General features: G+C 44.0%; 3 protein-coding genes across 3 annotated transcripts; 2 read left to right on the forward strand and 1 right to left on the reverse strand.

The window, feature by feature from the left end:
* The first annotated feature begins 9,609 nt into the window (after positions 1 to 9,609).
* Positions 9,610 to 22,433, forward strand: LOC138370369 (zinc finger protein 664-like). The gene is made up of 2 exons (XM_069334727.1): positions 9,610 to 9,700; positions 21,835 to 22,433. The coding sequence occupies exons 1-2, from the start codon at positions 9,610 to 9,612 to the stop codon at positions 22,431 to 22,433; spliced, it is 690 nt and encodes a 229-aa protein (XP_069190828.1).
* A 4,574-nt stretch (positions 22,434 to 27,007) lies between these two features.
* LOC123752726 (uncharacterized) lies at positions 27,008 to 27,968 on the forward strand. The gene is made up of 2 exons (XM_045734753.2): positions 27,008 to 27,661; positions 27,756 to 27,968. Exons 1-2 carry the CDS (start codon positions 27,008 to 27,010, stop codon positions 27,966 to 27,968), a joined length of 867 nt encoding a protein of 288 aa, XP_045590709.2.
* A 1,872-nt stretch (positions 27,969 to 29,840) lies between these two features.
* On the reverse strand, positions 29,841 to 49,177 carry LOC123751690 (kielin/chordin-like protein). The gene is made up of 30 exons (XM_069332460.1): positions 48,962 to 49,177; positions 47,966 to 48,103; positions 47,760 to 47,888; positions 47,356 to 47,511; positions 47,005 to 47,206; positions 46,352 to 46,543; positions 45,254 to 45,448; positions 44,850 to 45,038; positions 43,903 to 44,097; positions 43,631 to 43,822; positions 43,159 to 43,353; positions 42,883 to 43,074; positions 42,604 to 42,798; positions 42,325 to 42,516; positions 41,806 to 41,997; positions 41,225 to 41,416; positions 39,842 to 40,036; positions 38,620 to 38,811; positions 37,309 to 37,503; positions 37,033 to 37,224; positions 35,912 to 36,103; positions 35,156 to 35,347; positions 34,345 to 34,539; positions 33,571 to 33,762; positions 32,956 to 33,147; positions 31,535 to 31,726; positions 31,072 to 31,263; positions 30,802 to 30,990; positions 30,297 to 30,491; positions 29,841 to 30,127 (listed from the first exon to the last, which is right to left on the reverse strand). Exons 1-30 carry the CDS (start codon positions 49,053 to 49,055, stop codon positions 30,085 to 30,087), a joined length of 5,388 nt encoding a protein of 1,795 aa, XP_069188561.1. The 5' UTR covers positions 49,056 to 49,177; the 3' UTR covers positions 29,841 to 30,084.
* Between the last annotated feature and the right edge of the window lie 22,912 nt (positions 49,178 to 72,089).

Genomic DNA, 72,089 nt, shown 5'->3' on the forward strand with positions numbered 1-72,089 from the left:
CTGGGACTAGTCTAGTGGCGTACCTTTGGACTTTTTCCAGCTTCGTCTTGTGCTTGACAAGGTACGGGCTCCATGCTGGGGCCGCATACTCCAGGATTGGTCTTACATATGTGGTGTACAAGATTCTGAATGATTCCTTACACAGGTTCCTGAACGCTGTTCTGATGTTAGCCAGCCTCGCATATGCCGCAGACGTTATTCTTTTTATGTGGGCTTCAGGAGACAGGTTTGGTGTGATATCAACTCCTAGATCTTTCTCTCTGTTCGTTTCATTAAGTACTTCATCTCCTATTCTGTATCCTGTGTTTGGCCTTCTATTTCCACCACCTAGTTTCATTACTTTGCATTTACTCGGGTTGAACTTCAACAGCCATTTGTTGGACCATTCACTCAGTCTGTCTAGGTCATCTTGTAGCCTCCTACTATCGTCCTCAGTTTCAATCCTCCTCATAATTTTTGCATCATCGGCAAACATTGAGAGAAACGATTCTATACCCTCTGGAAGATCATTTACATATATCAGAAACAGTATAGGTCCAAGGACTGACCCCTGCGGTACTCCACTCGTAACGTCTCGCCAATCTGAGACCTCACCCCTCACACTGACTCGTTGTCTCCTGTTACTTAGGTACTCCTGTATCCAACGGAGTACCTTCCCTTTCACTCCAGCCTCCATCTCCAGTTTTTTCACTAGCCTCTTGTGTGGCACTGTGTCAAAGGCTTTCTGACAATCCAAAAATATGCAGTCTGCCCACCCTTCTCTTTCTTGCCTTATTTTTGTTGCCTGGTCGTAGAATTCAAGTAACCCTGTGAGACAGGACCTGCCATCCCTGAATCCATGTTGATGCTGTGTTACAAAGTTCTTTCGCTCCAGATGTTCCACTAGCTTTCTTCGCACAATCTTCTCCATCAACTTGCATGGTATGCAGGTTAGGGACACTGGTCTGTAATTCAGTGCCTCCTGTCTATCCCCTTTCTTGTATATCGGGACTACGTTAGCTGCTTTCCAAATTTCTGGCAGTTCCCCTGTTGCCAGTGATTTGTTATACACCATGGAGAGCGGGAGGCACAGTTCTTCTGCTCCTTCCTTTAGCATCCAAGGGGAGATTCCATCTGGACCTATAGCCTTTGTCACATCCAATTCTAGTAAACACTTCCTTACTTCCCCGCTGGTAATCTCAAACTCTTCCAGTGGTTCCTGGTTAGCTATTCCCTCTCTTATCTCTGGGATTTCTCCTTGCTCTAAGGTGAAGACCTCCTGGAATTTCTTATTCAGTTCCTCACACACTTCCTTGACGTTTGTTGTGAATCCTTCTGCCCCTAACCTTAATTTCATAACCTGTTCCTTTACTGTTGTTTTTCTCCTGATGTGGCTATGCAGCAATTTAGGCTGAGTCTTTGCCTTGCTTGCGATGTCATTTTCGTATGTGTGTGTGTGTGTGTGTGTGTGTGTGTGTGTGTGTGTGTGTGTGTGTGTGTGTGTGTGTGTACTCACCTAGTTATGCTTGCGGGGGTTGAGCTCTAGCTCTTTGGTCCCGCCTCTCAACTGTCAATCAACTAGTGTACAGATTTCTGAGCCAATTAGACTCTATCATATCTACATTTGAAACTGCGTATGGAGTCTGTGTATATATATATATATATATATATATATATATATATATATAATTTTAATTAGGAGGAAGTCAATCGAATCTCAATACTGAAATTCGAACCAGTGGACTGTGAACTCCTGGCCAAACATCTTACCATTGTACCACAACATGTTAAGGCTTATACCACTTGAGATTCACTGATTCCCCAGGAAGTCTGGAAGCCTAGAAGCGAAGGGAATCATCAGGAGAATGCACCAAGCCGTTTCGACTATATAGCACTTGGAAGGGGTCAGGATTAATATTTGGGATGGGACGGGGGAAAAGGAATGGTGTCCAACCACTTGGACGGTCGGGGATTGATCGCCGACCAGCATGAAACGAGACCGTCGCTCACTTGGACTGGACGGTTGGGCCCCAGAGCTGAAGCTAGTCCAAGTTTTACGTATATAACCCATGTGCACTCTATTGTAGGTCATGGGGCGCCCCACACACGTCATGGGATGTTAAAACTTGGGTTGGCTCTAGCTCTGGGCCTCCGGACTTCCTAGGGGATTAGTGGAATCCCAGGTTGTATAATCTTTACTATGTCGTGGTCCAGTTGGTTAAGGCGCGTGGCTGGGAGTACTCAGGTCGAGGGTTCGAGCCCCCTGAACTGCTCCAGTTGATTTTATCATTGATATATTACGTTAGTGTGATTTCCTTGTGTATTTGTTTTGTTATGAGAACACTTTGAACAAATATTATTACAAAGTCATTTGTTTGGTATCTTTGGCAAGATCAAATAAAGTTCTTTATAGTTAAAGTTAATTAATATTAATTAATATTAATTAATATCATTTTGTAATACTAATAACAAATAAACAGTCACATAAAGTAAAATATGAAAATTAGGAAAATGCTACATAATAAATCCTCAACGAAATTAATTTTAATTATACAGCTTAATTTAAAAATACACTTTCCAGTGGCTTGTATTTAATTAAACTGATTATATTTTATGTTTTCATAGCAAACAAAAAAATAATATATAAAAAATACTATTTGGCAATTCTCCAGTATTGCTATAAAAAGAAAGTAGTGATTCAACTGTATCCCCCCCCCTAGTACGCCCCTATTTGGACTACTGTATACGAGCATAGAGACCACATCTCCACAAGGACATAGCTGCTCTGGAGAACGTGCAGCACCGGACAACAAAAATCATTCCAGAGCTAAGTCAACTCAACTAAGTCAACTAAGTAAGTTTTGGTAGGGACGCGAGTCTTATTTTCCTCGGCGTCACCCCTTTTATATGAAAGGAACCGTCGGAAATGCATCCGAGGTGCCGTGTGGTTTGTCGCCTCCTCGTTGGTGGAATCGAATCAGGTACGACTAAGGGCCACAGGGCTAACAACACTGCAAACCAGGCATAACAAGGCGAATCTTATTGAAACTTTTAAAATACCGAACAATTTGGAGGATGTTGACCCGAACAATTTCTTCAAAAGGACAGATGTAACACGAATGAGGAACAATGGTGTCATGCTCAACAAGCCACAATGTAGAACTGGGAACAGGTGATGCTTTTTTACCCACAGGGTTATTAACCCCATGGAACCGCCTACCCGCTGAAGCCGTAAATGACAAAACTGTTAAATTTTAAAGTCAAACTGGAAAAGATTATCAAGGCAAATGGGGGGGGGGGGATCTTCAATAAGCCGCCGGCCTCTTGTCCTCGCAGAAGCCGCTAGTGTTAGTGACCCTCAGGTAAAATCTTTGCAGTCTTCTACGTCTCAATAATTGAAAAAATAACATTCTTAGATTTGTCCTATTTCATTCAAACAAAGCTCAAAATGTAGGCCAGATAATAGGTATTATTGTTGCACTGAAAATAGATAATATATCTGAACCCTTCCCCAGGTGATCAGCTCCACATCAGGTTGCAACCCATCCTCCGAATTGACAGTGCGATTTATTACTAAGTGTAATAAGTACACTTTCTTACTGTCATAACCAGTGCATAATTGCACTTATGGGGCTGTTATATTTACCCAACTCCCTCCCCCGATTTAATTCTCCTCGTTTTCTGTTAAGACACTCAGAATTTTAGGATGAAGTTTTCAACTTCAAATTGCCATACACAAGTTTTAAATATCAGGAATTTCTTTTTCAGGTTTATTAAACAATGTAGATTTTATACAAAATTTTAAAATATCCTGAGTTACTTTACAATTTATGGATATATTTTAGTTTTGTTTTATTAGTTTTATAAAACTGTAATATCAATATAGCTATAGGTTAAGTACTAATTGTAATTAAGAAGCAATAAAATTATTATCTTCAAAAACTAAGACGGTTAGGTGAGGTTGTGGTTTTCTATTCAGTTTTTCAGGTAAACTCAAATATTCACAATATATTTGACAGTACGATTTAATACTAAGTGAAAATAAGTACAATTCCTAACTGCTATGAATAGTATATAATTGCACTTATTTGTCTCCTTACATTTACCACCCCATTTTTGGAGGACGGGCTGCAGGTTGAGTACATGAACGGGTCGACCAGCCAGGAGGGCACGCCAGCTCTCCTCACCACCTGACCAGGGACTGTTCTTGAGCTCAGAGTTTATAAAACTATTTTCAAGTGATAAAAGGAAAAATTATCAGAACAGTAAAGATACAAACCAGAACGAGTAAAAACCTCTCGGTGAAAGGCATTATTTAGATCACCAGGTGAAGGTGTAACCGGCTTGAAGTGATTCATCTCAACATAGGCCAATAGGCCTATAGGCCTGCTGCAGCTTACTATGTCTCAACGTTGACAGGGGGTGATTGGGTGTTTAGTCTTGGTCTCAGAGATGGCAGAATGTAACTGGGTGTTAACTCAGTCTGTCCTCCTAAGGTTTCCCAACGTCAAGAAAACGGTCAATTTAAAGTGTCATCTCCTAACCTACCAGAGGTCCCAAAACAGAAAACGGGACAGTACGTCACTTTCGCGAACCTATTCCATTTTCTAGTACGACAATTTTTTTGCCTTATGTAACGCATACGATCAAAATGCGGCGTTCTTTGTAAGCGGACAGGTTGCTTAACTGGCTGCCGATAGTTGGCTGGGATTGTTAGATGGCCAGCGCCTTGCCAGTGTCCAGTCTTCTACTGTCGCTCTATCTGTAGATTATTTTGGTGCTTGTCAGGATATCTCTGGTGATCTGGTTATGTGTAGAATTTACATGTTCTTTGGCTAAGCCTTACGGTTTGTGCATTATCAGCCATCTTGAAAGAGCTGCTGTATTGCCTATATACTGAAACCATTGGGTCTCACACTCCTCAAGTGTGAACGCATAGATGACATTTGTCTCCTTCAAGGCCTTTTGTTTGGTGTCGGGATAGCTATTCACGAGTAAGTTCGCTGTTTTCATACTCTTATAGTATATAAATAATCCAATCTTCTGGTTAGTGTCGGAAGGGGTTCCGTTTATATCAACACTCCTTCAGGACGCTTTCTCCCACCTTATGCACCGTGGAGATGTTCCTCGTTAAATACTTTAACAGTAGGGACCGACAATGTACCGTTTCGCCTGAGGTTATATGGAGGGGTTCGCCTTCCTTTTAATGATCTCTTTGATAAGCCATTTGACTATCCATTGTTGATCAGGATCTGCATTTACCGAGTTCCTCGTCAACTCGCTTCTAACTGGAGCAGTGTGTGAGTGCGTTGTTGACATAGGCATTGACAACATTCTACCACTCACGTTCATCAGAGTGCACAAACATTTCTGGCTCAGAGAGAACACTAATAAGTTGATAAGCAGGTATCAGTACCACGACCAGCCACAGTGTGAGGACAGGTCAGTACCACGACCAGCCGCAGTGTGAGGACAGGTCAGTACCACGACCAGCCGCAGTGTGAGGACAGATCAGTGCCACGACCAGCCCCAGTGTGAGGACAGGTCAGTGCCACGACCAGCCGCAGTGTGAGGACAGGTCAGTACCACGACCAGCCGCAGTGTGAGGACAGGTCAGTGCCACGACCAGCCACAGTGTGAGGACAGGTCAGTGCCACGACCAGCCCCAGTGTGAGGACAGGTCAGTGCCACGACCAGCCCCAGTGTGAGGACAGGTCAGTGCCACGACCAGCCCCAGTGTGAGGACAGGTCAGTGCCACGACCAGCCACAGTGTGAGGACAGGTCAGTGCCACGACCAGCCCCAGTGTGAGGACAGGTCAGTGCCACAACCAGCCGCAGTGTGAGGACAGGTCAGTGCCACGACCAGCCCCAGTGTGAGGACAGGTCAGTGCCACGACCAGCCACAGTGTGAGGACAGGTCAGTGCCACGACCAGTCCCAGTGTGAGGACAGGTCAGTGCCACAACCAGCCGCAGTGTGAGGACAGGTCAGTGCCACGACCAGCCCCAGTGTGAGGACAGGTCAGTGCCACGACCAGCCCCAGTGTGAGGACAGGTCAGTGCCACGACCAGCCACAGTGTGAGGACAGGTCAGTGCCACGACCAGCCCCAGTGTGAGGACAGGTCAGTGCCACAACCAGCCCCAGTGTGAGGACAGGTCAGTGCCACGACCAGCCCCAGTGTGAGGACAGGTCAGTGCCACAACCAGCCGCAGTGTGAGGACAGGTCAGTGCCACGACCAGCCCCAGTGTGAGGACAGGTCAGTGCCACGACCAGCCACAGTGTGAGGACAGGTCAGTACCACGACCAGCCGCAGTGTGAGGAGGACAGGTCAGTGCCACGACCAGGCACAGTGTGAGGACAGGTCAGTGCCACGACCAGCCACAGTGTGAGGACAGGTCAGTACCACGACCAGCCACATTGTGAGGACAGGTCAGTGCCACGACCAGCCACAGTGTGAGGACAGGTCAGTGCCACGACCAGCCCCAGTGTGAGGACAGGTCAGTGCCACGACCAGCCACAGTGTGAGGAGGACAGGTCAGTGCCACAACCAGCCGCAGTGTGAGGACAGGTCAGTGCCACGACCAGCCCCAGTGTGAGGACAGGTCAGTGCCACGACCAGCCACAGTGTGAGGAGGACAGGTCAGTGCCACGACCAGCCACAGTGTGAGGACAGGTCAGTACCACGACCAGCCCCAGTGTGAGGACAGGTCAGTGCCACGACCAGCCACAGTGTGAGGAGGACAGGTCAGTGCCACGACCAGCCACAGTGTGAGGAGGACAGGTCAGTGCCACGACCAGCCACAGTGTGAGGACAGGTCAGTGCCACGACCAGCCACAGTGTGAGGAGGACAGGTCAGTGCCACGACCAGCCACTGTGTGAGGACAGGTCAGTGCCACGACCAGCCCCAGTGTGAGGACAGGTCAGTGCCACGACCAGCCACAGTGTGAGGAGGACAGGTCAGTGCCACGACCAGCCACAGTGTGAGGAGGACAGGTCAGTGCCACGACCAGCCACAGTGTGAGGACAGGTCAGTGCCACAACCAGCCACAGTGTGAGGACAGGTCAGTGCCACGACCAGCCCCAGTGTGAGGACAGGTCAGTGCCACGACCAGCCACAGTGTGAGGAGGACAGGTCAGTGCCACGACCAGCCCCAGTGTGAGGACAGGTCAGTGCCACGACCAGCCACAGTGTGAGGAGGACAGGTCAGTGCCACGACCAGCCACAGTGTGAGGACAGGTCAGTGCCACGACCAGCCCCAGTGTGAGGACAGGTCAGTGCCACGACCAGCCACAGTGTGAGGAGGACAGGTCAGTGCCACGACCAGCCACAGTGTGAGGAGGACAGGTCAGTGCCACGACCAGCCACAGTGTGAGGACAGGTCAGTGCCACGACCAGCCACAGTGTGAGGAGGACAGGTCAGTGCCACGACCAGCCACAGTGTGAGGAGGACAGGTCAGTGCCACGACCAGCCCCAGTGTGAGGACAGGTCAGTGCCACGACCAGCCACAGTGTGAGGAGGACAGGTCAGTGCCACGACCAGCCCCAGTGTGAGGAGGACAGGTCAGTGCCACGACCAGCCACAGTGTGAGGAGGACAGGTCAGTGCCACGACCAGCCCCAGTGTGAGGACAGGTCAGTGCCACGACCAGCCACAGTGTGAGGAGGACAGGTCAGTGCCACGACCAGCCCCAGTGTGAGGACAGGTCAGTGCCACGACCAGCCACAGTGTGAGGAGGACAGGTCAGTGCCACGACCAGCCACAGTGTGAGGACAGGTCAGTGCCACGACCAGTCCCAGTGTGAGGACAGGTCAGTGCCACGACCAGCCACAGTGTGAGGAGGACAGGTCAGTGCCACGACCAGCCACAGTGTGAGGAGGACAGGTCAGTGCCACGACCAGCCACAGTGTGAGGACAGGTCAGTGCCACGACCAGCCACAGTGTGAGGAGGACAGGTCAGTGCCACGACCAGCCACAGTGTGAGGAGGACAGGTCAGTGCCACGACCAGCCCCAGTGTGAGGACAGGTCAGTGCCACGACCAGCCACAGTGTGAGGAGGACAGGTCAGTGCCACAACCAGCCACAGTGTGAGGAGGACAGGTCAGTGCCACGACCAGCCACAGTGTGAGGACAGGTCAGTGCCACGACCAGCCACAGTGTGAGGAGGACAGGCCAGTGCCACGACCAGCCCCAGTGTGAGGACAGGTCAGTGCCACGACCAGCCACAGTGTGAGGAGGACAGGTCAGTGCCACGACCAGCCACAGTGTGAGGACAGGTCAGTACCACGACCAACCCCAGTGTGAGGACAGGTCAGTGCCACGACCAGCCACAGTGTGAGGAGGACAGGTCAGTGCCACGACCAGCCACAGTGTGAGGACAGGTCAGTGCCACGACCAGCCGCAGTGTGAGGAGGACAGGTCAGTGCCACGACCAGTCCCAGTGTGAGGACAGGTCAGTGCCACGACCAGTCCCAGTGTGAGGACAGGTCAGTGCCACGACCAGCCACAGTGTGAGGACAGGTCAGTGCCACGACCAGCCACAGTGTGAGGACAGGTCAGTGCCACGACCAGCCCCAGTGTGAGGACAGGTCAGTGCCACGACCAGCCGCAGTGTGAGGACAGGTCAGTGCCACGACCAGCCCCAGTGTGAGGACAGGTCAGTGCCACGACCAGCCCCAGTGTGAGGACAGGTCAGTGCCACGACCAGCCCCAGTGTGAGGACAGGTCAGTGCCACGACCAGCCCCAGTGTATGTAGGACGTGACAGCGGAGTCTGTGTGTTTCCTAGAGTTGATTCTCCTGCGACGTCAGGAGTCAGTAATCAAGTAGTTAGTAAAACAATCAACCAATCACTAGAGTTGTCAACCGCGACCACTGCATTAAAAGGTACTGACTAGTATGAACACTACTTTGAAAATAATTTCTGAATTGTTTGCGTTGGGATCTATTTTTGATTGTACTTTACCAGGTAATAAATCACTGTAGACGTTAATTATCGTAATATTAGATAATGTGTGCAATTATATATATAAATACAATATAATGCACAAATAATTAAAAACAAATATATATTCTGTTAAAAATAATTGATTGCAAAAGGACATAATGAAGTTAATTAAATAACAATATGTAACTAAATGATGTACAACATTATAGTTTAATACAATGCAATGAAATACAGTACTTATATCACAATACAATATAATAACATTTGAGGCAAAACAAAAGATCAAAACACAACAATAGAAATTATATAATACATAATAGAACTCAATATCATTTATATTGTATTATTTTATGAATGTTTTACTTTTGTTCAAGTATTGCATTATAATGCAGGCGATGAATCACAATAACGGGGCTGAAGTATGTTGACCAGACCACACACTAGAAAGTGAAGGGGCGACGAGGTTTCGGTCCGTCCTGGACCATTCTCAAGTCGATTCTGAGAATGGTCCAGGACGGACCGAAACATCGTCGTCCCCTTCTCTTTCTAGCGTGTGGTCTAGTCAACAATGCATTATAATATTTTATAAAGCAGTATGCAGCGTTTCACTCCATTGCATTCCACTGTATTATGGCATATTGCAGCTTTATTTAGCATCACACAGCCTGAACCACAACGATACAATGCAAGACCGCACAGCATCGTCCACACCCGTGACGTCCCTGGAGCTGGAGCTTGACCCTCGACCCCAGGACATAGTCTTGGCCAGGCTAAGTAACAAGGGGGCTATAAACACCACCGGACAGTACGAAGCAACGCCTCCACAACGGCCCTCACACATTGAGAGGCAGCGAGACATCCAATTTGGGTTATGCCTCGCCCCGGCCGTCTGTTCTCCTGTGTGTGGGTTCCTACTGGCGGACACTGAAGACGGAAATACTTCAGTCCAGCCTAGAATAGGCGTTCATTTCTGTCCCGTTGCCTGCACATGTCAACAACCTGTCCTCTTACAAAGAACGTCGCTTTTCGCTCGTATGCGTTACCTAAGGCCAAAAACTTTCGTACTAGAAAATGAAAGCGGCTCGCGAAAGTGACGTACTGTCCCGTTTTCTGTTTTGGCTCCTCTGGTAGGTTAGAAGAGGACACTTTAAATTTACCGTTTGCTTGATGTTTTGAAACTTAGGAGGACGGGCTAGTGTCAACAGGGTGGAGAGAAAGGTGGGGGTGGAGTGGGAAGGTAAAGAGGGCATGAGAGGGAAGGGGGAGACGAATAAGGGGATGGGGAAACGGAGAAGGGAAAGATGTAAAAGAAATATCGAAGGATGAGAGAAAGAGACAGGGGAGGAAAAAGAAGAAAAAATAGTGGGATTTAAGAGAGGAAAAAAGGGAAGGGATTAAGGGAAGGGAGTAAGGGAAGAGAGATAAGGAAGGGAAAGATGGAAGAGTAAGGGAACATGATGCTGGAGAACACCCACACACACACACACACACACACACACACACACACACACACACACACACACACACACACACACACACACACACACACACACACACACACACCTGCACAAACAAGCTAGTCGAAAGAAACTCAGAAAGAAGAAGATGGAAAAGCCACCTCCATCTAAAAATCTCAAAGCCAGATTTGACGAAGAATTCAAGCCCAAGAAAACAAAAAAAATTAACCTAAACAGGAGCACCAAAGCTTAAAGACGGGTCATAATGAGCTTGACCCTCACCTCTACGTAGGCACAATGAGGTAAGCACTATCTTACTCTATCTCTCCCTCTCTAAGGTATTGCTTTTCCTTGCCCACTTTGTCGTCTTTCCAGCAGTCATCAGCTAATTGTCACTCCTCTATTTCTGGCCGGATTGTGGTACAATCTGGAGAGAACGCCGGACGTTGATTGTACACATAATGCATAGTGTACACTGCTCCTGTAGTTCTGTACACAGTGTACACTGCTCCTGGAGTTGTGTACACAGTGTACACTGCTCCTGGAGTTGTGTACACAGTGTACACTGCTCCTGGAGTTGTGTACACAGTGTACACTGCTCCTGGAGTTCTGTACACAGTGTACACTGCTCCTGGAGTTGTGTACACAGTGTACACTGCTCCTGGAGTTGTGTACACAGTGTACACTGCTCCTGGAGTTGTGTACACAGTGTACACTGCTCCTGGAGTTGTGTACACAGTGTACACTGCTCCTGTAGTTCTGTACAGATAAATTCGTCTCTGAATTTCACTGTTCAGACTCGAAATTATATGTAGATATTCACGAACAATTAAAATGCTGAACTAATTAACGGGTCTCACAAGAAAATAGTTGAAAAGGATCTAGTCAAACACTGTTAATTAAGCTGTACTTTACAAGCCAGGAAAAAGCTTTTTCATACTTTTTCGCCTGCCTCTTTTATGTGCTAAAATTTGTTAATATTTAGCGAGAGGTCGTTGCCGCCTGGAGCCTGGCAACGACCATCTCGTTAACATTATTTAGTCGTTCTCTATACCCGCATGATGGACCCGACCAGCAGCTGTTGGGTTCCGTTATGTATATACTAGGAGAGGGTGCTCTCACACACACACACGGGGGGTACACACACATATGGGGTACCCTCACGCACACAGGGGGGTACACACACATATGGGGTACCCTCACGCACACAGGGGGGTACACACACATATGGGGTACCCTCACGCACACAGGGGGGTACACACACATATGGGGTACCCTCACGCACACAGGGGGGGGGGGGTGTATGTGCACACACACACCCTCCCTCCCCCTCCTCCCCCCCCCACACACACAGGGGGTGCCCTCACACACACACACACAAACACAGGGGGGTACCCGGGTACCCTCTTACACACAGAGGGGTACACACACATATGGGGTACCCTCACGCACACAGGGGGGTATAAACACACACACACACACACACACACACACACACACACACACACACACACACACACACACACACACACACACACCTTAACCATCTCGCCTCATCACTAACCATATCCACAACACACTGACCTCATCACTTTAAACATCATACCCATCTCCACCCACACACACTCTCCCCATCACCGTCACCACACCCACACACACTCTCCCCATCACCGTCACCACACACACACACACTCTCCCCATCACCGTCACCACACCCATACACACTCTCCCCATCACCGTCACCACACCCACACACACTCTCCCCATCACCGTCACCACACACACACACACTCTCCCCATCACCGTCACCACACCCATACACACTCTCCCCATCACCGTCACCACACCCATACACACTCTCCCCATCACCGTCACCACACCCATACACACTCTCCCCATCACCGTCACCACACACACACACACTCTCCCCATCACCGTCAACACACCCATACACACTCTCCCCATCACCGTCAACACACACACACACACTCTCCCCATCACCGTCAACACACACACACACACTCTCCCCATCACCGTCAACACACACACTCTCCCCATCACCGTCAACACACCCATACACACTCTCCCCATCACCGTCAACACACACACACACACTCTCCCCATCACCGTCAACACACACACACACACTCTCCCCATCACCGTCAACACACCCACACACACTCTCCCCATCACCGTCAACACACCCACACACACTCTCCCCATCACCGTCAACACACCCACACACACTCTCCCCATCACCGTCAACACACACACACACACTCTCCCCATCACCGTCACCACACACACACACACTCTCCCCATCACCGTCACCACACACACTCTCCCCATCACCGTCAACACACCCACACACACTCTCCCCATCACCGTCAACACACCCACACACACTCTCCCCATCACCGTCAACACACACACACACACTCTCCCCATCACCGTCAACACACACACACACACTCTCCCCATCACCGTCACCACACACACTCTCCCCATCACCGTCAACACACCCACACACATTCTTCCCATATTCATCATCACTGGAACTATTTTCACTACTCACCATCTACACGGAAGTTAGACATGTACATGAATGAGACTGGGTGGTTATAAATAGGAGCTGCCTCGTATGGACCAATAGGCCTTCTGCATTCTTATGTTTGTTCTCATGTTCTTGTGTTGTTACGTCACTGTAATCAAATGGTTGCACCCAGGACGCAGATAGGTTATCTAAAGATGCTTTTTAAATGTCTGTATCTGAGTTCACTAATATTTCTTGTCCACTGGTCTCATGAAGGCGTTACAGCAGCCGATTTTTCTTCATGGGGTGGCATAAGGAGCTGACCCCCGACTACCCTGCGATACTCTCCGTAAAGTCTCCCATCACATTACATAGTTGTGCGAGGCTAGCCTCTAGCGTCTGGCCTCCATCCTTGGGCATACAGATGTTCTTTTCATATAGATATAAATGGAGAACCCAGCGGTGCCCGGGTCTCTATTTGTTTCTTTCCTCCTGCCATTCCTCCCACCCTCTATCTTCCCTCCCATTTTCTCTCCCAATGACCAAAACATGTTCGAGTAACAATGAATCAACATTATCGATGTTGATTCAACATTGATAAAAGCTGGAAAGTCTATTGTTGACTTTCTATGGATATTGAAACACTAATTTCAGGATTCATAGGCGTCGTTGTTTGTCGCAACAGGAGCCAATCCTACGTAAGGAGAGGCATGGGGAGGGGGAGAAGGATCTCGACCCCCTGGCTCCCTATAACCCTCGCTATACACTCCCTGCTAGACCTGCTAGAGGCATTAAAGTTAAGTGCGCTCCCTCACTCTTTTCCATTACTAATCATCACTTAAATATTTCCTTGCGAAAGTCTTCCAGAACAATTTTTGCCACTAAAAATTCATTTAAATATTACCGATTCCGCTAAAAAAAATCACAGGAATCAGACAATATATTTCTAGATAACTTAGATTCCAGTAAACGAAAAGATAAATTTCTTCCATTTGTCACTAAAATCGCCAGTCCAGACTCCGACGTCTTCCCGGAACATCGATATCTTTCCTCCAGAACAAAATGAAAGATGGAGAAGCTTTTACCCAAATGAAGGCGCCAGGAAGTTGATAGTTATCCAGATTTCTCTTGTACTCGGAGTGGAGAGATCATGAGGAACTGGCTCTACATATGAGGGTAGTATGAGGACCTGTGAGGGGCAGAATGAGGACCTGTGAAGCATGTTTGAGCCTGCGAGGGAACTGAGTATCTGTGTGGGAGTTGTGAGGGCCTGTGAGGACACTGAAGGCCTGTGTGAGAACTGAGGAACTGTCAGGGAATCTGTTATGACATATGAGGGACTGACCAGGCTGCCACCTTCAAGGAGACCCAGAAAACTATCAAGTACAGAGACTTAAGACATTACCTGTATGAGGCTCCATGTATGAGGACAAGGAGCCGAAATATAAGGACAAGGATCCGAGATATAAGGACAACGAGCCGAGATATAAGGACAAGGAGCCGAAATATAAGGACAAGGAGCCGAGATATAAGAACAAGGAGCCGAGATATATGGACAAGGAGCCGAGATATAAGGACAAGGAGCCGAGATATAAGGACAAGGAGCCGAGATATAAGGACAAGGAGCCGAGATATAAGGACAAGGAGCCGAGATATAAGAACAAGGAGCCGAGATATAAGGACAAGGAGCCGAGATATAAGGACAAGGAGCCGAGATATAAGGACAAGGAGCCGAGATATAAGGACAAGGAGCCGAGATATAAGAACAAGGAGCCGAGATATAAGGACAAGGAGCCGAGATATAAGAACAAGGAGCCGAGATACGACCGGGGCCCGAGGAGTAGATGATCTCCCAGAGTCCACACCAAATGTTATCCAAATAAGATCACATCTGGATCACACCATTACTAGGACACGGGTTCTGCTCGGACACCTGCTCCAGTACGCCAGTTTATGCTCCTTAGAATTCATAAAAAATTCAATAGAATAGTAGAAACTAAACTCTTAAAAGTAGAATAAACACAGATATAAAAATTCCGGTTGATAACATGTTCAAGAAACATCTATATACAGACGATGAGTCACGATAACGTGACTGAAGATATGATAACCAAACCAGAGAGAACATATAATATATATATATATATATATATTATATAAATATATATATATATATATATATATATATATATATATATATATATATATATATATATATATATATACAATCACTTCCATTCAATACCCATTGTTTCGTGTTCTGTCTTGTGTTGATGAATTTAATACCCTATTAATACCACCTCACCCCATCCACCTCACTCAAATGTAGATATAAACAAATCGGAGATGTGTAAGTTCTATTCAGTTGTGTATGTGTAAACTAAAGTCTTTGAAAATGTAATAAGTTTTACGAAACGCGCTCAAGTGTCGCGTCAGACTAGAAATAAAAATGAATTTTGGAGAATTGATTATATATATATATATATATATATATATATATATATATATATATATATATATATATATATATATATATATATATATATATATATATATATATTAGTATATTTTGGTAGCAGTCTTTCCTGTAGACATATATTATTAAATATGACCAAAAAAGTAAGATTAATAATTCTAACACGAATTTTCTCAATCTTTCGTACATTTCTTTTCACTGCTGGTGGTAATTCAAAAATCAATTCTCCAAAATTCATTTTTATTTCTAGTCTGACGCGACACTTGAGCGCGTTTCGTAAAACTTATTACATTTTCAAAGACTTTAGTTTACACATACACAACTGAATAGAACTTACACATCTCCGATTTGTTTATATCTACATTTGAGTGAGGTGGATAGGGTGAGGTGGTATTAATAGGGTATTAAATTCATCAACACAAGACAGAACACGAAACAATGGGTATTGAATGGAAGTGATTGTAGAAAGCCTATTGGTCCATATTTCTTCATGCTTCTATATTGGAGCGGAGTCTTGAGGTGGGTAGAATATAGTTGTGCATTAATTGGCTGTTGATTGCTGGTGTTGACTTCTTAATGTGTAGTGCCTCGCAAACGTCAAGCCATCTGCTATCGCTGTATCTATCGATGATTTCTGTGTTGTTTACTAGGATTTCTCTGGCGATGGTTTGGTTGTGGGAAGAGATTATATGTTCCTTAATGGAGCCCTGTTGCTTATGCATCGTTAAACGCCTAGAAAGAGATGTTGTTGTCTTGCCTATATACTGGTTTTTTGGAGCTTACAGTCCCCAAGAGGGCATTTGAAGGCATAGACGACGTTGGTCTCTTTTAAAGCGTTTTGCTTTGTGTCTGGAGAGTTTCTCATGAGTAGGCTGGCCGTTTTTCTGGTTTTATAGTAAATCGTCAGTTGTATCCTCTGATTTTTGTCTGTAGGGATAACGTTTCTATTAACAATATCTTTCAGGACCCTTTCCTCCGTTTTATGAGCTGTGGAAAAGAAGTTCCTGTAAAATAGTCTAATAGGGGGTATAGGTGTTGTGTTAGTTGTCTCTTCAGAGGTTGCATGGCGTTTCACTTTCCTTCTTATGATGTCTTCGACGAAACCATTGGAGAAGCCGTTGTTGACTAGGACCTGCCTTACCCTACAGAGTTCTTCGTCGACTTGCTTCCATTCTGAGCTGTGGCTGAGAGCACGGTCGACATATGCGTTAACAACACTCCTCTTGTACCTGTCTGGGCAGTCGCTGTTGGCATTTAGGCACATTCCTATGTTCGTTTCCTTAGTGTAGACTGCAGTGTGGAAACCTCCGCTCTTTTCCATGACTGTTACATCTAGAAAGGGCAGCTTCCCATCCTTTTCCATCTCATAAGTGAAACGCAGCACGGAACTCTGCTCAAATGCCTCCTTCAGCTCCTGCAGATGTCTGACATCAGGTACCTGTGTAAAAATGTCGTCAACATACCTGCAGTATATGGCCGGTTTCAAGTTCATGTCGACTAAGACTTTTTGCTCGATGGTACCCATGTAGAAGTTTGCAAACAGGACACCTAGGGGAGAACCCATGGCGACCCCATCTACTTGCTTATACATGTGTCCATCCGGGCTCAAGAAGGGTGCCTCTTTAGTACAAGCTTGGAGTAGTTTCCTTAGAATATTTTCTGGTATGTCAAGAGGAGTACAGGCTGGATCACGATACACTCTGTCGGCTATCATCCCGATTGTCTCGTCCACAGGTACGTTGGTGGACAGTGATTCTACGTCCAACGAGGCTCTTATCCCTGTGGCCCGTGTGCCCCGCAGTAAGTCAACAAATTCCTTTGGAGACTTCAGGCTGAAGGCGCAAGAAACATAAGGAGTCAGCAGGCCGTTGAGTCGCTTCGCCAGTCTGTACGTGGGTGTGGGTATCTGGCTAATGATTGGCCGAAGTGGGTTTCCAGGCTTGTGTGTCTTGACATTTCCATACGCATATCCAGGTTTATATTCCCCACGGCCAGCCTACTCATGAGAAACTCTCCAGACACAAAGCAAAACGCTTTAAAAGAGACCAACGTCGTCTATGCCTTCAAATGCCCTCTTGGGGACTGTAAGCTCCAAAAAACCCAGTATATAGACAAGACAACAACATCTCTTTCTAGGCGTTTAACGATGCATAAGCAACAGGGCTCCATTAAGGAACATATAATCTCTTCCCACAACCAAACCATCGCCAGAGAAATCCTAGTAAACAACACAGAAATCATCGATAGATACAGCGATAGCAGACGGCTTGACGTTTGCGAGGCACTACACATTAAGAAGTCAACACCAGCAATCAACAGCCAATTAATGCACAACTATATTCTACCCACCTCAAGACTCCGCTCCAATATAGAAGCATCAAGAAATATGGACCAATAGGCTTTCTACAATCACTCCCATTCAATACCCATTGTTTCGTGTTCTGTCTTGTGTTGATGAATTTAATACCTTATTAAATACCACCTCACCCCATCCACCTCACTCAAATGTAGATATAAACAAATCGGAGATGTGTAAGTTCTATTCAGTTGTGTATGTGTAAACTAAAGTCTTTGAAAATGTAATAAGTTTTACGAAACGCGCTCAAGTGTCGCGTCAGACTAGAAATAAAAATGAATTTTGGAGAATTGATTTTTGAATTACCACCAGCAGTGAAAAGAAATGTACGAAAGATTGAGAAAATTCGAGTTAGAATTATTAATCTTACTTTTTCGGTCATATTTAATAATATATATATATACACACACACACACACACACACACACACACACACACACACACACACACACACACACACACACACACACACACACACACACACACATACACTGCAAACAAAACAGGACACATGTTGCCACACAGCCACGGGGGCTTTCTAAATTGGTATCGAGAGTTAATATCGTGTGTGTGTGTGTGTGTGTGTGTGTGTGTGTGTGTGTGTGTGTGTGTGTGTGTGTGTGTGTGTGTGTGTGTGTGTGTGTGTGTGTGTGTGTGTGTGTGCTTGCCAATCAGGAAAATGGATGCGGTTGTTCAATCTAGTGGTCGCAGGCAGGGCTCCACGGCACCACCAGCGTCGAACTAACACACGCGGGGGTGGAGTGGAACTGACGCACGGTGGGTTGAGTGGAACTGACGCACGGTGGGTGGAGTGGAACTAGCGCACGGTGGGTTGAGTGGAACTGACGCACGGTGGGTTGAGTGGAACTAGCGCACGGTGGGTTGAGTGGAACTAGCGCACGGTGGGTTGAGTGGAACTAGCGCACGGTGGGTTGAGTGGAACTAGCGCACGGTGGGTTGAGTGGAACTAGCGCACGGTGGGTTGAGTGGAACTAGCGCACGGTGGGTTGAGTGGAACTAGCGCACGGTGGGTTGAGTGGAACTAGCGCACGGTGGGTTGAGTGGAACTAGCGCATGGTGGGTTGAGTGGAACTAGCGCACGCCGGGTTGAGTGGAACTAGCGCACGCCGGGTTGAGTGGAACTAACGCACGCCGGGTTGAGTGGAACTAACGCACGCCGGGTTGAGTGGAACTAACGCACGCGGGGGTGGAGTGGAACTAACGCACGCGGGGGTGGAGTGGAACTAACGCACGCGGGGGTGGAGTGGAACTGACGCACGGTGGGTTGAGTGGAGCCTCGGCCTCACACTCAACGCATCTGTATATGAAATGAGGAAACATATCAGCTAAAATTCTGAGCTGTTGTTCTCTTCAAAAATCGTTCGGAAAGCTTAATCTTACATAGGTGTGCAGGCGACGCGTCACAGTAACGTGGCTACAGAAATTTGACTAGACCACACACTAGAAGGTGAAGGGACGACGACGTTTCGGTCCGTCCTGGACAATTCTCAAGTCCATTGTTACTTGAGAATGGTCAAATTTACATAGGTGTAAAAAAGGCGGCTGTTCATATATGAATTGTCACGTAAATATGTGTTATTTGAACGTATCTCCACAGTAACTGTCGTAAACTGAGAAAGAGGGCGTACTTAGGATCATATGGGGAATAACTAGAGATAAACTACTCTCTCTTGGAGTCGTATTCGCTATCATCAGTAAACTACTTCCATAGGTAGACGTTCACTGTACAATATACGATAAGGCTTAGTGTGGGCACAAACATTACTCCGAGGAGTAATATATCCGTATCACTAATATATCCAAAATATTATATATGTTTAGAACATTGTTTTTAAACAAACCGTAGCTGTTTGTTGTAATTGTCTGTCTTTATGATGTGTCATTGGCCTCTCGTCACACTGTATCGACTGTGTCTCGTTGTTGTTTAAGATTCAGCTACTTGGAACAAGTTTTAAGTAGCACGGGCTATGGTGAGCCCGTAGTGGACTTACCTGACACAGAGCGGGGCTTAGGGTCTGGTGGCTGGACTGTGTCTGATTGATTGATTGATGAAGATTAAGCCACCCAAGAGGTGGCACGGGCATGAATAGCCCGTAAGTGGTGGCCCTTTTGAGCCATTACCAGTATCAAGAGCTGATACTGGAGATCTGTGGAGGTGCAACTGCACCCTGCGTGACGGGAGATGTTTCCCGTGTTAAAGAAGAGGGACTGTGTCTCGTTTCTACTGCTGCTTGTATGGTTCCTGCGCTCACTACCTGGTAGGAAGTGTACCTCTTCTGATTGATTGATTGATTGATAAAGATTCAGCCACGCAAAAGGTGGCATAGGCATGAATAGCCCGTAAGTGGAGGCTCCTTGGAGCCATTCCCAGTACCAATAGCCGAGATCTGTAGATGGATGAGACATCTCTTCTCTTGTTGTTGATGCAGATTAAGCCACCACAAGGGGTGGCACGGGCATGAGTAGCCCGCAGGTGGTATAGATGTCTGGAGTGAGTGTGATCTTCGGACGTGAAACATCTTGAAGTATGTTGACCAGACCACACCCTAGAAAGTGAAGGGACGACGACGTTTCGGTCCGTCCTGGACCATTCTCAAGTACTACAACTTGAGAATGGTCCAGGACGGACCGAAACATCGTCGTCCCTTCACCTTCTAGTGTGTGGTCTGGTCAACATACTTTAGCCACGTTATTGTGACTCATCGCCTGCATCTTGAAGTGTGTCTGGATCTGTGTATCTCTTCAACTATGATCACGGTATATATCCCTCACACAATTTTCTTCCCATAATCACTGTTCGTTCATAACTTTTCCAGTAATATAACAACGCTGTTTCTTGGTTTCTTTCCATGTCTTGTGGAATACTAAAGGCCCTGACGGCTGAGTGGACAGCGCTCGGGATTCGTAGTCCTAGGGTTCCGGGTTCGATCCCCGTCGGAGGCAGAAACAAATGAGCAGAGTTTCTTTCACCCTGATGCGCCTGTTCATCTAGCAGTTAATAGGTATCTTTGAGTTAGACAGCTGCTACGGGCTGCTTCCTGGGGATGTGTAACAATAAGGAGGCCTGGTCGAGGACCGGGCCGCGGGATCGCTAAGCCCCGAAATCACCTCAAGATAACCTCAAGGTAAGGTGCAACGCAGGTAGTCAGAGGAGAGGAACACTGTGCTGCTGCTGGGAGATGCTGCTGCTGGGAGATGCTGCTGGGAGATGCTGCTGCTGGGAGATGCTGCTGGGAGATGCTGCTGGGAGATGCAGAGTGGTTTGTATGATAAGACTTGCAACGGCATGAAGAAGAATACCTGAGGACTAGAAGATTAATTGGATGACTTGGAGGGGGAAGCGGAGGCTCCCTCCTCCAGGCAAGGAAGGGAGGTAACAGTGGAGAGAGAGAAGGAGGGAAAGACAGAGAAAGGGAGAGTGGGAACTAAGGTGGGAGGGAGACGAGATGGGACAAAGGACGTAAGGAGGGAATGAGGTAAATAAAGATAAAGAGCGGAGAGAGAGAGAGAGAATAAAGGATTGCAATAAGACAGGAGAACATAAATGTAACAGTAAATAAATTAAAATTTACTTGCTGAAGCAACGCCAAACACACAAAGAAATTATAATTAATTACCAATGAATTAAAGGCAACTGTCAGAAAAGCAATACAGAGACACAGCGCCTAGTAAAGCTTCCCCCAGACAGTCATCACTCTCAACTGCTTGACAGAAACTGTCACCCCGCGTTGAAAATGTCCCCCCAACGTCACACAACGCCAGCAACCCGTCCTCCTAATAACACGTCGCATTTTGACGTATACTCTAAGGCCAAAAAACCGTCGTACTAGAAAATGGTAGCCGCTCGCGAAAGTGACGTACTGTCCCGTTTTCTGTTTTGGGTCCTCTGGTAGGTTAGGATAAGGGCACTTTAGTACGACAGTTTCTTGACGTTGGGGACGCTGGCGAGAACGGGCTGCACACACAGGCACACAACACAACGCATACGACATACAGAACAACACATAACGCACGCAACGACACTGAATTATACACAACGACTCGATGTACTCAACACCCCACAAGGCCTACAACGTCCTACAAGGCCTACAAGGCCTACAACGGCCTACAAGGCCTACAACGTCCTACAAGGCCTACAAGGCCTACAACGGCCTACAAGGCCTACAACGGTCTACAAGGCCTACAAGGCCTACAAGGCCTACAAGGCCTACAACGGTCTACAAGGCCTACAAGGCCTACAACGGCCTACAACAGCCTACAAGGCCTACAAGGCCTACAAGGCCTACAAGGCCTACAACGGTCTACAAGGCCTACAAGGCCTACAACGGCCTACAACGGCCTACAAGGCCTACAAGGCCTACAAGGCCTACAAGGCCTACAACGGTCTACAAGGCCTACAAGGCCTACAACGGCCTACAACGGCCTACAAGGCCTACAAGGCCTACAAGGCCTACAACGTCCTACAAGGCCTACAAGGCCTACAACGGCCTACAAGGCCTACAACGGTCTACAAGGCCTACAAGGCCTACAAGGCCTACAAGGCCTACAACGGTCTACAAGGCCTACAAGGCCTACAACGGCCTACAAGGCCTACAAGGCCTACAAGGCCTACAACGCCTCAGTTCAGGAAAACAAGACAAGATGCTACCTCTCTTTCCTTCTGAAATGGTTGTGGCAGACAGACAGACTACTCGGGCTCGTAAATAAGGGATTAGTTTTACGGAACTTTCAATATTTCAATCACATTACATATGGGCGATACCTGTTGAGTCTTTCAAAATCGCTTTTGCATGATTTAATTTTAAGAACGGTCAGTAATTGATATTTTTTTCGTAGTTTAATAGTTTGAGATTTTGTGTTAAATACATAGGCTGGTATATGTAGGATTTTGTATATAGAATACTCTGGTAAATGGGATTATTAATTATTATTATTATAAGCAAGATATTGTATTGATGCACCTGAAGTGTAATTCAAATGTTCTCGAGTGATGAAGACGAACTATGGCATCTGTAGTGGTAGTGTGGACGAGAATGTTAGCAATGTGTACCCGACTTCTTGTGTGTTGTGTGTGTGTGTTGTGTGTGTGTGTGTGTTGTGTGTGTTGTGTGGGTGTGTGTGTGTGTGTGTGTTGTGTGTGTGTGTGCGTGTGTGTGTGTTGTGTGTGTGTTGTGTGGTGTGTGTGCGTGTGTGTGCGTGTGTGTGCGTGTGTGTGTGTGTGGTGCGTGTGCGTGTTGCGTGTGTGTGTGGTGTGTGTATTGTGAGAGTGGGATAGAAGCTTCAACTCCTGGTAAGATGACTTTTTGGTTGTTGTTGGCCAGCCAAAATAATAATCTTCCAAGCACGTCTACTTTTATTTAAATATTTCAAGAGAGGAACAAATAACAGCTGGCGATTATTTTGGGGTAATTCCGGGGGATTATTGCGGTTGTTGTGAGCTCAACCACCTCGTCTGGCCAGGAGGTACATTAGTGAAACCACCTGAATATGTACTTTAAGGTTACATAAAGGTTACTTTAAGGTTACTTAAGGTAATGTTAAAGTGTTGGAGATATATATATATATATATATATATATATATATATATATATATATATATATATATATATATATATCCAACAAATACAACAAAAATAAGATAGCAATAATATCAATATATGGAAGCATGACCATGTAATTATAGGATCTACTTTCAGACTACTATTCAATAGGTAATATATACTATGTATATTTTGTCTAACAAATTATATATTTTATATATTGTAACTTACTGATAGATACCATTTAATAAGTTTATCTAGTTTTTTAAATCTTCCATTAGAGAGTAGATATATATGCTGTCATTCTGCTGGGAAAAAGACCTAGTTAAAATGTAAAATTTTCTATTTAGTATTTATGCGGGCAAGAAGGAATAATTTATATTGGAGCAACAATGGGCCAATACAAGCGAATTACGTTCATCAACTACCGTTTCCCGGACCAGTGACTCGAGGTCTGATAAAGACCTTTCGTGCCCTCTGTAATCCTTTTTTTGTGCTACGGCTCACAGGATGAGTATGGGGTGCACAATAAACTAGCCGCCTCCGGCAGCAACAATCGATCGAATACTCACGTGGCCCACTCACACACCGAGACAGCTTGAAGAGACTATGCAAAGTCATGGAGGGCATGTACAGAAACCACTTTTATCATTTATGACTTCTTCATGCCACAAACACTTGAAAATATCTTCTTTAAAGCAAGAAGAAATATAGATGTACTCGTCCGTAATGTATAATTCTGTGCCTCCTCCTCTGTAATACCAGAGGCAGGTGGAGGCGTCTGTAGCTATACTGGCTATGTTACCCAGCGTCCCTTCCATGTAAACAGAAGTACATAACGTTAACACGATATTTGACGAGACTGTTAAATGGAGGAAACGAGGCAAGAGGGACTTCATAGTACCAAGCATTGGTTTTAACTTTAATGCCTGTGATACTAGTCTATCTTGCCTACATTAATATTTCAACCCATCCTCCTGTTTATGGAACAGTGCCTTCATGGAACAGAAATGTAGATGCGACAGAACCAACAGGGCTCAGCACCTTGTTCGTCGGATATCTAAATATTTAAAGGCGGAACCAAACATCTAGCGTTCAACCCCCACTCCCCCCCAAGCAATTCAGCACAACTAGGCAAGCCCACAACGCAAACCTTTAATTACTTACTTACACACACACACACACACACACACACACACACACACACAGGAACCTGTACACCTGTTGATTGACAGTTGAGAGGCGGGACCAAAGAGCCAGAGCTCAACCCCCGCAAGCACAACTAGGTGAGTACACACACACACATACACACATATTATTCCCCTCCCCCTAGTCTCGGAACACACATGTAAATACAGCTTAAAGAAAAAACGAAAAATGTATTTTTTTTTTATGCTGTAAAATGTTAAATTTTTTTTAGGGTAAAGTGTGTTTAAAGATGAAATTCAGGTTTTCCTTTCTGGTTGCGAGACAAATGAGTGACGCGTTTTAATGGAACATTTGATGGATCCTCCGAGGCGAGGGAGGAAGATCCACTCGACTGTTGTGTTGGAGGGAATGTTGGAGACAGTGTTGGATGCAGTGTTGGTGGGAGCACTGAAGCAACTTGCATGACTGTTCTTGTAGGGCAGTTCTCCCTCAGTGACGGATCCGTGGATATTCTTTAGAAAACTGGCCTCAATAAAGTAGTCAACAGGGAAGGTCAGACACGGGTAACATCCTCAGTGTTACTCTGAAATAAATCTTGGAATTCAAAGTCTTTTCAGTATTATCCTCAGGTAAGGGCGAAGGTTTTGATATTATTTATTGCCTCTTGAATAATTGTGTTAATTTGTAATGTAAGAGTTCGTGGAATATCAATATAGACAGGTCTTGGCAATATTTAAAGTTAACCAGCCACTGCCCTAAGGTCAAGACGGGGGATATTACAGTGATTCGCAATACCTCGTGTCGTCCTAATTACGTTTAAGGGTCACAAAAGGAAAGTTGATGAACAATTTTTCTCAAAAGTGAAGGTCGAGTGTGTTTGTGTGTGTGTGTGTGTGTGTGTGTGTGTGTGTGTGTGTGTGTGTGTGTGTGTGTGTGTGTGTGTGTGTGTGTGTGTGTGTGTGTGTGTGTGTGTGTGTGTGTGTGTGTGTGTGTGTGTGTGTGTGTGTGTGTGTGTGTGTGTGTGTGTGTGTGTGTGTGTGTGTGTGTGTGTGTGTGTGTGTGTGTGTGTGTGTGTGTGTGTGTGTGTGTGTGTGTGTGTGTGTGTGTGTGTGTGTGTGTGTGTGTGTGTGTGTGTGTGTGTGTGTGTGTGTGTGTGTGAGAACAGCTGGTGAGGTGTTTCTCCATCCTGACTACACGCGTGCAACCGTCACCAGTAGAACAAAAACCACTGCTCTTCACTGTCTTCCCTAGTTCCTCGTTTTTCCTCTTCCATCTCCCTCTTCCGTCTATACCTCACTATTCTTTCGGCTCTTCTATAACATTAAGAATTCATACGGATTGATGCATTTCGCCGAGAACGTTAATAATGAAGCAGAGACTCGCTGGGAGTCATGAACAACTCACCACACTAACACCTTGACCGCACAGCCAGGCAACAAAGGTTAAAAGTACATTAAAGATGAGAGGTGAGAAGTGAGAGGGGAGAGAGAGAGAGAGAGAGAGAGAGAGGGGGGGGGGACAGGTGAGAAGGAATTTGGGAAAACTAAAAAGAGAGAGATAAGAGTTTTGAGGTACACTATATCTCATGCCAAACCTGAGCTTCATTCTTGCACCGGATCATCTATGAGGTCGCTGCACACCCGCCATGCCCAGCAATATGGAACCATGGCTTAAATGACGCGTGACAGGTGGTTATCTTGAGATGATTTCGGGGCTTTTTTTTTTTTAGTGTCCCCGCGGCCCGGTCCTCGATCAGGCCTCCACCCCCCAGGAAGCAGCCCGTGACAGCTGACTAACTCCCAGGTACCTATTTTACTGCTAGGTAACAGGGGCATAGGGTGAAAAACACTGCCCATTGTTTCTCGCCGGCGCCTGGGATCGAACCCAGGACCACAGGATCACAAGTACAGCGTGCTGTCCGCTCGGCCGACCGGCTCCCCAACCTACCTACATGTTGGTACCTACATGTTCAGCCCACTATTGACGTCTCCGGTCACCTTGACAGTTCTCCAGACAATGAACAAACCATCATACAAGTGTAGTCAATTATAGACCTCATTAGAACGATTCAGATCGAGTCACCTTCCTCATGGACAACAGTTAAAAATAAGTTATAGTCGACGATCTGAAACATTACCTCATGTATATAGTGATGAACCATTCGAAGATTTTAAGTAGAAAAGCTTTGTGTAGCCTTCCCAAAATTTCAGAATTTTCAATCGACCCAGGAGCCCCGACCTTCCGGAAGGGATAATTACTTGCAAACTGCTAGGATATACAGGTTAAAAACGAGCAATTATGTCTTTACTGCACTGGCAATTCCAACAGAACGGGACTGAAAGGGGGGGAGGGAGAAGCAATTAAATTTGGTTTATTCACTATCTGTGGGAGAAGGTAAGTCGAGTATGAATTGTATAACTCTGGCGGGAGAGTCCGCTGTGTAACTAATTCCACAGACAAGCTTTCAAGTCAAGGTTTGTCTGCAGGGGTGGACGACCCAACCCGTCATCTCGGTCACCTCTCTACAAGACATTTTCATTTTTGGGATGATGGAATTACAGCAGCCAGAAAGAGCCAACTTCAGCAGCCAGCAGGAGCCAACTTCAGCAGCCAGCAGGAGCCAACTTCAGCAGCCAGCAGGAGCCAACTTCAGCAGCCAGCAGGAGCCAACTTCAGCAGCCAGCAGGAGCCAACTTCAGCAGCCAGCAGGAGCCAACTTCAGCAGCCAGCAGGAGCCAACTTCAGCAGCCAGCAGGAGCCAACTTCAGCAGCCAGCAAGAAGCCAGCTTCAGCAGCCAGCAAGAAGCCAGCTTCAGCAGCCAGCAAGAAGCCAGCTTCAGCAGCCAGCAAGAAGCCAGCTTCAGCAGCCAGCAAGAAGCCAGCTTCAGCAGCCAGCAAGAAGCCAGCTTCAGCAGCCAGCAAGAAGCAGCTTCAGCAGCCAGCAAGAAGCAGCTTCAGCAGCCAGCAAGAAGCAGCTTCAGCAGCCAGCAAGAAGCAGCTTCAGCAGCCAGCAAGAGCCAACTTCAGCAACCAGCAAGAGCCAACTTCAGCAACCAGCAAGAGCCAACTTCAGCAGCCAGCAAGAGCCAACTTCAGCAGCCAGCAAGAGCCAACTTCAGCAACCAGCAAGAGCCAACTTCAGCAACCAGCACTTCAATTGCCAGAAAGATGGAACAGGGAACACTATGGAACTTCAGCAATCAGCAAAACTGAATAGCCAGAAAAAATAGGACTACAGGAGACACCAAAATGGAACTTCAACCATGAAAATTTTACCGCATTAACATCTCGCTGAAGATCAGTCTTTACTCAAGACTCAAGACTCAAGACTCAAGACTCAAGACTCAAGACTCAAGACTCAAGATCAAGACTCAAGATCAAGACTCAAGATCAAGACTCAAGATCAAGACTCAAGATCAAGACTCAAGATCAAGACTCAAGATCAAGACTCAAGATCAAGACTCAAGATCAAGACTCAAGATCAGTCTTTACATCCAGCACATGTGGTAAATAATTACCTGTTGGGCGCTCCCAGGATGAGGAAACCTGCCTGCAGCCTAGTAGTTAACCCAAGCAAGTTCCGTAGATAATTACTTACGTACATGCTTGACAAGCATCAAAAGATGGCACCAAACCGGGAACATGCTTGACAAGATGTTGCTTTAAACAATTTAAGCCGTTTGTCTTTAATAGTTTATTGAAAACCAGAGAAGACGGTTAGTTATAATTTTAGTGTATAGTGAAATTGGCTGCAGTTATGATAGGGAATTATCAACGCCGAGTACCCGAGCTAGTAAACACTAACCTTAATAGTCCATTAAGTCCAGCCAAATTAACTAAATTTCATAGCCTATAACACTCTTCTTGTCTGATGTCCAATTGCAGCGAGTGTCTTTACGAATAATGACTCGACTACCGTAAACAGTGGTGAGCAAGGGCTACTCATCGTAACAAGAGGCAAGCAAGAACATTAACAACCATGGTAAACATGCGCCATGGTTGAGACTAATCACTTAGCACCTTGGGAAGTGACAAATGAACATCGTAGTTAACCACCGTTCAGAACATGTCACAAACTCGTGTTCCTGAAAATGGTGTCTAAATTTCCAGGATACTGCCAGGTAGTCTAGGAGCAAGAGTGATCGTTTAACACACTATTGGCAAAATAAAACTCATTTGCATAATAAGATAAAATTTGCATCGCCATCTGATTATCCTCTTCAATGTAAATGAGCTTTCAGTAGTTCCATAATGAAAGACCAGAATATAATTACCTACTGCGGTAAAATACAATTAATACAGCATATTGCACTCTTGGTGAAATTATACAACGAGTGGCTGAATTTTTCCGCGTGATAAATTTAATACGCGTGCATACTAGGTGATCCCAAATGTACACAAGTATTACACATTATAGAGACAATTTGTAACTAATATTTATATACGTTATATAGCAAAACTAATATATTCTCTACATCAAGAAATTAGAAACTAAAGCCGATAACTCATGAATGAGTGTCGATAGATTAATTATATTAACCCCCCCATTGTACCAATTACTTATCCTGCTAGCTACAGTACAGTGCTGAATGCGAGGTGCTTTACAAACAGTTGGGTTTAATTAGTTAGTCAAGTTCATTTATTATGCACCCCATACCCATCTTGTGGGCGGTAGTGGAAAGGGTTACAGAGGCACATAATGGGCTCAGGGACTGAACCCCACAATTCATTTGCAACGATTGTTTAAGTTCTTTATTTACATTGTTTATTAATTTATTTTTTGTTCAATACTGGAGATCAGATGCATGGAGCTAGTCTTTAAAAATCTACATTATTGGCGATTTTATCGAGTGTCGGTGATGTCGAGGCTGCCCCAATGCACCTATGAAAGGGGGCGCAGCCCTACATCCTCATTCAAGATATCTAGGATGAGAAATTTTCTTAAGGTGCCATGGACTATCATTAGTTTAAGTGGTTATAATATTTACTCTTCAAAGCCACGTTCAGACGTCAGATTTGCATTCGGGGTGCAACCAAGTTGAAAATAAAGAGAGAGAGAGAGAGATAGACAGACAGACGGGACTAGAAGTTTATACGTGGACAGTGATGGAGACTGGGCACATGTGGGCAAGGTATAATTCTTACATCTTTTCATAATAGTCTTCACTTTCAGACCTCACAAGGTTTTATTTGCAGGACCGTCGGGATACTTGTACGGTCACAACAGCCAGGAAATTGTAGCACAAGTTGCTCCCCCCCCCCCTCCCTAACAATCCTGGAGGTACACACAAGATCCCTCCCGCCACGTCCAGGCTGTAGCCTTTTACTTGTGGGTCAATGTGCAAATTTACATTTTTTTGGTTGGGGGATACTGAAACAATATTAAAGTCCGTAATTAAAATTATGTACATGCAGTTTAAATGACCTGCAACTAGAAAATACATTAACTGCGCCGAGACAATTTACAGTAATCTTGACAAGACTGGCTTAATGTGTATCAAAACTATTACCCTTGTTTAGGGGTGTACAAGAACATCTTTTACTAGATCTTTAATGCCAGTCCTCCACACAAGCACTATCTGAAGTACAGTAACTACTTCAGACGTTCCTTGGGCCATCAATACACTCAGCCGTGATGGTCGCCAGGCGAGAATATGGAAGTAGCCGTGCTGCAGAAGGTAAAAAATTATTAACACCAAGTTTGTAAACATTAAAATTTATAATGCCACTGCAAACACATCCGAATTACAAAAGATAATTTGGGGCGGTTGCGCAGCGTTTTGTGGCCTTGTATAATCAATCTATTAGACACGCTGCATATTTCCATGTTGTACTCACGGACGTTGGCAGTAGTTTGGACAGCACTGGCCGGGGAACCTCGGAGGGTCACAAGGCCAGGGTGGGGGTGGGGCACAGTCTTGAATTGCACAGGACACACTGGCCCCTCTGCAGGTGCAGTGCTTGCAAGGGTTGTGGGGATCTTGCCAAGTCTCTCCATCACTATGGCGACCTCCAAGGTAATCCACGCAGTTGCTGAAAGCATTTACAAAGAACAATTAAGGTAAAACTTTGAATTCCGAATTATAATTCTGCTAATATTGGTCATTGATTTTTCCACGTAAAATTACAATTAGAGAGACAAGTTGCAGGGAATTCTTTAGACAGACCCATGCCAACACTGCTGCATCTATAATAAACCCGTCTAGTCCAATCGTTACCATCCCCTTCATCTTTTCATGCAATAAAAGTAAAAACAAACTTTTGGAACATGCTGGGCAGAAGCTACGCGTTTGATAGTTTTCTGAAGAACTTTACATTTAAACAAAAATTAAGGGTACTGTACCTGCAGTTCCATGTAGGGCAGCATTGCCCTTTGGGTAAATGTTCCCGACAACCAGGATGGGGAGCCGGTCCTAGCGCACACTTCTCCTTTATGATTACGATTACATTGTTGGAACATTTGAGGGAGGTGCAGGCATCGGTCTTCCACACGTGGTTAACGGGATGGTACGTACCGTTGACTACACAACCACTAGAATAAAATAACCAACTTCAGCTAATGTTAAAATTAGAATATGACAATTTATAAGAAACAGACCTTCAACAAACATGCCTGCAGTTCCACTCTGGACAGCATTTCCCAGGAGGAGTAGCCTTCTGGCAGCCGGCGTGGGTGGCAGGTCCCAGACTACACTTCTCCAGTGTAGTGTTCATGCCAGTGGTTGTACAAGCGTGTGTGGTGCAGGGATTACTCTTCCAAACGTCGTGCAGTGGATGATACGTTCCATCATGTTCTGTACACCCACTGAAAAAGATGTATAGACCTATAAAACGCCATTACGCGAACTTTACACATTCTATTTAAATAAGACGAGGCTTGCTTTACATCAAATTTGAAGCGCGAATTCAGTATGGTTTAAGGACATTCTTCACTATTCTAAATACCAGGCCTCCAGATATCCATTTCCAACCCGAACAAGCATTAGCAATATTTAAAGGACAAGTACCTCTTGAGATTCATTAAGATTAAGCCACCAAAGAGGTGGCACGGGCATGAATAACCCGAAACCACATACCTGCACTGCCACGCTGGACAACATTCCCCTGGAGGAGTAACCTGGTGGCAGGTCGGGTGGAGAGGTGGTCCCAGGTAACAGTCCGTCACTGTAGTCTGTATGCCAGTGATCGTACAGGTGTATGTGGTGCAGGCGTCCCTCTGCCACACCTCGTGTAGTGGATGGTAAGTCCCGTCATCATCTGTACAGCCGCTGAAAAAATTAAAACTTTTGTAATAAGCAGGATTTTTTCCCCCCCCCTTTCATTTCCTAGTTTAATTATTCCCGGGATCACACTTGCCAACCCGTTCTCGCAAATTCGTAAAGTCAATATTGACTTATTAACTACGTGCATAGGTGATATACTAAACATAATAGATACCCTTAAAAAGATTCATAGAAAACACCAACCTTACCTAACCTTGTTAGTATCTTAAGATAAGCATCTTATCGCTTCGTAATTACAATTATTACTTAACCTATACCTATTATAGGTTAGGTAATTGTAATTACGAAGCAATAAGATGCTTATCTTAAGATACTAACAAGGTTAGGTAAGGTCGGTGTTTTCTATGAATCTTTTTAAGGGTATCTATTATGTTAAGTATGTCACCTATGCACTTATTTAATAAGTCAATATTGACTTATTAAATTTGCGAGAACGGGTTGCACTTGCTAGACGGTAGAGCGACGGGTATCTACGCTCAATCCCCGACCGTCCAAGTGGTTGGGCGCCGTTCCTTCCCATCCTAAATCTTTTACTATATAGCCCTTGGAAAGGGTAATGACAGCGCTTTCTCCAGATTGTTCCCGTCCCGGTACAAGGACACTTCCTTGTAAGTATTGACTGCTCATGACTGTATTTATGCTTTGCATAAATACAATGAATTTGGCTGTAACATTTGCAAGATGATTCAATCGGCTGCCGGGGCAGGTCATTTGCTTGTATCCACAGAAGAGACTAGACAACCACCCAGGCCGTGTCAAGAGGTAAACAGCATTGGTAGAAACTGCTAAGATCGATGGAGGATTTTTAATGTATATGCAGAATCTTAAATTTAGTTATTCAAGGAGTTTTTTTCTGAATGCAATTCAGTGTTAAACAAGTAAAAATGATCAAAAGAAGGCGCCAATACAATGTTAAAAACAATGTCATTGCTTTTAACATTGTACGGTGCTTGCATTGTTACTGCCGGCAACCTACTGATCTGCCGATACCATATCTATTTGCGTAAAATGTTACAATTATGAAGTAATTTATGCAAGACTAGACGTTCTGAAATTCATAAAGTATTAATAGATAAAAAAAATATATATATAAAAGAGACTAACGCCTAGTCTTAAAGGTACTATTAGAGAATCCTTTGTATTAAGTATTTGACAGGCTCTTCAGACTAGCGTAGTAGACGTTAACGAAGTAAAATTCCTACAGTCCCTCTCACCTGCACTGCCACACCGGGCAACATTCCCCTGGAGGGATATACTCTTGACAGGTGGGGTGGAAAGCAGGTCCCAAGTAACAATCCGTCACTGTAGATTCTATGCCATCGGGTGTACAGGACTGCGTAGTGCACGGGTCAGGTTTCCAGATGTCGTACAGCTGGTGATACGTACCGTTGAGATCCGTACAGCCACTGAAAGTTACCAGTAGTTTGAACACCGGTAGTAACTTTACATTTGTTTGGAAACAAACTGTACAGGAAGTGCCATTTAATCTTTTATCATAAGGGCTAAATAATCTGAAAAGTAATGTTCAAGGCTTGGCAAAAATTTAGGATATTATTTTATCTGCAGGCAATAAGTTTAATTTAAATTGCCTAGTTTCTTAAAATTGCCCTGTTTTACAAACTCCTATAAACTATATCCTCTAACTGACAGTATCATTACTAGAAAACTAGATACTCTAAACAAAGAAATCCCAAGCCAGGCTTGGGTTATGGTCTGTTATAGAAATACAGCATTTTTCAATCTTTAAGTGCTGCAGGGGGGGGGGGGGGGAAGGGAGGGGGAACGCCCCCCCCTCTTAATCAACTTGACAAGTGCCATTTGCTATTCACCTGCAATCCCATTCAGGACAACACTCTCCTGGAGCAATATATTTTTGGCAACTTGGGTCGAGGGCAGGACCTATGTAACAGGTCTCCACGTCAGTCTTTATTCCCGCGCTTGTGCAGAAGTGTGTGGTGCAGGCGTCAGTCTTCCACACCTCGTATAGCTGGTGGTACGACCCAGCCTCATCAACACAACCACTGAAAAATAAAGTTATGAGAAAATTAGGTTGAAAGGAAAAAAATCCACAAGGGCCGTGACGAAGATTCAAACCTGCGTCCGGGAGAATGATGCAAGGGCGAAGAGGGAGAACGGCCTATTGATACAGCTCGGGTGCAGAGGGGAGTTTAGTAAAATCCTGGTTTGTGCCTCTGAGGATGCGGGATCCAGCAAGTTCAGTAGAACTTGTTTCAGCTCTCTAACCCTGTCGTAGCTCAGTCGATTAAGGCAGTGTCTGGGATGGTCCCGGACGCAGGTCCGAATCCTCGTCACGGCCCTTGGGGGATTTGTTCATTAGGTTTAAAGGATTTCTTATCCATATACAACACATCGTCCAAACAGACTAAAGTGATTCCATGCTCCCGCCAACCCCCCTCCCCACCGTTCATGAATGAAAAACTTTACACACGACTGATTAAGTTTTAACACTTCCGGAACAAGTGCTTCACCGACTTTCCTAACCACAACCTTATAAATGCTTCACCCACGTACTACAAATAATCAACACAACCTAAACACACCTGTCTAATGGGACACCTTTGGAACCAAAACTGTCAACTCGCCTGCAGTTCCACCGAGGACAGCATTCTCCCAGTGGTACAGACTTCGAACAACTTGGATGAGGAGGTAGCGTGTCTATACAATGAATGCTTTCTTCAGCAATGTCTTCTTCCATACACACCAGCAGTAAGCAGGGATCTTCCGTACGCCATTTCTGGCCAAGTTCATAGAATTCTCCTTTCGAATCTATGCATCCCCTGCAAGACGCATCAGTGTGCCAATTGTTATTTGTGCAGCTGTGATGGTTGCTATTTAAGAATCTACAACGTTATTAAATACCTTTACTATTACTAGCATGCAAATTAAAACTTCTACATTTTTTTTCTGCGTATTTAGTGGGACACCATCTACACGATGACATTTTTCCCCATTCGGTAGCCTTTAGCTAGTTAATGTATAAGCGTTGTTAATATGCACTAATCTAACCCCTCCCCACATACCGTCGACACCTGCACAAGGAACAGTTACCGACAGAAGAGTTTGAGAGAAAGACCTTCAATATATTGCAAATTTAAAATGCTAGAAAAATTTAACAATTATAAGCCTTTAAAATTATTTATATAGGAATATGTACTCTGCGTTAACTAGAATTTCTTTGAATACAACGCTAATTCAGTCTAGGTAAAGTTTACCAACTAACCTCCCGCTGAAATCTACAAAGTCTTAAATTTAATTTATTAAAAAAAATCAGGCTGGTGAAGCCTTAAGCCATCCCAGCATTTATCATTTTAGAATAAAAGTAAATCATTTGGTTAAGTGCAATTAACGCCAAACCATTCTGCAGAGGAACTTCAAAACACAAAAGTTACGTACCGACATTGCCATTCCTGGCAACACTCTCCTGGGGGAGTGTAGCGTTGACAGGTGGCGTGGGGAGCTGGTTCAACGCGGCACTCCTTCACTATCGTCTTTATGCCATCACTTGTACAGTTGTGTAGCGTGCACGGATCTGTCTGCCACACTTTGTGCAGTGGATGGTACCTTCCAGTGTTGTCTGTACACCCACTAGAGGCAGACGGTGATTACAAAGTTGTAACATTTGATACTGCCTACCAACAATTACGCCATGGTTTATAAGCTGCGGCCACTGGGAAGGTGTATGCAGTTCCATAATGACTGTGGCCTTTTGTTATTAAACCTTCGCGTCGAAAATGATTATGAAAAGTAGTGTTTTAATTAGACAGTCTTCGAATGTCTTACACGAGTAAGACTTAATCGGTTCAGATAAAGGGGGAGGGGGGGGGGGTGAAGATTCAAATGACAGGCTTACGAAAGAGGGGGGGAGGGAAGGAGGGTGGAACCATCTAATATCTTTAGCGAAACAGTTCTATATTAGACCCACACTTTACATTCTGACTGTACAATTTCCTTTACTACCCTCCCAACATTATTAGTACTAAAGGGAAATTTGTGCATTACAGTTAATAAATGTAAGTCGTGTAGCAGCTTTCAAAGTCTGTTCCTGTAGCAAATTTAAAAACTACCATCCTGCCATCTTCCGTACAGGAGCTACGCAATAAATTACAAACTTTTCTTAACTCTGCAAAAACTATATAGACTTAAGCTTGCCTGCACTGCCAGCGAGGGCAACACTCTCCAGGCGACGTAACCTTTTGGCAGCCGGGGTGAGGCGCAGACTGTGGTGGACAGAGTTGTTCTGTAGTGGTGACGCCGGCGCTCGTGCAAGTGTGTGTGGTGCAGGGATCAGTCTTCCACGCACTATACAACACGTGGTATGTACCGTTGTTATCTACACACCCACTGTTGAAGTACATGTTGGAAATGTGTTAAATTATTAGACAATCTGGCTATGCTTAGAAACTAAAAAAGGTAAATACTGGTCTTGTCAAGTTTATTTTAAATCTTAGACTTTCAAGGGAGTGGATATTATGAACGCCAGTTTAAGTATCATTAAACGTCCAGATATGGTGCCAGTCACTCATTTTAATAAACATTTTTGGATGAATATGAATATATATATGGGAGCGACCCAGGCAACCCCCTTTACTTTCGTTATCTTGGGATGATTTCGGGGGTTTCGCTTCCCCGCGGCCCGGTCCTCACCAGGTCTCTTGCTGCTCGCCCCCAGGAAGCAGCCCGTAGCAGCTGTAACTCCCAGGTACCTATTTACCGATTAGTGAGGGGCATCAGGGTAAAAACCCCGATTTTTTTCTTCCTCCACCGGGGATCGAACCTGAAACCTAAGGATTACGAATCCCGAGTGCTGTCCACTCTGCTGTCAGGCCCCCTTAACGAGTACTAATGCCCTAGTACGCACAGAAGTCACTATAGCGTGATGCATCAAATCAACATGTCCACAAGGGTCGTGAGAAGGGTTCGAACCTCCGTCAAAGATAGCAGATGCGCCTTTATCTATTGCGCCACGACGGTAAAAAAAAAAATCAGGGGATCAACACATCAGGAGGGATTAGGTTCGAACCCTCATCACGGCCCATGTGGATTTGTTCAATGATCTAGTATTAGGGTTTTCAATTAATTCCTAAATTTCAACTTTACATTACACCATCTACTCAAAATTTGAGAAACTATCAATTTCTTAGCACTACTTTCTAGTTAAACTTTAAAGCTGTAAAATCTAAAATATTTACATGGCTATGCCAGTAGGCATATTTACCCCTTTTTTGCAAGTAGATAAAAAGATCAAAAGCTCAATTATAATCTTAACATACCTGCACTTCCATTCTGGACAGCACATCCCTGGAGGTGTATACCTCTGGCAGCTTTGGTGAAGAGCAGGTTCCAAGGAGCAGTGCTTTACTGTAGTTTTTATCCCAGCGTTTGTACAGACCATGGTAGTACAGGGATCAGGTGTCCAGACCTCTGACAACCGATGGTATGCTCCAGTCGAATCCGTACAGCCACTGAAAGTATCAAATCTTATTAACCAAAAGTTCCATCAAAAAATTTATAACAGCAGCTTCCCAAAACGGTAGATTTCTCCTTACCTACAGTTCCACTTCGGACAACACTCTCCAGAAGGTATAAACCTGAGGCAGTCGGGATGAGGTGGCCGCGTCTCTATACAAGTTAGGAACTTTGGTTGAATTCCTCCTCCTGTACACAGGAGACTCGTGCAGGGGTCTTTTGTACGCCACTCTTCACCCAGGTCGTGGAAGTTCCCGGTCGCATCAAAGCAGCCTCTGTAATGGTCAGCAATACTTTTAAGAGTAGTTCTGGTATTTCACACTTAATCCATACTATATTTAGCAACTAGTCTGCTTTTTGTCTAACACTTCCTATTGGTCATAGAACCAAGCACTTCTAGTTTTAGACTTCTTCCCTATAAATGCTACATGGGGGCGGGGAGAGAGGGGGGGGGGGGGGGGGGGGGAGAATAAGTTTAATTTGGATTACCTTTAAGCGTATGTAAAATTTGAGTGAAAGTGTTTAGTACTACTATTACCATCTGTTAAGCATTTCCATTTGTCAAGCTCTGCAACTAGCAAAATACATATTACTTTTAATAAAGTTTAATCTTTCTTATAAAGCATTTACGAATCAAGCTACATGGAACAGCTAAAAATATAGGTCTAGTTATCTTTATACTAGAGCAGATTTATGAGTAGTGTACCCATCAAACTATCATATATTTGTTTAGATATTTGAAGCAGTTTAGTTATTCTAAACCCAAATTACCGGACCAGTAATTTACAAACTCGCGAGTGTTTCTTTTTGCACACTATCTTCCTACACTTCCCTTTTGTGACTTCTGTTATTACCGCCCTCCAATGATGCATAAAGTGTTGAATTTTATAACTTTGTCTAGCTGAAGGAACCCATGTAATTTGTTTTAATTGCCCAGATAAAAGTAAACAATTTTGATCTTTTAGGAGAAAAAATTCACCCAATTACGTCAGGCTTTTATCGACTAACATTCTTAAGCCACTTAAACTGCCTGAAAGTGGTGGGTAACCGATTGAAGGAAAAAAAAAAAAAACATTTGCCAACGTTCAGCCAAGTTGAGTCTACAACCTTAAGTTACCGACGGTAGTAAAATTATAAACCAACACTGGTTTCATACAAACACCCCTAAACATTAACTCTACCGTTATCTCTCAAGTTACCGAAAGATGCTACTTTACTATTTAGCAAGCTCCCAAAGACCAAGATGTCTTTCCTTTCCCCAAATGCGCGCACTCACGAAGACTCAAAAGTTAGAGATATTTATAGACTAACGTAAAGATTTTAGTAAACAAATAGCGAGTCCCCCCCCAACACCTTTCCTTACCCGCCCTTGAACCAAGTACGGTACTCGCCTGCAAGTCCACTCTTGACAGCACTTCCCTGGCGGCGTAACCCTTTGGCAGGAGGGATGGGGCGCAGGTTCTAGGGCACAGGTCTCCTTGGTAACCTGTATACCAGAGCCTGTGCACACGTGGGTAGTGCAGGGATCCTCTCTCCAAACTTTGTACAATGGGTAATAAATTCCTTTCGAGTTTGTGCAGCCACTGGAAAAATAGTGTCATTAGAGTTTAATTTTAATTCTTCCATTTTAAATGGTAAATGCCATAACATTTGGGCATGGAGGTTAAGGAAGGGAAGAATAAATTTAATTTTTAAGAGTGCAGCAGATTTGTCATTCAGCTTTCCGGGGTAGACGACCGGGCCGGGGGGACACCAAGCCCCGGAAACACCTCAAGGTAGGTAGTTTAAACCGCAAATTTAAAGTCTCCTCCCGACCTTCACTGCAAAGCTAAGAATTACCCCTGAATGGGAAATTTACCAAAAGTTAGTGGTATACAACAATCAGTTCCTGAACTGGTGAACGTTACAGGTATACATGTTAGGTGTGAGGAGAGATTGGAAGAAGCCAAGTATAGGTGGCATGTTTTACAACAGTGAGGGGGGGGGGGGGCTGGAGAATTCATAGCATTTCCACCCCCCCCCCCCCACCAGTCTTTCGCAAACTTTAAACGTTTATATCTAGTTCATTCAAGTCTTTTTTTTACTTCAATAATTCACTAGGCCCCAGACATCAACTTTTCGAAACCTAACACATGTGGATTGACTACATGCTTTAATTCCCCCCCCCCCCCAAAAGTAGGGTTGACCCCACAGCACTACTTCATGTTGACTCATTCTCCAGAAATTAAACTAAATATAAGTTAAAGGATTTCAGGGTGAATAGTAATACTGCAGGATTAAGATCTCTAGTCTTCTAGTTAGTACTAGACCTCAAGTTTTTAATTTGGCATTATAACTGCCGTAGGAGAAGCAGAACCCCCCCCAAAAAAAAAAAAAAAATTAAATTTTCCTTTTAAACGTAAAACAAAGTGGATCTTCGGTATCAAGTCTGCAAAGGAAGCAAAGTTTTGCCACAGCTTCGCAAATCTAAAATAATGACGCTAGTTTAGTACCTTTAGGCAATCTTTGCCCGACTAAATGGTTAAACTTTCTTTTACCCAAATTTAAAAAGACAATACAAGTATTACACCAAGATGTTAACACCCCTTCCCCACCCAGAAAATTACAACTAACCTGCAGTTCCACTTCTGACAGCACTCTCCCACTGGGGTATATTCGTAACAGTCTGGATGGGGCGCCGGAGTCTTCTTGCACTCTACATTGTTAACCACGACTCCTCCTTCAGTACAGAGAAGGCGTGTGCAGGGGTCTTCCGTGCTCCAGTCCTTACCCACATCGTGATATTTACCATCTTTATCTAAACAGCCTCTGAAATCACAACAGTCGCCCCATGAAATACGTTCAGTACTTCAACTGAGCAAGCGGGTCGTTTAAACAATTTAGATTATAATTGTAACACTTCAGCAAACAAGATTTCATTAGAAACAAATAATTGCTAAACTTTTAATCTTAATTTTTAAGTCTTGTGTAGAGAGCAATGCCAAGATTTCAGAATGTTAGTTGGCAATGAAGGGGGGAAAAAAAAAAAAGAGTAGCCAGTCTGGAGGATGACTAAAGGCATCACAACCTTCCCGATTACCTGAAAAGACCCTCCGGCCGCTTTACGAGTCCAAGCCAGTTAAGAAAATCGGCTTAACGGAAGTTACAGCATTTAAAAATCTGTTCTAAATGTGGGACTATTCTACTAAAATTACATTTTAGATTCTCTATTTTTTTAACTTTCTACGATCTAGGCAATTTAATTTGCTTCCGTCATCTAGCACTTTTGTATTAAAGCATATACTTTCAAAGATTTGCGATAACGTTTAATAGTGAAGCCCTAATTACAAATATTGGGCAATGGTTTTAAGTACTTTATTCTTAAAAACTACAATTTTCCAGTAAAGTACCAAGTAAGGCTTATTTCTAGCAAGGAACATAACATTTCCACAGGGGACTTCCAGGGAAATTAAAGCCGAAGAAAACTAGTATTTGGATCAGTTAGAACACCTAGGGACACACGTTCAATGCTTTAATTTAACTAGTATCCAGCTACACCTCTAGACAAGAATATGATGTAAAGGGAATTTGTTATTCTTTTGATACATACGTTACAACCTTCAGTTGCCTCTGGAGATTTAACAGGGCTCCATGTTGTGCCCAAGGAAGCAAATGGCTAACCTTAGTTCCTTCATAGATCTTGGGTCATGGTGAAAGTGAAATAAGTTTATACCTAAACACGAAAGTTTTGTAGCTCAAGCTATTCTCACCGTGAGGTCACGTTTATTAGATGCAGATTCTGCCTACAACTTCAAAAACTTAGTAAGCATTTTAAATTAAAATCTATTTGCAAAACTTAAACAGTTGTCTACCCCATTTGTTCAAGGAATTGGTTCGCGGTCCAAGTAGAGTTTAGATTCTTTGTAGTTATAAATTTTCAAGAAATTTGGTACCAAGAATTGAGACTTTAGTTAATGTCTTATGTAAACTAACCATGTATAACAGCCAGCAACTTGCCTGCACTTCCACCGAGGACAACACTCTCCAGGCATGGTTAATTCTACACAGCTTTGATCTGGTGCCGGTCCTAACGTGCATTCTTTAACAGTAGACAAGATGCCAGTCTTGGTACAATGTTCCGTGGTGCAGGCGTCCGTCTTCCAGACATCATTTAAGGGATGGAATTTACCATCATCGTCCGTGCAGCCACTGTTTAAATAACAATAAGACAAGTCGCTCCCAAATTTAATTTTAGGTGAATGATTTTGACAAGACTCAAAATAATATTTCGGTACTGTGCAAATAGTGCACATTGCAGTTTATTAAAATATCAATGTGCACCAAAGCCATTGGAAAATACACCTATTCAAATTAATCTCAATACCCATTAAGCATTCACGTATTTATACGGTAAAAATGATTTTTTTTCAAAAAGTAAAGTCATCAAAAGTTGCATTAACGCTCTTTAATAAAGTTGCTAAAGGACTAAATGTGGCCAGAGTTGCGAATATTGCAACGAACCAGTACTAGACAATTTTTGTATACAAGTACATCGAATCTAGACACTACGGTAATGCAGTATGTTAGAAAATATTTACCTGCAGTTCCAGGTGGGGCAGCACTCTGTATCCGGGGTGTACCGAGTGCAGGTAGGGTGTGGCGGGGGTGTTTTTATACACTTCACACTATTAATCTTCAGTCCTTCCTTGGTACAGGTGTAGATCATGCAGGCGTTTTTCGCAGGCCATTCTTCTCCAATGTTGTGATAATTCTTGTTCACAAAGCAGCCACTGTATGAGAAGTCACGGCAAAATATTTAGTAAATTCCCTTCCTCTAGGAAGAATTTTGTAGAAACTCTTTGAGAGGGAAGAAGTTTTAAAGATTAAGTTTTAGACTGTTATTTTACTAACTAAAGTATACTCTATTAAATTGGCATTGAATAATAACTACAAATATAAAAGTTTGGCGGCCCCCCCCCCCATTTATTTCTATGCACACCCTGCATTATCTCTGAACATTCTGTACAGAGTTTCAGTGGTATAGTACACCCTGGAGAACAATGCCGAGATAACCGCTCACGGCACGGTTATCTGCAAGTGGCCAGAAAATTACCCACCTGCAGTTCCAAACAGGACAACATTGTCCTACAGGAATTTGTCTCTTGCAGCTCTGGTGAGGTATAGGTTCTAGTTGACAGGTTTCTCGTGTAGTCTGTATGCCATCCCTCGAGCAAACACGAGTCGTGCATTGGTCAGTCTTCCATACGTCGTGCAAGGGATGGTATTTCAACGCCGCGTCAATACACCCACTGAAAGATCGATACAAAGTTTAAAAAAAAAATACAGCCTTCCTACCACCCCCATACCTAGCCCTCTGTACGTCAGCCTAAGCTTACCTGCAGTTCCACTTTGGACAGCACTCCCCCTTTACAGTGTGCTTGTAGCAGTCAGGATGGGGCGGTAGTGTCTCTTCACACTTTGTATGGCTTAATACTATTCCAGCTTCTGTACAGGAGAAGACTACACAAACATCATCCCTGTTCCACTTGCTGCCCAAGTCGTGGTACTTTCCAGTACTATCAAGACACGCACTGCAAAAGACTCGGTGAGTATTTAAAGTAAACCACCTGTAAACTTTACTGTATTTCTATTAAAGTTTGTCACGGTCGACCCACCTGCATTGCCATTCGGGACAACATTCCCCAAGCTTAGTAACCGCCTGGCAGCTGGGGTGTGGGGCTGGACGCAAGGTGCAAGTCTCTCGCGTGGTCTTGACGCCATCCCTTGTGCAGTAGTGTGTGGTGCAGGAATCGGTCTTCCAGACGTCATACAACGAGTGATTGACGCCGGCGATATCTAGGCACCCGCTGGAAAACGAAAAAGTTATGCCTTAGCCTTCATAAACCGGTTTAATTTTAGAGATGCTACCGAAATATTCGTTCCAAGCTCACCTGCAATTCCATTTGGAACAACACTCTCCGGGAGCTTTATATGCATAGCAACTAGGATGCAGTGGAGAAGTCTCTTCACAGATCAAGCGTTGGAGGACTATGCCTTCCTCTGTACACACGAACATCAGGCAAGGGTCTCCGGTGCGCCATTTAGAGTTCATGTCATGGTGGTGCCCAGTAGAGTCGAAGCAACCACTGGAATAACATTTTAGTAACATGTTTAGCCATCTGATAATATATTGGGGTTTGAGGGGTTGTTTAAGTGAAATTTTTAGCTAAACTTACGAGCACAGAAGAACTATAGTATTACTAATCGTGCCAGAGTAAAATTATCTGCAAGAGATTGAGAAAAAACTAAACTTTTTTTTTACAAGTTTAATATAAACCAGCTAATTAAGTCCAAGTATTTCAATAAAACTGCTATGATTTGTTCACAACTTTAAAGATTCTCTTGTAATCTAAAGTATCTCGCCTGCATATCCAGTCGGGACAACATTCTCCAACAGGAACAGTCTTCTGACAGCTAGGATGGGGCGCCGGCCCAAGGTCACAAGCATCTCTGGTAGTCTGGATACCAGTCCTTGTGCAGAAGTGTGTGGTGCAGAGGTCAGACTTCCACACTTCATACAATGAATGTTGTTGACCATTAGGGTCAATACACGCACTGAAAATTATGATTTGTTAATGTAAATGAAAATATTTTTAATTCAAATTTCACTAGTAATATTAAATTTTGTTCCGCACCTGCAATTCCACTTGTGACAACATTCTCCCACTGGTGTGTACTGTGAGCAGGAAGGATGAGGTGGTCTAATCTCTGGGCACTGGACTAGCGTCAGTGTAATTCCTTCTCTAGTACACTTAAATATATAGCATGCATTACCAGTACTCCATTCGTGGCCCAGATCACGGAAGCCTCCGGCACTATCAAAACACCCACTGGAAAAAAAAGCAATGATGTGTAATTAAGGTACTACAGACTTTAAGCGAGAGCTTTAACACAATGTCTGCAATATTTAAAGAATTAACATGATTAGGAATAAGCTATCTACAAGAGCATGTTTGTCCAAAGTTAAATGCCAGGTGTTTGGGCCTAGTCCCGTCCAAACTGACACAGAATGGTTTGAGGGGTACGGAATGAACAATGTCAACCTAGACCAGTTCCCTTCAAAAGGGAACTGCATGCCAAGCTCTTGTATAATTCCCCCGAAATATTAAAGTTTAAAAAATATAGATGTACAGCCGGTTGACAAAGTAACTCTTCAGAACCGTTTTCTTTGAGCAACACACCATTATCCATCAACCGTTTCTTAAATTCAACTTCCCTGTTGTGCACACACTGCCCCCTTCTTGGAACATTCATCATTTGGTGTCAACCTATGCAACTTTTCCGTAAATGTATAGCCATTTTATTTAGGAATACGACAATGCTATGGTCTTCTCACTTCACAAAGACAATTTACTAAGATTTTTTGCATAAATATATCTATACGAGAGTGACAACGCCGGCCAACCGTTCCCGTGTACTTGCATATTAGTTTATTTTGGATTAATTGATAACCCAAGTTGCAGTGAAAATTGACAAGTGCCAATATTTGAAGCCGCACTAACTTTACAAATTATCTGGGTCATAGAGTATAACACGTGTAAATGTTTACGAAAACTTATCACCCTCCTCTCCCTATACTTGCCTACAATTCCATTCAGGACAACATTTTCCAGGTTGGGTGTACTGCTGGCAGCTGAAGTGAGGGGCAGGGGTCAGGTGGCACTCCGTCAGCGACGTCTGAATACCAGTCCTCGTGCAGAAGCTTGTACTGCAAGGATCACTCTTCCAGATGTCAAACAACGGATGATAACTGCTGTCATCAACACAACCACTGCAATAATCGGACATTACATCACTTTAGCGAGCCGATTTCATTTAAAATTACGTCCATTTTTGGCCATAACCCGCAAAAAGCTACGTTACTTTTAAGAGGAATTAAATAATCACCATTTGTTTGACCATATTTTCACTTTCGCATTTTTATCCACTTCCCCCCCCCCAGTCGCGATTAAAAAAAGGGGGAAGTGGCAGAGACCAAAAACAAACCTGCAGTTCCATTTGGGACAGCAAGCTCCAGCGGGAGTGTAGCCGTGACAGCCAGCATGGGGAGGACCCGTGGCTACACAGCTCTCTCTCGTCTCTTCTATGCCACCTTCGGTACACGTCAATACAACACAGGGATCCGACCCAATCCACTCGTGGCCAAGTTCATAGTACACACCAGACTCGTCAGTACACCCACTGTAGTACACGGGTGCCCAAATGAGCCACAGAGATATTAGAAAGAACTTTAGTGTCAGAGTGGTTGACAAATGGAATGCATTAGGAAGTGATGTGGTGGAAGCTGACTATACACTGTTTCAAGTGTAGATATGATAAGAGCCCAATAGGCTCAGGAACCTGTACACCAGTCGATTGACGGTTGAGAGGCGGGACCAAAGAGCCAGAGCTCAACCCCCGCAAGCATAATCAGGCGAGAACGGGGATTATCAATGAGCAGTTTAATTTTAACCAAACTAAAATTTAACCTTTTTTCAGAGTGGTTTAAAGGACCGAGACAAATTGTATTTAATACAATTAAGGGTTAAACTTGTGTTGTGAAGAACCATGGAATGATTTACTAAAAGGCTAATTAGCACTATTGCTAAGAAATTAATTAAGCTAATGAATCTACAGGAGGTAAAACATGATCATTTAGACAAGCAAACTAGGAATATAAATGGATAAACCCCCCCCCCCACTTGTGGGTGTCCGAAAAGACATTACCCCTTACTATTACCCCCATTAGGCCCCCCCCTTACTTGTGCCGATCTCTAGTTACAGTTCTTTTGACGATGTTGTCTAAGGTGTTGCTCTACAGGCTCTAGTTACCGGAGCATAGGTTCGAATCCTCAAGATTCTTCTTTTAGTAATACAAGAAATATTAACTGGGCAAGAGGGTTTGGGGGAAATATGGCAGACGTAGAAGGAAGAATAAGAAATTTATACGGGTCCCGTCAGAAGGGGGGGGGGGGAGAAGGGCACTATCAGGAGAAAGCGCGAAGCCATTATGACTATAGCACTGGGAAGGGATCAGGACAAGGATCTGGGATGGGACAGGGGGGGGGGGTGAAGGAATGGTGCCCAACAGTGGGGGGGTCCTACCTGCACCGCCACCGTTGGCAGCACTCTCCCTCTGGAGTGTAGGCTTCACAACTCTCATGTTCGGGCGTCGTTAAGTGACACGACTCTTGCCGGGTCACGACCCCGCGGGTGGTGCACGTGTGGTACAAGCAGGGACTCGTGTACCACGAGCTCCCCAGCTCGTGGTACTGGCCGCCGTCGTCAGTACACCCTCTAACGGCGGGTGTGAGAGTACAGCAGACAATTATTCTAGTAACCTCATGGCTTATGTCTAATGTTTAAAGTTATTGAACGTTTTAGTACCCGTCAAGTTTACATATTGTAACTATGGTCACTAGTCATTTTTAGTTCTAATGTAAGTAATAGCATTATAAAAAGTCTAATTTTGGGACTTGTTAGGAATGGGAAATAGAATTTCTTTCCTCTTAATTAACACTATTTTAACCTAACGTTCAATCGTTTTATCCCATTGTATAGTGGTAATAGTAAACTACACTATCGTTATTCACAAGTAGGAAGTTCCAGGTTAAATCTAGAATAAGATTGGTAACTTCTGTAACTGAAGATGTTTAAGAAACGTATTAACCTTAAGATGGCCAGGCAGTTAAACGTTTCAATAGCGCATAAAACAATATTTATACTTTATTTCATAATTTCAAAGTGTTTATACTCACATTGAGCAGTTCCATGTAGGGCAACAAGGGCCGGGAATCTCAACACAGTAGTCGTGTGGGGGTCGAGGGCACAGTACTTCAAGCCGACTGCACAGTACAGTAGAGTTGTGACACTGGCAGTGATGACAGTAGTCTGGCTTCCAGCTGGCTCCTTCAGGCTGTACCAAACCCGTCTCGTCCACACACCAGTACTTAAAGGAATCTTCACAACCCACATTGTTAAGCATTGTCAATGAAAAACCACTTACAAAAATTGTACTTTTAAAGAAACTTAATAAACCAATTTCATTTAAAATACCCGCGGCTGTCTTCATCAATGCGTCAGTCAACTTCTGCAATGTTAATTTTTACCTTGACAGGAAGACAGAGGCAGTTTAACTGGAACAATTACAGCCGTCAATAGCCTCACCGAGGACTTCTGGGCGGCACAGACCAGCTGCATACAAAAGTCTGGATAGTCTTCCACTACTGTACCCCAGCCATAGATCTTACCGTTGTAGCAACAACCTGTAGAGGGGGTACAAGCTCTTTAGTGTGAAAAATGTCCCAGGAAGAATAAATCAAAGCCCAGTCATACATCAAGTTACAACACAAACTCTAGTTAAGCATATTAAATGCAAGAATCAATGTGTTTCAAGATGCTAATGCATGTTTAGAGAAATTACACTGCAAACTAAAATTCTTGACAACTACCACATTCACTTCGGTAAAGCTGTACGCCTCCACCCACTTAGGCCATCAACGAGGTTGCTCACCTTGAGAGGTCTGCCCACACGCTGGACAACACCCAAACTTCTGACAACAATCTTTAAAATCTTGCGACTGTGGACGAAAACGGCAACATGACCAAGCTGCGTCGCAACTGTTACTTTCAGTCAAGTCCTCTGAAAATTTTAGTAAAGTTCAGTATCTAAAGTAAACTATACTTTTATTCTAGTTATGTTCAAGAATTTCAAGTTACCTTCAGAAGAATCGTCACAATCTATGGGACAACAGCCTTGATCGTGGCAACATTCGTGGAACTCTTGTGTCGACGGCGCGAATTTACAACATTCTTTAGGATTTTCGCAACTGCTTCGTAACGTTAAACTCTGGCCGTCTGAAGCAGAGGAAAACGAAGTTTAGTCTTTGCAAGATTTAATTAAAAATATTAGAGATCCTGAAATGGGTAATTTAGAGGCAAGTTAAACCAGTATCAAGTGTTACCGTTTACAAATAAATTTTATTCTTGCACTTTAGAGAATTAGAAATATTTAATGCAGTTTAAGAAAGCCAAAACTAGGCCTCTACACCTTCAAGTGCCACTGCCAGAGTTTGACACTGCCTTTATTTTACGTTTGGTAGGTACGGCTCCAAGTGGTGGCAGTTTTAGATTCAGGACCACTTTAGGGTGAATTTTAGTATACTAAAAGTCTTAAAAGAAAAGGAAAAAACCTGAATTTAGTATTAAACTATTAAAGTAGCTTTAATGATCAGGTATTCCAAGTAGAATGAAGTAGCCTGCGCGAAATCTCCCAAGGTATATCTGGTAAGTTTGCGAGGATGATTCTTTACAAAATACTCCGCCTGTAATGAGCGACAAGCTGTTAAAGCATTCAATTTTAGATTTTATTGAAGTAAAGACGCTTTACACATCTTAATTATTTAATCGAATGTAGTATTTAATATCTGGTCTATTGCGTAAAGAGACTATATTTAGGAAGAAAGAAAGAAAGCTCGTTTGTTATGAAACCATCATCGCTTACAATTAAAGCTGAAAAAGTTGCATTTACAAGTACATAAACATGTATCCGATTTAGTTACGCAATTACTTTGAGTCTTGTTATGGAAGAGGTTGAAAAGTAAAAAAAAAATAAACATTTATATAGTAACTACACAGAAGGTACCTCCGCATCAAATAACTATATTTAATAATCCGGGCATCATAAACTAGAGTAATTAAGTTAGACATACGTACCACAAGCCGCGAGATGAACAACGACTTCTACAGCAAAACAAATTATCCAAAGGCGAGAGCCACCACCGTGCGGGAGCCTCGCCACCTCACCCATAACGGACCAAGATTGTTCTCGTCTAAAGCCGTAATCTCCACGGAAGCCCACCCAGGAGACAGTAAGGCTGACCGTCCACCCAGCTGTGAGTGTTGGTGGGGACTGGTGACCTTCTACTGTCACCCGTCCAACACCTAAACTGCTGCGGCTGCTTTCGAACATTCCCGCCTTCAGGCTTGGCTCGGTAGAGCGGAAGTGTTCGGACGTCATCAGTTGTAAGTCGTGTGTAAACCGTTTTACATTAAACAGGGGGTTTGGAGGGTGCATGGAATGGACTTTGGCCTTTGTTGATGAGGACGGGTTGGTTGGCAATAATTTGTATCTGTAGTACGTGGGTGAAGCATTTACAGCGTTGTGGTTCGAACAGAAGTCGTCAGCGAAGCACTGTTCGAAAAATGTTCGAACGTCATCAGTCATGAGTCGTGTGTAAACCATTTTTCATCCATAAACCAGCCCGTTCTTCAAAGACCCAAAAGTGATTCCATGCACCCGCCAAACCCCCTATTTATGAATGAAAAACGGTTTACACACGACTCACAACTGATCACGTCCGAACACTTCCGGAACAAGTGCTTCACTGACGAATTTTGTTCGAACCACAACGCTGTAAATGCTTCACCCACGTACTACAAATACAAATAATCGCCAACAGAATCTAAACACCTAACCTAACCTATGCCTATATATGCACAATATGCTAATATATTATAATATTAATTTATACTTGAGAAAATTACTGTTTTGAATGAACAGCATGTTAAAATTTATGAATACGTCTGTGGTGTCAACCGCTGGATGGAATGGATTTGAGTCGAGGACGGGTTGATATACAGAGAGGTGTACACCGCTTCTAGCCGTATTCAGTATACAGAGATTTTAAATTTGTATCATGTCCGGGACCCTTTATTTTAGTTATATCTATACCCTTTCACCCATTTGTATACTTCAATCATATCACCGACTCTTCTTCCCTCTAGAGAATGTAATTTAAGCTTAATAAAATCTCTGATAATTGTGATTGAAATATCAGAATCTTCTTGTAAAAGAAAAACAAATGTAAGCTAAAAGACCCTAATAATTAGAGAACTTGGAAAGATAGGGACAACAGAAGGCCTTTAGGGTAACACTAAAGTATTTCTGCTAGTTAAATTTAAAGTAAAGTCATTGAAAACGTCACTGATTAAGAGCTGACGAGATGAGGATCTCAAGGCTCTCTCCTCCATCTTCACTCGCTTCACCACACACACACACACACACACACACACACACACACACACACACACACACACACACACACACACACACACACACACACACACACACACACACACACACACACACACACACACACACACACACACACACACACACACACACACACACACACACACACACACACATGCTTCCCCATGCTTCCCCAACCCTCCCTCTCTTACCCACCCCCTGTACCCTCCCCCTCTTATCCACCCCCTGTACCCTCCCCCTCTTATCCACCCCCTGTACCCTCCCCCTCTTATCCACCCCCTGTACCCTCCCCCTCTCCCCCACCACCCCAAGCCCTCCCTCCTCCACCAATCCCCCCGTGCCAGGTCCCCCCAGCTCCCACTCACCCCAGATCCCAAAGGTCCCCCCCAGAAAAGAAGCAGAAGAGAGTCAGTTTCAGGGTGATGTACTCGAACATAGATGGGATCACAAGCAAGACAAGTGAACTAAGGGAAAGAGCACAAGAAGTTAACCCAGATGTAATCGGACTCACTGAAACAAAACTCTCTGGAATCATAACGAATGCCGTGTTTCCCCAGGAGTATACAGTAATAAGGAAAGAGAGGGAAGGTAGAGGAGGAGGCGGAGTGGCCCTACTCATGAGAAGGGAATGGAGTTTTAAGGAGATGGCCATCCCGGGCTGTGAGGAGTTCAGAGACTACATAGCAGGCACCATAACAATGGGAGGACCAAGAATAGTAGTAGCAGTAATATACAACCCTCCACCAAATGACAGGAGACCCAGTCAAGAGTATGAAAACAACAACAAGGCAGTTAACACTATAATTGAGAGGGCAGCCTCTGCTGCCTGTAGAAATAGATCCCACCTGCTCATCATGGGCGACTTCAATCACGGAAAGATTGACTGGGAGAACAAGGAACTGCATGGAGGCGAGGATACGTGGAGAGCCAAACTATTGGAGGTGGTGACAAGCAACTTTTTAACGCAGCATGTCGGAGAACCCACAAGGATGAGAGGCAATGACGAACCAGCGAGACTCGACCTAGTCTTCACTCTGAACGACTCCGACATAAGAGAAATCGGTTTTGAGGACCCAGTAGGAATGAGCGACCACAATGTACTGGTGTTTGAGTACTTGATTGAAGAAGGGTTATTGAACTCGAGGAGGGATACCGAAACCAAAAGGTTAGCATACCGAAAGGGAAACTATGAGGGGATAAGAAAATTCCTAACAGATATAGCATGGGAAACAGAGCTCAGGGGAAAGACGGCCCAAGATATGATGGATTACATCACGCAGAAGTGCAAGGACGCAGCAAACAAGTTTGTCCCAGTCCAAAAGGAAAACAGAGAAATGAAGATGAGAAACCCATGGTTTAATCAAAGATGTAGGCTAGCTAAGCAGCAAAGTAAAAGGGCATGGAGAAACTATAGGAATAACAGGACACTGGAGAGCAGAGAAAGATACCAGAATGCCAGGAATGAATATGTCAGGATGAGAAGAGAGGCAGAAAGACAATACGAAAATGACATCGCAAGCAAGGCAAAGACTCAGCCTAAATTGTTGCATAGCCACATTAGGAGAAAAACAACAGTAAAGGAACAGGTTATGAGATTAAGGATAGGGGCGGAAGGATTCACTACAAATGACAAGGAAGTGTGTGAGGAATTGAATAAGAAATTCCAGGAGGTCTTCACCTTAGAACAAGGAGAAATTCCAGAGGTAAGTGAGGGAATAGCTAACCAGGAACCACTGGAAGAGTTTGAGATTACCAGTGGGGAAGTAAGGAAGTGTTTACTAGAGTTGGACGTGACGAAGGCTATAGGCCCAGATGGAATCTCCCCTTGGGTTCTAAAGGAAGGAGCAAGAGAACTGAGCCTACCACTCTCCATAGTGTATAACAAATCACTGGCAACAGGGGAACTGCCAGATATTTGGAAAGCAGCTAACGTAGTCCCGATATACAAGAAAGGGGATAGACAGGAGGCACTGAACTACAGGCCAGTGTCCCTAACCTGCATACCATGCAAGCTGATGGAGAAGATTGTGCGAAAAAAACTAGTGGAGCATCTGGAGCGAAGGAACTTTGTAACACAGCATCAACATGGGTTCAGGGATGGCAGGTCCTGCCTCACAGGGTTACTTGAATTCTACGACCAGGCAACAAAAATAAGGCAAGAAAGAGAAGGGTGGGCAGACTGCATATTTTTGGATTGTCAGAAAGCCTTTGATACAGTGCCACACAAGAGGCTAGTGCGAAAGTTGGAGATGCAGGCTGGAGTGAGAGGGAAGGTACTCCGGTGGATAGAGGAATACCTAAGCAACAGGAGACAACGAGTCTGTGTGAGGGGTGAGGTCTCAGATTGGCGAGACGTCACAAGTGGAGTCCCGCAGGGGTCAGTCCTTGGACCTATACTGTTTCTGGTATATGTAAATGATCTCCCAGAGGGTATAGATTCGTTCCTCTCAATGTTTGCCGACGATGCAAAAATTATGAGGAGGATTGAAACAGAGGATGATAGTAGGAGGCTACAAGATGACCTGGATAGACTGAGTGAATGGTCCAACAAATGGCTGTTGAAGTTCAACCCGAGTAAATGCAAAGTAATGAAACTAGGCAGTGGAAACAGGAGGCCAGGCACAGGATACAGAATAGGAGATGAAGTACTTAATGAAACAGACAGAGAGAAAGATCTAGGAGTTGATATCACACCAAACCTGTCTCCTGAAGCCCACATAAAGAGAATAACGTCTGCGGCATATGCGAGGCTGGCTAACATCAGAACGGCGTTCAGGAACCTGTGTAAGGAATCATTCAGAATCTTGTACACCACATATGTAAGACCAATCCTGGAGTATGCGGCCCCAGCATGGAGCCCGTACCTTGTCAAGCACAAGACGAAGCTGGAAAAAGTCCAAAGGTATGCTACTAGACTAGTCCCAGAACTAAGAGGCATGAGTTATGAGGAAAGGCTGCGGGAAATGCACCTCACGACACTGGAAGACAGAAGAGTAAGGGGAGACATGATCACAACCTACAAAATCCTCAGGGGAATCGACCGGGTAAACAAGGATGAACTTTTCAACACTGGTGGGACGCGAACAAGGGGACACAGGTGGAAGCTGAGTACCCAAATGAGCCACAGAGACGTTAGAAAGAACTTTTTCAGTGTCAGAGTAGTTAGCAAATGGAATGCATTAGGAAGTGATGTGGTGGAGGCTGACTCCATTCACAGTTTCAAATGTAGATATGATAGAGCCCAATAGGCTCAGGAATCTGTACACCAGTTGATTGACGGTTGAGAGGCGGGACCAAAGAGCCAGAGCTCAACCCCCGCAAGCACAATTAGGTGAGTACACATACACACACACACACACACACACACACACACACACACACACACACACACACACACACACACACACACACACACACACACACACACACACACACACACACACACACACACACACGCACACACACACACACACACACACACGCACACACACACACACACATACACACACATACACACACACACACACATACACACACACACACACACACACACATACAAGGCCGCAATCAAAACGATAGAAGACAAACTCGAATAACCTACAGCTTAAGCTTTACTTCTCTTCACACCTCGCTCTCAGCTCTCAACATAGCATTCAGTGTCTATCTCTATTGCCAGCCATCAATATTCTCAGCTATCATTGATTATTATCCCTCAAAGCCAGATTTCAATGTCAACTCTTAATGACAGCAATCAGGAGCAGGCGAGGAGTCACAATAACGTGGCTGAAGAATGTTGACCAGACCACACACTAGAAGGTGAAGGGACGACGACGTTTCGGTCCGTCTTGGACCATTCTCAAGTCGATTGTGAGAACAATCGACTCATTATAACATTCTAATGTTAAGGTTCAGTAAAATAATGAACATTCTCACAATCGACTTGAGAATGGTCCAGGACGGACCGAAACGTCGTCGTCCCTTCACCTTCTAGTGTGTGGTCTGGTCAACATCAGGAGCAACCTTTAACAACATTATTCACAGTCAGCCCTTAAAACCACCTGTCAGTCAGCTGTCAAAGCCTGCCTTTAACACCATCCCTCAAAGCCACCTGTCAGTCCCATCTGTCCAAACCTGGCATTAACACCAGCTGTCAAAGCCACCTTTTAGAGTCAGCAATCAAAACCTGCCCTCAGCCCATCCTTCAAAACCACCTGTCGGTTCCAGTTGTCCTCAATATCAGCCCTCAAAGCCACGAAGCCACCAGTCAGGGCTAGCTGTCAAGACCTGCCCGCAGCCACACCTCCCAACGCTATGCCTCAGCACCAGTCTTCAGCGTTGGGTCCTGGGCACTCTCTCAGCGCGACACCCAACACTTACAGGCCATTAAGGTCGCTGAAGCAAACTCGGCCCCTGATTGCTGGTAAATATTTGGGAATTTATCAACATGTGGGCACTGTATGCCTGTCTGTCTGTACTCACCTATTTGTACTCACCTATTTGTGCTTGCAGGTTCGAGCATTGGCTCTTGGATCCCGCCTTTCCAGCCATCGGTTGTTTACAGCAATGACTCCTGTCCCATTTCCCTATCATACCTAATTTTAAAAGTATGAATAGAGTTTGTTTCGACAACCTGTTCCCCAAGTGCATTCTATTTTTCCACTACTCTCACGCTAAAAGAAAACTTCCTAACATCTCTGTGACTCATCTGAGTTTCCAGTTTCCACCCATGTCCCCTCGTTCTGTTATTATTACGTGTGAACATTTCATCTATTTCCACTTTGTCAATTCCCCTGAGTATTTTATATGTTCCTATCATATCTCCTCTCTCCCTTCTTTTCTCTAGTGTCGTAAGGTTCAGTTCCCTCAGACGTTCTTCATATCCCATCCCTCGTAACTCTGGGACAAGCCTCGTTGCAAACCTCTGAACCTTCTCCAGTTTCCTTATGTGTTTCTTCAGGTGGGGGCTCCATGATGGCGCGGCATACTCTAAGACGGGTCTCAAGTAGGCAGTGTAAAGCGCCCTAAAAGCCTCCTCACTTAGGTTTCTGAATGAAGTTCTAATTTTCGCCAGTGTAGAGTACGCTGCTGTCGTTATCCTATTTATATGTGCCTCAGGAGTTAGATTAGGTGTCACATCCACTCCTAGGTCTCTTTCTCGAATCGTTACAGGTAGGCAGTTCCCCTTCATTGTGTACTGTCCCTTTGGTCGTCTATCACCTGATCCCATTTCCATAACTTTACATTTACTGGTGTTGAACTCCAGTAGCCATTTCCCTGACCATCTCTGCAACCTGTTTAAGTCCTCTTGGAGGATCCTACAATCCTCGTCTGTCACAACTCTTCTCATTAATTTTGCGTCATCCGCAAACATTGACATGTATGATTCCACTCCTGTAAACATATCATTTACGTAAATTAGAAAGAGGATTGGTCACAGCACCGATCCTTGAGGTACTCCACTTGTTACTGTTCGCCAGTCCGACTTCTCGCCCCTTACCATTACCCTCTGGCTCCTTCCTGTTAGGTAGTTCTTCACCCATACTAGGGCCTTTCCGCTTACTCCTGCCTGCCTCTCAAGTTTGTATTGCAGTCTCATGTGCGGTACTGTATCTGTCTGTCTGTCTGTCTGTCTGTCTGTCTGTCTGTCTGTCTGTCTGTCTGTCTGTCTGTCTGTCTGTCTGTCTGTCTGTCTCTTTTGAAAAATATATAATTGTCTAAGGTGAGGGTGGGCGCCAATGAGAGGATCTTAGAAGTGTGAAATACTAAACAAGAAAAGGAACACTTTACTTTTAATAATTATTATTTAATAACCAGAGAGAAATACTGAAAATAATACAAATTGCCCCTTTACTAAATTGCTTTTCTCCTGTGCATCCGCTGAAGTTTATTCAGCGCCTAAATTCATGAATGCAAAGCATTGGTTTAATTTTCGTTCCAGTTAACTCAGGCGTACAAGTTCTATAGCAGTCACACACACACACACACACACACACACACACACACACACACACACACACACACACACACACACACACACACACACACACACACACACACACACACACACACACACACACACACACACACACACACACACACGCACACACACACACACACACACACACACACACACACACACACACACACACACACACACACACACACACACACGCACACACACACACACACACACACACCCACACACAGTTTCCGAAACACTTGACTCTGGTTGCCCTAGGCTCCAAACATGAATTTATAATTAAGTTCTCAAAATCAAATTCCTTCGCAATAACATGGGCGAGAGAGAGAGAGAGAGAGAGAGAGAGAGAGAGAGAGAGAGAGAGAGAGAGAGAGAGAGAGAGAGAGAGAGAGAGAGAGAGAGAGAGAGAGAGAGAGAGAGAGAGAGAGAGAGAGAGAGAGAGAGAGAGAGAGAGAGAGAGAGAGAGAGAGAGAGAGAGAGAGAGAGAGAGAGAGAGAGAGAGAGAGAGAGAGAGAGAGAGAGAGAACTGCTTATCTGCTGTCCTCGTTCCCAACATCACATCTGTAAATGCATCATCCACTTACCAGAAACACAAATCATTGTCAACAGCACCTAAACAACTAGCCTAATTTAGGCCTAGCTATACACCAAATTCTGATACATAATAATATGAATTTACATTTGAGATGTCGATTTTGAATACAAAGTATTTTTCCACTGACTAAGTGTCACTGAGATGTCTACACAGACAAACACAGTCTGAAGCAGGCCTCGCGAGCGAGCGTTCCCAACGTCAAGAAACTGTCGTACTAACGTGTCCTTATCTTAACCTACCAGAGGACCCAAAACAGAAAACGGGACAGTATGTCAATTTCGACTACCGCTACGATTTTCTAGTGCAACAGTTGTGTGACTTAGGTAAAGTATACGTCAAAATGCGATGTGCTAATAGGAGAACTGGTTGATTGAACACAATTCAGGATTATAGTATACTTATTAATTGATAAATAAGCTATTGTGTTGGCTTTAATAACTCTCCCGAGATTGACCAGACCACACACTAGAAGACGAAGGGACGACGACGTTTCGGTCCGTCCTGGACCATTCTCAAGTCTCTGAGACTTGAGAATGGTCCAGGACGGACCGAAACGTCGTCGTCCCTTCACCTTCTAGTGTGTGGTCTGGTCAACATAATTTAGTCACGTTATTGTGACTCATGGCCTGCATATGTATCTCCCGAGATTGATAAGCCTTAGGTTCAACACTGAGCTATGGCCTCCCAACTATGGGAGTCTGGTTTCCTTTGACTAATTGATTAAGTTAGAATGATTGTTTCTTAGACTGATTTACTTTGAATCAGTCTCCCTGACTGTAAGAGTTAAATCAGACTGTCTGTCTGTCCCAGACAAGCTGACAGTTTCTCTCTGTGTCTGTCTACGTGTCTTTCATTAAATTATTTCTTTTCTCTCAACCTTTCTCTTTTGTGAATGAGTTGAGGGTCTCCTTCACACTCTATGTCCTAACATTTTTCATTGGTCGCTTCCTCTCTCATTTATTCTGTCTTCCTTCCTCTGTTCTTCCTCTTCTTTCAACATTTTCTGCTGCAATTTCACCCTTTCTTCCCTCACTTTCACTCACCCTTTCTTCCTACCAAGTAAACTTCTATCTCCTTTCTTCTTCATTCTGTATTATCATTTGTAACTCCTTCTCTCCTTACGTTCCCTCTCTCCATTCCTCTTTATCTTTCCTTCCTTCACTCACTCCCTTTATCACTCACTCCCTCCCTCCCTAGCGACCCAATTGTTGCCTTCAGCATATCTTAGTCACACAGCGTCCCCTCTCCCAGCCTAATGGAGCTTGACCTCTCACTGCTGACCTGATGTAGCATGCTGCCTCCGTCTCCCTTTGCCTACCCCTTCCCCCCTTGCCAACCCCTTCACCCCTTGCCTACCCCTTCACTCCTTGCCTACCCCTTTCCCCCTTGCCTACCCCTCCCCATCCGGGCTACCCTCTCTCACCTCTCTCACTTGTGCCTTCCTTAGTCACTGCCCTCGGTCACCCCTTGCGGCCTTAGTCACTGCCTCCTTATCAACACTCTGTCTCGCATTAGGGTAGTGAAACTAACTCTCTCTCTCTCTCTCTCTCTCTCTCTCTCTCTCTCTCTCTCTCTCTCTCTCTCTCTCTCTCTCTCTCTCTCTCTCTCTCTCTCTCTCTCTCTCTCTCTCTCTCTCTCTCTCTCTCTCTCTCTCTCTCTCTCTCTCTCTCTCTCTCTCTCTCTCTTTTAAAGTAAGACTAGGGTTCTTATGGGCTGTCAAGTGACGTGCCTAGTGAAACTGCAAACAAAAGTTGTTATTCTACCTCAGCTCATTTGAAGCCTACTCCTAGAAACTCATTTAATTTCATGAGAATGTACTCATGTACTCTGAAACTATCACATAGGGAACTATCATATAAGGAACCTGGGGAAACTGCAAGCAAGAGCTGTAATCCTTCCTCAGCTAAGTTGAAACCTGCTCCTAGAGGCCCATTTATTTCATGAGCCTGTTATATGCATCAGTAGGTATAGCCTTTATTCATTAACAACATTAGGTAACAATCATATAAGGAACAGGATGAGTCTGTAGCCAACTGTGTGTCAGAGTCTTCATCTGATCAGTTGACCTGATCTCCCGTGTATCAATCTGTCGAGCGAACAAGTTCCAGATGCGAGTCAGCCTAGGAGTGAAAGATCGCTGATGGAGTAATGCTTTTGAGAATGGCACTTCCCGCATAAGACTGTTGAAGGTTGAGAGCCTAGTGCTACGGGTGGCAACTACTGGTAGGCCACGGAGTTGGGCCAGGTGCAGAACTTTGAGGATGTTGGCCTTGTGCATAACAGTAAGACCACCAACGTCACGACGGTGTTGCAGGCTCCGATGTTCAGACCGTTACCACCAGACTTGGTCAAGACTAGAGATAAGCCTTCTAGCCCGTCTCTCCACTTTGTCCAACAGTCTGACGAATGATGGGGGAAACATTCCAAAAATTTCATTTTGGGAATGAAGTTCGACGCTATTGAAGCGTCGAACTTCATTCCCAAAATGTTAATTTCATCTGTGAACTCTAGGGTTTTGCCACCCATTTGCAGGCCTGTCCGCTTTGCCATATGCAGTCTAGTTATCATCATCGTTTGTGTCTTTTCAGCCGCAAATGTGACCTGCCATCTCCTACCCCCCAGGCAGAAATAGCTGAAAGTTTGTGATTGATGATTCTTACAGCAGTTGGCATGTCTTCCTTTCTGTATGTGAAGGTTAGAGTGCAGTTATCAGCATAGGCTTAAGCTTCAGGAATGAGATGAAGAAGATCGTTGAAATAAACATTCCACAGCAGAGGGCCAAGCACACTACCCTGTGGAACGCTGCACCAATTGAGTGCCTTTCGGATTCTGCTCCATTGAGGACTACCCTTAGAGTCCGTTCTTGAAGGTAGATTTTTATTAACTCAAAGATAGAGCCTGAGATGCCTAGTGCTTGAAGTGTCCCTACTAATCCAGGGTGCCAGACCAGATCAAAGGCTCCTGCTGTGTCTAGAGTAACAACACAGCTGATCTTGGACTCATCCAGTGACTGATGCCACTTAGTGGAGATATTTAGCAAGGCAGCAGATCGGCTTTTTTCTAAAACCATACTATTGATTACATATTAACCGACGATGATAAAAAAATGATGTTATTTGCTGAGCGATTAATGATTCTAGGATCTTGCCAGTAATGGAGAGCAGTGACACAGGTCTGTAGTTACCAACTACAGAGCGGCTCTTCTTTTTGTCTACTGGAACACCGTCTGCATTCTTCCATAAGGAGGGCCACATTCCTTGAACTAGGCAGAGTTGGAAGAGGCGCGTGAGAGGTGGAGCCAACAGGTCAGCGCAGCAGCGTAGTAGTCTTGGACTGACCTTATCTGGCCCCACAGCTTTGCTTGTGTCTACCGTGTTAAGGAGATGGAGAACTTCAGCCTGCTTTATAACCACTTCAGTCATCCTAGACACAGTGCTTGGGGCAAGATGTGGAGGTTGACGTTCAGCCTCCACATCTTGACCTGCATCTTGGCAGCACAGTGGTTTGTCAGAAGATCAGCCTTCTCCTGATTGGTGGTTGCCACTGAACCAGCCTCTCGATTTAGAGGCGCGATTGTGTCCTCAGATGAGTATCCCTGTCGATCCTTCACCAGCATCAGCACAGTACACCAGCATCACCAGTACATCACTACACCAGCATCACCAGTACATCACTACACCAGCATCACAAGTACATCACTACACCAGCATCACAAGTACATCACTACACCAACACTACAAGTACATCACAACACCAGCATCACAAGTACATCACTACGCCAGCATCACAAGTACATCACTACACCAACACTACAAGTACATCACTACACCAGCATCACAAGTACATCACTACACCAACACTACAAGTACATCACTACACCAGCATCACAAGTACATCACAACACCAACATCACAAGTACATCACAACACCAGCATCACAAGTACATCACAACACCAGCATCACAAGTACATCACAACACCAACATCACAAGTACATCACAACACCAACATCACAAGTACATCACAACACCAACATCACAAGTACATCACTACACCAACATCACAAGTACATCACTACACCAACATCACAAGTACATCACTACACCAGCATCACAAGTACATCACTACACCAACATCACAAGTACATCACTACACCAGCATCACAAGTACATCACTACACCAACATCACAAGTACATCACTACACCAGCATCACAATTACATCACTACACCAGCATCACAATTACATCACTACACCAGCATCACAATTACATCACTACACCAGCATCACAAGTACATCACTACACCAGCATCACAAGTACATCACTACACCAACATCACAAGTACATCACAACACCAACATCACAAGTACATCACTACACCAACATCACAAGTACATCACTACACCAGCATCACAAGTACATCACTACACCAACATCACAAGTACATCACTACACCAACATCACAAGTACATCACTACACCAGCATCACAAGTACATCACTACACCAACATCACAAGATGGCATCTCAAGTAGCATCTCCAAGTACTAGGTACTTGTGATGCTTGTTGAATGATCTAAAGATCAATAAATTCTAAATATATCAAATCACCGCTCCTTCTAAGCGTTCCGCAACGTAGACATTTCCATGCTAACTCCCCGCTAAAGTGGATGTATATTAGTGTCCGTCGGGCAGACATTAGAGGGAAGCCAGAACGGAATTTGTTCCAAGTTTACCTACAACTTCTTGTGGATGACACTGGCTATCACGATCATATTCCTGCGTCGCTTATCTTTGTCAGGTGGAGTTGTGACCTGTCACCGCTACTCGCCCTATCAAGCAGCCAAGCTACGGCTGGCGTGGTAAATCATGCGAGGAGCTAAAAGTTGTCCGATCGTTAGTTACTGAAGTGTACCTGATTAGTCAGGGAGAGTGTGAGCGGTGGTCGTATACTACCCCCTCTCTGTGTAGGTGACCTGAGACTGTGTAGGTGACCTGGGACTGTGTAGGTGACCTGGGACTGTGTACGTAACCTGGGACTGTGTAGGTGACCTGAGACTGTGTAGGTGACCTGGGACTGTGTAGGTGACCTGGGACTGTGTACGTAACCTGGGACTGTGTAGGTGACCTGGGACTGTGTCGGTGACCTGGGACTGTGTAGGTGACCTGGGACTGTGTAGGTGACCTGGGACTGTGTAGGTGACCTGGGACTGTGTAGGTGACCTGGGACTGTGTAGGTGACCTGGGACTGTGTAGGTGACCTGGGACTGTGTACGTAACCTGGGACTGTGTCGGTGACCTGGGACTGTGTACGTAACCTGTGACTGTGTCGGTGACCTGGGACTGTGTACGTGACCTGTGACTGTGTAGGTGACCTGGGACTGTGTACGTAACCTGGGACTGTGTCGGTGACCTGGGACTGTGTACGTAACCTGGGACTGTGTAGGTGACCTGGGACTGTGTACGTAACCTGGGACTGTGTCGGTGACCTGAGACTGTGTACGTAACCTGGGACTGTGTAGGTGACCTGGGACTGTACGTAACCTGGGACTGTGTAGGTGACCTGGGACTGTGTACGTAACCTGGGACTGTGTCGGTGACCTGGGACTGTGTACGTAACCTGGGACTGTGTCGGTGACCTGGGACTGTGTACGTAACCTGGGACTGTGTAGGTGACCTGGGACTGTGTACGTAACCTGGGACTGTGTAGGTGACCTGGGACTGTGTACGTAACCTGGGACTGTGTCGGTGACCTGGGACTGTGTACGTGACCTGGGACTGTGTCGGTGACCTGGGACTGTGTACGTAACCTGGAACTGTGTAGGTGACCTGGGACTGTGTACGTGACCTGGAACTGTGTACGTGACCTGGGAAACCCCCCCCCCCCATCCACCGCGGAACTTGGGGACTAAGTTCCAAGTTTAAAACTGAACACTAAGTATACGAGTAACACAACAGCCAGTAACGAGTAGCACATCTCTCACTAACGAGTAACTCAACACTCTGTGACGAATAACAATCACGTACCGATCCATATGTATGATTTCTCTGCAGAGACACAACATGTGTAAATTGTGTGTGACCTGATTAATTCCGGGTTCCCGAGGCCTGAGGATCCCAATTTCCCTACAAGTGGTGTGATGTCTCTGGTGACAGTGATATGCTATCTCTCACCCAACTTCACTATTATGACAAGTGCTATTAAGTGGCGAATCCTTTACGTTAACCCAATGCATCTTTTGAATGCATGCATTTTTTCCAATTATTTCACTATTAGTAATGCACGGTACTATTGTACTTGTACATCTGTGGTACCTGTACATCTGTGGCACCTGTACATCTGTGGTACTTGCATATTTGTGGTACCTGTACATCTGTGGCACCTGTACATCTGTGGTACCTGTACATCTGTGGCACCTGTACATCTGTGGTACCTGTACATCTGTGGTACCTGTACATCTGTGGTACCTGTACATCTGTGGTACCTGTACATCTGTGGTACCTGTACATCTGTGGCACCTGTACATCTGTGGTACCTGTACATCTGTGGTACCTGTACATCTGTGGTACCTGTACATCTGTGGCACCTGTACATCTGTGGCACCTGTACATCTGTGGTACCTGTACATCTGTGGCACCTGTACATCTGTGGCACCTGTACATCTGTGGCACCTGTACATCTGTGGTACCTGTACATCTGTGGCACCTGTACATCTGTGGCACCTGTACATCTGTGGCACCTGTACATCTGTGGTACTTGCACACGTACCACATGTACACTTTTACACATGTAAACCTGAATTATTGGTGCACGTATGGTACTGTATTACTAAGATATCTTGCATGTAGTATGGAGAGAGAGAGAGAGAGAGAGAGAGAGAGAGAGAGAGAGAGAGAGAGAGAGAGAGAGAGAGAGAGAGAGAGAGAGAGAGAGAGAGAGAGAGAGAGAGCGAGAGTGAGAGAGAGAGAGAGAGAGAGAGAGAGAGAGAGAGAGAGAGAGAGAGAGAGAGAGAGAGAGAGAGAGAGAGAGAGAAAGAGAGAGAGAGAGAGAGAGAGAGAGAGAGAGAGAGAGAGCGAGAGTGAGAGAGAAACAGAGTGAGAGAGAAAGAGAGAGAGAGAGAGAGAGAGAGAGAGAGAGAGAGAGAGAGAGAGAGAGAGAGAGAGAGAGAGAGAGAGAGAGAGAGAGAGAGAGAGAGAGAGAGAGAGCGAGAGTGAGAGAGAAAGAGAGAGAGAGAGAGAGAGAGAGAGAGAGAGAGAGAGAGAGAGAGAGAGAGAGAGAGAGAGAGAGAGAGAGAGAGAGAGAGAGAGAGAGAGAGAGAGAGAAAGAGAGAGAGAGAGAGCGAGAGCGAGAGAGAGAGAGAGCAAGAGAGAGAGAGAGAGAGAGAGAGAGTGGGCCAAAAATACAGCTGCGATCAATATAAGCGTCTGGTCCACCCAGCCGGCTCGGGTGGACCCCTTTCTCCAACACCACCCACTTCACACCCCTCCCTACCCTCCTCAACTACGAATCCCCCCAATCTCGAATCACCTACCACCCAATCGCTACCATCCCCACCACTCTCCTCCCCCCACCACACCCCTACCTTCCACCTTCCTTCCAAACCCAGCCTACCAGCCGGCCATGGCCCCCTCCCCTACCCATGTCTCTCTCTCTGTGTTTACCTCCTGTCTGCCGGCAAGTGCATGCATGTGTTGCACGACCTTGAAGCAACACTCAGGTGATAAGTGTTTACCTTGGGTCAGGTAACATTTAATAATGTGGCAAATATTTGCGTTCTTGTGTTTTTAAACATTTAATTCTGGATGTTTAAATGTAATTGCACTGTACACTTCTTTCGATAATATAGTACTAGTTAACCTAGCAACAGATGTACACTTACTCCAATAATATAAAATTAGATAACCTAGCAACAGATGTAAACATACCATAGTATTGCAGAGCGACTCTATAAAAATGAATATATTTCCGTTTTCACCCACAGAATGAGCATGAGGTGCATAATTAATGAACCAAATTAATCAACACAGCAAATTAACCTCTCTAACACGTATACAGTTTTCGTTTCTTTACAATATATATTTTTGTCCTCTAGCTCGTTAAACACTTAACTCTGGAATTTAGGTACAATAACAAACAGTCTGTTTAAGATTTAAACTTATTATAAAAGGCAAACATGCAGGATGGATCAAAATGATTACTTGATTTTGGATGAAGCAAACGCCTCCGTTATTCTGTACCACAAATGTAAATAGGGCTCTTCTATAGACAATACTCTGAGCATTTGACATGAATCTCTAGAGAGCGAACTTTCGGCACATTTCCCGTAGTATAATAAATGTTACTCTGGTCATTTGCATCAGTACTCAAAGTTCCAAGGTGCGTTTCTCCACCACAGCTGCAGACCGTGGTCAGGGGTGTTCTCCGTGCCACTGCAGACGACACGGATCATTTTCCCCCAACAATGCAGGCGGTATTTGGAACACTTTCTCCGCGCCACTGCAGACGACACGGATCATTTTCCCCAACAATGCAGGCAGTATTTGGAACATTTTTTCCGCGCCACTGCAGACGACACGGATCATTTTCCCCAACAATGCAGGCAGTATTTGGAACATTTTCTCCGCGCCACTATAGATATCCATCTGGGGAAAGGCACTGATCGGATGCAGTGAATTATGTATTAGTATCAGTGACATGTATTCCTTGCAAATTAGCTTAACGTCTATTGTAAGGAAGTTGTTTTCCTTCCCTACAAATTATCAATTTGATAATTTTTTATTCATATTATAGAGTTGAATGGATAATTTCAAAAGTCATTCGTTTATATCTAGAGAAGCAGAATAATTACCGATTTGGACAATTATTGAGGCCGTTCTCAGAGTAAATAAATACATTACAACGGGACACCCCCCCCCACCTCAAGTCACCTGGATAGTTATGTAGATATTTGTGATGGTCTGAAAGCATATTACGGTAGCAATAATAGTCTATTTGTACACTGGCAAGTGAACCTTTGTCCTGAACAGAGAATATTCTCAAGTTATAACTTTATTACATTATAAATCATTGTTTCAAATATAAAAAAAGTATATGCCAAACTCGTTTTCTTCGAAACGATGTGACGAATTTAGTTTTCGGTAAGTTACATTTAAGGGGTTACTCAAATAGTTTTGAGTGGTGTGCGAGGCATTAACCCGCACCACTGGAGACGGTTCACGGGGCATTAACCTGCTACACTCGTCATGCCACTCACGGAGGCGGGAAACAAGGACAGGATGCAACACAAGCAACGCAAATTGCTATTCGTTGCGAGGAGCAGCGAGTGTTGCACAGTGCAATTTGTCGTTTTCTGACTGAGCCCATGCACTTGTAATGCAGCTCTTGTTGTTGTTGCTGCACTTGTATTTCACGTGTTGTTGGTGCACTTGTGATACAGCTGTTGTTGTTGTTGTACTTGTGATACAGCTGTTGTTGTTGGTGCACTTGTGATACAGCTGTTGTTGCTTCACTTGTGATACAGCTGTTGTTGTTGGTGCACTTGTGATACAGCTGTTGTTGTTGCTTCACTTGTGATACAGCTGTTGTTGTTGCTTCACTTGTGATACAGCTGTTGTTGCTTCACTTGTGATACAGCTGTTGTTGCTTCACTTGTGATACAGCTGTCGCAGGGGCACTTGTCATAAAAATGTTGTTGGTGCACTGGTTACACAATTGTTGTTGGTGTATTTGTGATACAACTACAGTTGGAACGTTTGTAATACGACTGTTGTTCATGCACTTATAATACAACATTTGGTTTTACTCCCAAGTCCAATTACATTTGGTTGATAAGGAAGTGTATTCACCTAGTTGTATTCACCTAGTTGTGTTTGCGGGGGTTGAGCTTTGCTCTTTCGGCCTGCCTCTCAACTGTCAATCAACTGTTTACTAACTACTTTTTTTTTCTCCACACACACACACACACACACACACACACACACACACACACACACACACACACACACACACACACACACACATACACACACACACACACCAGGAAGCAGCCCGTGACAGCTGACTAACTCCCAGGTACCTATTTACTGCTAGGTAACAGGGGCATTCAGGGTGAAAGAAACTTTGCCCATTTGTTTCTGCCTCGTGTGGGAATCGAATCCGTGCCACAGAATTACGAGTCCTGCGCGCTATCCACCAGGTTACGAGGCCCCAAGGTGTGTGTGTGTGTGTGTGTGTGTGTGTGTGTGTGTGTGTGTGTGTGTGTGTGTGTGTGTGTGTTCATGCCCATAATATGGAGGAAATTGACAGAAAGCGCATTGATCGATAATTAATTCCGCCATGTCAATATTCATTGAATCGTTTTCCGCTCCAGGACAATTTAGTCTCTACGAAGTAATACAAATTGCCTCGTTTTTTTTTTTTAAATCGCGATAATATCAATGATTAATGTTCTGCAATTAAAAATAATTCTTCAAATAGAGAAGGTAAGAATATTAACTGCTGCCCATTGTTCCTTGCTCTGATAAATTGAGAAGAGAAACGAAAATCTTAAAGAGTTATATATTTTTATGTTGGGGCGAGGATTTCCTCCGCCTCCACTAATTACGGGTTGGGGACGAGAGTTCGAGTCCCGTTCCATCTTTTACGCTCTCTCTCCCTCTCCCACAAGTCACTCTTCCTTCCCGCTAGTTACTCTCTACTTTCCCTTCTTCAACTCTCCTTCTTTGTATTTATTCTGTTATCAATTTGTATTTCCCCTTTCTCTTTCTGTCTGTCAGTCTGTATGTCTCTCTGTCTCCCCCCCTCTCTCTCTCTCCCTCTGTCTGTCTCTCTATTTATATATATATATATATATATATATATATATATATATATATATATATATATATATATATATATATATATATATATATATATATATTGTGACGGTAACGCGTTGGTGTTCGGCTGTTCAAAGCTAGGGGTATGGCCTCGTCACATAGAATAAAAAAAAATAGAAAATCTGGAACTTCGTCTGTGGTAAGGTAAGGAGAAGACACACAAAACACAAGTAAATTTTAACAATGGAATTTTAATTACGTTAAATAAACAAAACATGAATAAAATGGACATACAAATTCGTATAATAAAATCAATCAATCAAAATAATAAGAATAATAAAAATGGCAAAATGAAAAGTTACGTTAAGACAAGTGAGCAATAACAAGCTGTGCAATATACAATAAAATGAGAGGTGCGGGAATATTGGCTTTAAGCTATCACCTCTCTTAGTACACTTAAGCCAAAGCTCAGTCTACCAGGAAGAAGTGTTAACCGTATGAAAGCATTGAATATTCTGAGGACTGAGGTCGTGGCGGCCCCAGACATCGAGTAGTATGGGGGGGTGGAGTGCAGTTGCAGCCAGACCGGCGGCCAATCAGCGAGTAGCCGGCAACAAGACAGGTAGTTTGGCGGTTTGAGGCTGAGCAGGTGTCCCTGGCTGCATACGTTTTGCGCTCTGGCAAACCTTGGAGATGTTGTTGTCGTTGTTGGACATTTCTTTCATAGTAGTTTTATATATTTGTAGTGACGTATTTTTGGAGGGAAGAGCAGGCTCAATCTCTTGAAGGAGATTATCGTCACAATATATATATATATATATATATATATATATATATATATATATATATATATATATATATATATATATATATATATATATATATATATATATATATATATTAGTATATTTTGGTAGCAGTCTTTCCTGTAGACATATTTTATTAAATATGACCGAAAAAGTAAGATTAATAATTCTAACACGAATTTTCTCAATCTTTCGTACATTATGCTTCACTGTTGGAGGTAAATCAAAAATCACTTCTCCAAAATTCATTTTTATTTCTAGTCTGACGCGACACGGGCGCGTTTCGTAAAACTTATTACATTTTCAAAGACTTCACAAATACACAACTGATTAGAACTTGCGTTTCCCTGATTTTATATCTACATTTGGGTGAGGTGGGAAGGGTGATGTGGCATTACATTTGAGTAAGGTGGGAAGGATGATGTGGCATTAGAGGATATTAATAGGGTATTAAAAGTATCAACACAAGACAGAACACGAAACAATGGATATTGAATAGAAGTGTTTGTAGAAAGCCTATTGGTCCATATTTCTTGATGCTTCTATATTGGAGCGGAGTCTTGAGGTGGGTAGAATATAGTTGTGCAATAATTGGCTGTTAATTGCTGGTGTTGACTTCTTGATGTGTAGTGCCTCGCAAACGTCTGTATGTTTATACATCGATAGATACAGCGATAGCAGGCGGCTCGACGTTTGCGAGGCACTACACATCAAGAAGTCAACACCAGCAATTAACAGCCAATTATTGCACAACTATATTCTACCCACCTCAAGACTCCGCTCCAATATAGAAGCATCAAGAAATATGGACCAATAGGCTTTCTACAAACACTTCTATTCAATATCCATTGTTTCGTGTTCTGTCTTGTGTTGATACTTTTAATACCCTATTAATATCCTCTAATGCCACATCATCCTTCCCACCTTACTCAAATGTAATGCCACATCACCCTTCCCACCTCACCCAAATGTAGATATAAAATCAGGGAAACGCAAGTTCTAATCAGTTGTGTATTTGTGAAGTCTTTGAAAATGTAATAAGTTTTACGAAACGCGCCCGTGTCGCGTCAGACTAGAAATAAAAATGAATTTTGGAGAAGTGATTTTTGATTTACCTCCAACAGTGAAGCATAATGTACGAAAGATTGAGAAAATTCGTGTTAGAATTATTAATCTTACTTTTTCGGTCATATTTAATAAAATATATATATATATATATATATATATATATATATATATATATATATATATATATATATATATATATATATATATATATATATATATATATATATATCTGTCTCTTTCTTGTTCTCTCTCCCCCGTCTCTCTATGCTTGATGATGGGGCTAGTGAATCATATGCAAATTGTTGTTGATCTTAACCCGGGAGGATGGGGTCGTGATTAACGAACATCTGGGTATTGTTTACGAGGCTGGGCCGCATTAATGATCCTCTCGATGACAACATGAGAGCCGAAGAAGAAACCCGAGATCAATCAGTCTGGCTTCGCCATCCTGGGTCTGGTGAAGCTGAAGAGCGGGTTGAGAAACGAGGAGAAATCGCACAGAAATATGAGAACGTGATAATTCTGTCATTATTTTCATGCCAGGTCTTGCTAGCGAACGTTTAAGTGTTGACAATTTGTGTCTTGTCACGATTTTCATATCTAATACATATATATATATTGTTTCATTTGAGGACACTTTTCATGGTGAGAATGAGATGAGTTTTTAAGCGGATAAAATCATTGTTGACATGTCGAATACTTCATAATATTTTGCTTTTGGGAAAACGCTTTATTATAGGTTGTTAATTGAGTACAGAGTTGAAAAAGTTGATAAACAGACGAGGAGTCACAATAAAGAGGCTGAAATATGTAGACCAGACCACAGACTAGAAAGTGAATTGACGATGACGTTTCGGTCCGTCCTGGACCATTCACACAGTCGACTGTGGAGAATGGTCCAGGACGGACCGAAACGTCGTCGTCTCTTCACTTTCTAGTGTGTGGTCTGGTCAACAAGTTGATAAACGTTTTTTTCTTGATGCTGGTGTGTGGTGGTGCTGGCTCTAAGTGGCGCTGGAGTGTGGTGGTGCTGGCTCTAAGTGGTGCTGGTGTGTGGTGGTGCTGGCTCTAAGTGGTGCTGGAGTGTGGTGGTGCTGGCTCTAAGTGGTGCTGGAGTGTGGTGGTGCTGGCTCTAAGTGGCGCTGGAGTGTGGTGGTGCTGGCTCTAAGTGGTGCTGGTGTGTGGTGGTGCTGGCTCTAAGTGGTGCTGGAGTGTGGTGGTGCTGGCTCTAAGTGGTGCTGGAGTGTGGTGGTGCTGGCTCTAACTGGTGCTGGAGTGTGGTGGTGGTGGCTCTAACTGGTGCTGGCTCTAAGTGGTGCTGGAGTGTGATGGTGCTGGCTCTAAGTGGTGCTGGAGTGTGGTGGTGCTGGCTCTAAGTGGTGCTGGAGTGTGGTGGTGCTGGCTCTAAGTGGTGCTGGAGTGTGATGGTGCTGGCTCTAAGTGGTGCTGGAGTGTGGTGGTGCTGGCTCTAAGTGGTGCTGGAGTGTGGTGGTGCTGGCTCTAAGTGGTGCTGGAGTGTGATGGTGCTGGCTCTAACTGGTGCTGGCTCTAAGTGGTGCTGGAGTGTGGTGGTGCTGGCTCTAAGTGGTGCTGGAGTGTGGTGGTGCTGGCTCTAAGTGGTGCTGGAGTGTGGTGGTGCTGGCTCTAAGTGGTGCTGGTGTGTGGTGGTGCTGGCTCTAAGTGGTGCTGGAGTGTGGTGGTGCTGGCTCTAAGTGGTGCTGGAGTGTGGTGGTGCTGGCTCTAAGTGGTGCTGCAGTGTGAGATGTAAGAGGATTATTTCTAACATATTTAACATTTTCTTCATAAACTGATTTAAGCTTAAATTGGTTCTATAATTAGTGAAGATGATAAGTATTGTTATGATGAGAACAATTATTATTTATATTACAACAATCGCTGTGTATATATTATATATTTTTGCGACATGTTAAAAATATATACGAGTATTACCTTTCAGTATTATACAAGAGCACTAATATTACTATAAATATTGATATATCAATTATATTTAAGAATTATTTAAAATCCTTATGAGAAATAATATTACAATACTAATATTAAATATTATTATTTTTAATAATTATATTTATAATATTAATAATAAAATTATTAATAATATTAATATTAAAATTATTATTAATATTAATATTAAAATTATTATTAATATTAATAATAAAATTATTAATAATATTAATAATAAAATTATTAATAATATTAATAATAAAATTATTAATAATATTAATAATAAAATTATTAATAATATTAATAATAAAATTATTAATAATATTAATAATAAAATTATTAATAATATTAATAATAAAATTATTAATAATATTAATAATAAAATTATTAATAATATTAATAATAAAATTATTAATAATATTAATAATAAAATTATTAATAATATTAATAATAAAATTATTAATAATATTAATTCTTAACAAAATGAAAAAATGCAATAAATGGCAATCATTATTTATCAATAATCTAAACATATTCCATGCGAATCCTCTACAAATCATTCT

This window comes from Procambarus clarkii, chromosome 4 (genome assembly GCF_040958095.1).
Source record: "Procambarus clarkii isolate CNS0578487 chromosome 4, FALCON_Pclarkii_2.0, whole genome shotgun sequence".
Lineage (NCBI taxonomy): Eukaryota > Metazoa > Arthropoda > Malacostraca > Decapoda > Cambaridae > Procambarus > Procambarus clarkii.

Excerpts from the sequence above, each read along its gene's own strand:
- LOC123751690 (XM_069332460.1), bottom strand. The coding sequence starts at position 49,055 with ATGGGTGAGGTGGCGAGGCTCCCGCACGGTGGTGGCTCTCGCCTTTGG. Across the intron at positions 45,039-45,253 it reads TGTCCCAAATGGAACTGCAG|TGGTTGTGTTGATGACAGCA; the intron begins GTTTGTTTTTGG and ends CGATTATTGCAG. Across the intron at positions 41,998-42,324 it reads TGTCCTGTTTGGAACTGCAG|TGGCTGCTTTGTGAACAAGA; the intron begins GTGGGTAATTTT and ends CTTCTCATACAG.
- LOC138370369 (XM_069334727.1), top strand. The coding sequence starts at position 9,610 with ATGCAAGACCGCACAGCATCGTCCACACCCGTGACGTCCCTGGAGCTG. Across the intron at positions 9,701-21,834 it reads CATAGTCTTGGCCAGGCTAA|GCCTACAACGTCCTACAAGG; the intron begins GTAACAAGGGGG and ends ACACCCCACAAG.
- LOC123752726 (XM_045734753.2), top strand. The coding sequence starts at position 27,008 with ATGGAATTACAGCAGCCAGAAAGAGCCAACTTCAGCAGCCAGCAGGAG. Across the intron at positions 27,662-27,755 it reads CTATGGAACTTCAGCAATCA|ATCAGTCTTTACTCAAGACT; the intron begins GCAAAACTGAAT and ends ATCTCGCTGAAG.